Raw genomic sequence first — 72,089 nt, 5'->3', positions numbered from 1 at the left:
GATGCCATTTCTGCGTTTCATCAACACTCTGAAGGTCCACAAATTACAGAAAGTCTCCAGATGTGCTTCGGAAATTACTACTGGTCTTCCAATGAACGATCAAAGCGTATACAGTTTGAGACATAACTCCCAAGTAGTAAAGACCCCATGGTGCCTCTTCTAGTCAATCGCGATGCAATTTCTGTGTTTCATGTACACTCTGAAGGTCCACAGATTACAGAACGCCTCCAGATGTGTTTCGGAAACTACTACTGGTCTCCCAGGGAACGATCAAAGCGTATACAGTTTGAGACATTACTCCCATGTACTAAAGTCCGCATGGTGCCTCTTCTAGTCAATCCCGATGCAATTTCTGTGTCATGAACACTCTGAAGGTCCACAGATTTCAGAATGCCTCCAGATGTGCTTCGGAAACTACTACTGGTCTCCCAGGGAGTGATCAAAGCGTAGACAGTTTGAGACTTTAATATCATGGAGAAAAGTCCTCATGGTGCCTGTTGTATTCAATCCCGATTCAATTTCTGTGTTTCATCAACACTGTGAAGTTCGAAAAAAAACACAGAATGCCTACAGATGTGCTTCGGAAACTACTACTGGTCTTCCAGGGAACGATCAAAGCGTAGACAGTTTGAGACATTACTCTCATGGAGAAAAGTCCGCATGGTGCCTGTTGTAATCCATCCCGATGAGCTTTATGTGTTTCATCTACACTCTGAAGTTCCAAAGATTACAGAATGCCTCTAGATGTGCTTCGAAAACTACTACTGGTCTCCCAGGAGCTGATCAAGTCGTAGACAGTTTGAGACATTACGCCTATGGAGATAAGTCCGCATGGAGCCTGTTGTATTCAATCCCGATGCAATTTCTGTGTTTCATCAACACTTTGAAGGTGCATAGATTACAGAAAGTCTCCAGATGTGGTTCGGACTGTACTACTGGTCTTCCAGGAATCGATCAAATCGTACACAGTTTGAGACATAACTATCATGGAGAAAAGTACGCATGGAGCCTGTTGTATTCAATCTCGATGCAATTTCTGCGTTTCATTAATACTCTGAAGGTCCACAGGTTACAGAATACCTCCAGATGTGCTGCGGAAATTACTACTGGTCTTCCAATGAACGATCAAAGCGTAGACAGTTGGAGACATTACTCCCATGGGGAAATGTCCATTTGATGCTTGTTGTATTCAATCCCGATGCAATCTCTGTGTTCCGTCAACACTCTGAATGTAAACAGATTACAGAATGCCTCCAGATGTGCTTCGCAAACTACTACTGCTCTTCCAGGGAACGATCAAAGCGTATACAGATTGAGACATAACTCCCAAGTAGTAAAGACCGCATGGTGCCTCTTCTAGTCAATCGCGATGCAATTTCTGTGTTTCATGTACACTCTGAAGGTCCACAGATTACAGAACGCCTCCAGATGTGTTTCGGAAACTACTACTGGTCTCCCAGGGAACGATCAAAGCGTATACAGTTTGAGACATTACTCCCATGTAGTAAAGTCCGCATGGTGCCTCTTCTAGTCAATCCCGATGCAATTTCTGTGTTTCATGAACATTCTGAAGGTCCACAGATGCAATTTCTGTGTTCCATCAACACTCTGAATGTATACAGATTACAGAATGCCTCCAGATGTGCTTCGCAATCTACTACTGGTCTTCCATTGAACGATCAAAGCGTATACAGTTTGAGACATTACTCCCATGTAGTAAAGTCCGCAAGGTGCCTCTTCTAGTCAATCCCGATGCAATTTCTGTGTTTCATGAACACTCTGAAGGTCCACAGATTACAGTATGCCTCCAGATTTGTTTCGGAAACTACTACTGGTCTCCCAGGGGAACGATCAAAGCGTAGACAGTTTGAGACATTAATATCATGGAGAAAAGTCCTCATGGTGCCTGTTGTGTTCAATCCCGATTGAATATCTGTGTTTCATCAACACTGTGAAGTTCCACAAAATACAGAATGCCTACAGATGTGCTTCGGAAACTACTACTGGTCTTCCAGGGAACGATCAAAGGGTAGACAGTTTGAGACATTACTCTCATGGAGAAAAGTACGCTTGGTGCCTGTTGTAATCCATCCCGATGAGCTTATTGTGTATCATCTACACTCTGAAGTTCCAAAGATTACAGAATGCTCCAAGGTGCATGTTGTATTTAATCCCGATGCAATTTCTGTGTTTCATCAACACTCTGAAGGTCTACAGATTACGGAATGCCTTCAGATGTGCTTCAGAAACTCCTACTGGTCTTCCAGGGAACGATCAATGGGTAGACAGTATGAGACATTACTCCCATGTATAAATGATCGCATGGTGCCTTTTCTATTCAATCGCGATGCAATTCTGTGTTTCAACAACACTCTGAAGGTCTACAGATTACAGAATGCATCCAGATGTGCTTCGCAAACTACTTGTGGCCTTCCAGGAAAGATCAAAGCGTAGAGAGTTTGAGACATTACTGCCATGGAGAAAAGTCAGCAAGGTGCCTGTAGTATTCATCCCGATGCAATTTCTATGTTTCATCAACACTCGGAAGGTCTACTGATTACAGAATGCCTCCAGATGTGCTTCGGAAACTGCTACTTATCATGAAGGAATGGATCAAATCGAGCACACTTTTAGACATTACTCCCATTGAGAAAAGTCCGCATGTTGCCTGTTGTATTGAATCCCCATGGAATTTTTGTGTTTTATCAACACTCTCAAGGTCCACAAATTACAGAATGACTCAGGATGTGCTTCGGAAACTACTACTGTTCTTCGAGGGAATCGATCAAATTTCGTAGACAGTTTGAGACATTTTCCCATGGAGAATAGTACGCATTGTGCCTGTTGTATTCAATCCAGATGCAACATCTGTGTTTCATCAACACTCTAAAGTTCCACAGATTACATAATGGTTCCAGATGTGCTTCGGAAGCTACTACTGTTCTTCTAGGGAAGATCAAAGCGTAGACAGTTTGAGACAACTCCCATGGAGAGAAGTCAGCATGGTTCCTGTTGTATTCAATCCCGATGCAATTTCTGTGTTTCATCAACACTCTGAAGGTCCACAGATTACAGAATGCCTCCAGATGTGCCTTGAAAACTACTACTTGTCTTCCAGGGAACGATCAAAGCGTAGAGAGTTTGAGACATTACTCCCATGGAGAAAAGTCCACATGGTGCCTGTTGTATTCAATCCCTATTTAATTTGTGTGTTTCACCAACACTGTGAAGGTCCACGGAATACAGAATGCCACCAGATGTGCTTCGGAAACTACCACTGGTCTTCCAGGGAACGATCAAAGCGTAGACATTTGGAGACGTTACTCCCATGGAGATAAGTCCGCATGGTGCCTTTTGTATTCAATCCCGATGCTATTTCTGGGTTTCGTCAACACTCTGAAGGCAGATTACAGAATGCCTCCAGATGTGCCTTATAAACTACTACTGGTCTTCCAGGGAACGATCAAAGCGTATTCTGTTTGAGACATTACTCCCATGGAGAAAAGACCGCATGGTGCATGTTGTATTCAATCCCGATGCAATTTCTATATTTCATCAACACTCTCAATGTCCATAGATTACAGAATGAGTCAGGATGTGCTTCGGACACTACTACTGGTCTTCGAGGAATCGATTCAAATTCGTAGACAGTTTGAGACATTTCTCCCATGGAGAAAAGTTTGCATGGTGCCTGTTGTATTCAATCCCAATGCAATTTCTGTGTTTCATCAACACTCTGAAGATCCACAGATTACAAAATGCCTCCAGAGGTCCTTCGAAAATTACTACAGGTCTTCCAGGGAACGATCAATGCGTAGACAGTTTGAGACATTACTCCCATGTAGTAAAGTCCGCATGGTGCCCGTTGTATTCAATCCGGATGCGATTCCCTTATGTAATCAACACTCTGAAGTTCCTCAGATTACAGAATGCGTCTTCCAGGAAACGATCAAAGCGTAGACAATTTGAGACATTACTCCCATGGAGAAAAGTCTGCATGGTGCCTGTTGTATTCAATCCCGATCTTATTTCTGTGTTTCATCAACACTGTGAAGTTCCACAGAATACAGAATGCCTCCAGATGTGCTTCGGATACTACTACTGGTCTTTCAGGGAACGATCAAAACGTAGCCACTTTGAGACTTTACTCCTATGGAGACATGTACGAATGGTGCCTGTTGTATTCAATCCCAATCCTATTTCTGTGTTTCATCAACACTGTGAAGGTCCACGGAATACAGAATGCCTCCAGATGTGCTTGGGAAACTACTACTGGTTTTCCAAGGAATGATCAAAACGAAGACAGTTTGAGACATTACTCCCATGGAGAGAAGTCCGCATGGTGCCTGATGTATTCAATCCCGATGCAATTTCCGTGTTTCATCAACACTCCGAATGTCCACAGATTACAGAATGCCTCCAGATGTGCTTCGGAAATTACTACTCGTCTTCCACGGATCGATCAAAGCGTAGATACGTTGAGACATTACTCTCATGGAGAAAAGTCCGCATGTTGCCTGTTGTATTCAATCCTGATGCACTTTCTGTGTTTCATCAACACTCTGAATGTCCAAAGACTACAGAATGCTTACAGATGTGCTTCAAAAACTCCTACTGGTCTCAAAGAAGTCGATCAATGCGTAGACCGTTTGAGACATTACTCTCATTGAGAAAAGTTCGCATGGTGCCTGTTCTAATCGTTTCTAAAGCAATTTCTGTGTTTATGAGCACTCTGAAGGTCGACAGATTACAGAATGGCTCCTGATCTGCTTAGGAAAGTACTACTGATCTTCCAGGGAACGAGCAAAGCGTAGACAGTTTGAAACATTACACACGTGGAGAATAGTCCGCATGGTGCCTGTTGTATTCAATCCCGATGCAATTTCTGTGTATCATCAACACTCTGAAGGTCCACAGATCACAGAATGCCTCCAGATGTGATTGAATACTACTACTGGTCTTCGAGGAATCGATCAAAATTCGTAGACAGTTTGAGACATATCTCCCAAGGAGAAAGATCATCATGGTATCTGTTGTATTTAATCCCGATGCAATTCCTGTGTTTCATCTATACTCTGAAGGTCCACGGGTTATAGAATGCCTCTAGATGTGCTTCGGATATTACGACTGGTCTTCCAGGAAACGATCAAAGCGTAGACAGTTTGAGACATTACTCCTATGGAGAAAAGTAAGCATGGTGCCTGTTGTATTCAATCCCGATGGAATTTCTGTGTTTCATCAACAATCTGAAGTTCCACAGATTACAGAAAGCCTCCAGACGTGCTTCGGAAACTACTACGGGTCTTCCAGGTAACGATCAAATCGTAGACACTTTGAGACATTACTCCTATTGAGAAAAGTACGCATGGTGCCTGTTGTATTCAATCCCGATCAAATTTCTGTGTTTCATGAACACTGTGAAGGTCCTCAGAATACACAATGCATCCAGATGTGCTACGGAAACTACTACTGGTCTTCCAGGGGACGATAAAACTGTAGACAGTTTGGGACATTACTCCCATGGAGAGAAGTTCGCAAGGTGCCTGATGTATTCAATCCCGATGCAATTACTGTGTTTATGAACACACTGAAGGTCCACAGATTACAGAATGCCTCCTGATTTGCTTCGGAAACTACTAATGGTCTTCGGGGGAACGATCAAAACGTAGACCGTAGGAGAAATTACTATCATGGAGAAAAGTCCGCATGGTACCTCTTGTACTCAATCCCGATGCAATTTCTGTGTATCATCAACACTCTGAAGGTCCCCAGAATACAGAATGCCTCCAGATGTGCTTCGAAAACTACTACTGGTCTTCCAGGTAACGATCAAAACGTAGCCACTTTGAGACATTACTCCTATGGAGACATGTACGCATGGTGCCTGTTGTATTCAATCCCAATCCTATTTCTGTGTTTCATCAACACTGTGAAGGTCCACAGAATACAGAATGCCTCCAGATGTGCTTGGGAAACTACTACTGGTTTTCCAGGGAATGATCAAAAGCGAAGACAGTTTGAGACATTACTCCCATGGAGAGAAGTCCGCATGGTGCCTGATGTATACAATCCCGATGCAATTTCCGTGTTTCATCAACACTCTGAAAGTCCACAGATTACAGAATGCCTCCAGATGTGCTTCGAAAATTACTACTGGTCTTCCAGGGAACGATCAAAGCGTAGATACGTTGAGACATTACTCTCATGGAGAAAAGTCCGCATGGTGCCTGTTGTATTCAATCCCGATGCACTTTCGGTGTTTAATCGACACTCTGAATGTCCAAAGACTACAGAATGCTTACAGATGTGCTTCAAAAACTCCTACTGGTCTCCCAGAAGTCGATCAATGCGTAGACCGTTTGAGACATTACTCTCATTGAGAAAAGTCAGCATGGTGCCTGTTCTATTCATTTCTAAAGCAATTTCTGTGTTTATGAGCACTCTGAAGGTCGACAGATTACAGAATGCCTCCTGATGTGCTTAAGAAAGTACTACTGATCTTCCAGGGAACGAGCAAAGCGTTGACAGTTTGAGACATTACACCCGTGGAGAATAGTCCGCATGGTGCCTGTTGTATTCAATCCCGATGCAATTTCTGTGTATCATCAACACTCTGAAGGTCCACAGATCACAGAATGCCTCCAGATGTGATTGAAAAATACTACTGGTCTTCGAGGAATCGATCAAAATTCGTAGACAGTTTGAGACATATCACCCAAGGAGAAAGATCATCATGGTATGTGTTGTATTTAATCCCGATGCAATTCCTGTGTTTCATCTATACTCTGAAGGCCCACAGGGTATAGAATGCCTCTAGATGTGCTTCGGATATTACTACTGGTCTTCCAGGAAACGATCAAAGCGTAGACAGTTTGAGACATTACTCCCATGGAGAAAAGTCCGCATGGTGCCTGTTGTATTCAATCCCGATCTTATTTCTGTGTTTCATCAACACTGTGAAGTTCCACAGAATACAGAATGCCTCCAGATGTGCTTCGGATACTACTACTGGTCTTTCAGGGAACGATCAAAGCGTAAATACGTTGAGACATAACTCTCATGGAGTAAAGTCCGCATGGTGCCTGTTGTATTCAATCCCGAAGCAATTTCTGTGTTTCATCAACACTCAGAATGTCCTAAGATTACAGAATGCCTACAGATGTGCTTCAAAAACTCCTACTGGTCTCCCAGAAGTCGATCAAAGCGTAGACCGTTGGAGACATTACTCTCATTGAGAAAAGTGCGCATGGTGCCTGTTGTATTCAATCCCGATGCATTTTCTCTGTATCATCAACACTCTGAAGGTCCACAGGTTACAGAATGTCACCAGATGTGCTTCGAAAACTTCTACTGGTCTTCCAGGTAACGATCAAAGCCTAGACACTTTGAGACATTACTCCTATGGAGAAAAGTACGCATTGGTGCCTGTTGTATTCAATCGCTATCCCATATCTGTGTTTCATCAACACTCTGAATGTCCACAGAATACAGAACGCCTCCAGATGCGCTTCGGAAACTACCACTGGTCTTACAGGGAACGATCAAAGCGTAGACAGTTTGAGACATTACTCTCATGGAAAAAAGTACTCATGGTGCCTGTTGTATTCAATCCCGATGTGCTCTCTGTGTTTCATCAAAACTCTGAAGGTCGAAAGATTACAGAATGCCTACAGATGTGGTTCAAAAACTCCTACTGGTCTCCCAGAAGTCGATCAAAGCGTAGACAGTATGAGTCATTATGCCTATGGAGAAAAGTCCGCATGGATCCTGTTGTGGTCAATCCCGATGCAGTATCTTTGTTTCATCGACACTCTGAAAGTGAACAGATTACAGATTGCCTACAGATGTGCTTCGCAAACAACAACTGGTCTTCCAGGAATCGATCAAATCGTACACAGTTTGAGACATTACACCCATTGAGAAAAGTCCGCATGGTTCCTGTTGTATTCGATCCCTTTGCAATTTTTTGCGTTTCACCAACACTCTGAAGGCCCAAATATTACAGAATGCCTACTGATGTGGTTCAAAAACTCCTACTGGTCTCCCAGAAGTCGATCAAAGCGTAGACCGTTTGAGTCATTATGCCTATGGAGAAAAGTCGCATGGATCCTGTTGTGGTCAATCCCGATGAAATATCTTTGTTTCATCAACACTCTGAAAGAGAACAGATTACAGATTGCCTACAGATGTGCTTCGCAAACAACTACTGGTCTTCCAGGAAACGAACAAAGCGTAGACAGTTTGAGACATTATTATCATTGGGAAAAGGTCGCATCGTGACTGTAGTATTCTATCCCGTTGCAATTTATGTGTTTCATCAACACTCTGAAGGTCCACAGATTACCGAATGCCTCCAGATGTGCTACGGAACCTACTACTGGTCTTCCAGGAATCGCTCAAATCGTTCACAGTTTGAGACATTACTCCCATGGAGAAAAGTCTGCATGGTGCCTGTTGTATTCAATCCCGATGCAATTCCTGTGTTTTATCAACACTCTGAAGGTCCACACATTGCAGAGTGCCTCCAGATGTGCTTCGGAAATTACTACTAATCTTCCAGGAAACGATCAGAGCGTAGACAGTTTGAGACATTACTCTAATGGAGAAAAGTCCGCATGGTGACTGTTCTATTCAATCCAGATGCAACTTCTGTGTTTAATGAACACTCCGAAGGTCCACAGAATACAGAATGCCTCCAGATGAGCTTCGGAAACTACTACTTGTCTTCCAGGTAACGATCATAGCGTAGTCATTTTGAGAGATTACTCCCATTGAGACAATTCCGCATGGTGCCTGTTATATTCTATCCCGATGGAATTTCTGTGTTTCATCAGCACTCTGAAGGTCCAAAGATCACAGAATACCTACAGATGTGCTTCAAAAACTCCTACTGGTCTCCCAGAAGTCAATCATAGCGTAGATAGTTTGAGTCATTACGTGTATGGAGAAAAGACCGCATTTTGCCTGTTGTATTCAATCCCGATGCAATTTCTGCGTTTCACCAACACTCTGAAGGACCACAGATTACAGAATGCCTCCAGATGTGCTTCGCGAACTACTACTGGTCTTCCAGGAATCGATCAAATCGTTCACAGTTTTAGACATTACTCCCATGGAGAAAAGTCTGCATGGTACCTATTTTATTTAATCCCTTTGCAATTTCTGCGTTTCACCAACACTCTGAAGGTCCACAGATCACAGAATGCCTCCAGATGTGCCTCGGAAACTACTACTGGTCTTCCAGGGAACGATCGAAGCGTAGACTGTTTGAGACATTACTCCCATGGAGGAAAGTGCTCATGGTGACTGTTGTATTCAATCCCGATGAAATTTCTGTGTTTCAACAACACTTTGAAGGTCCACAGATTACAGAATGCCTCCAGATGTGCATCGGAAACTACTACTGGACCTCGAGGGAACGATCAAATCATAGACTCTTTCAGACATTATTCCCGTCGGGGGAAGTGCGCATGGTGACTGTTGTATTCAATCCCGATGCAATTTCTGTGTTTCATTAACACTCTGATAGTCCACAGATTACAGATTGAATCCAGATGTGCATCGGAAATTACTACTGGTCTTCCCGGGAACGATCAAAGCGTAGACTGTTTGAGGCATTACTCCCATGGAGGAAAATGCGCATGGTGACAGTTGTATTCAATCACGATGCGACTTCTGTGTTTCATCAACCCTTTGAAGGTCCACAGATTACAGAATGCCTCCAGATGTGCATCGGAAACTAGTACTGGTCTTCGAGGAAACGATCAAAGCATAGACTGTTTGAGACATTACTCCCGTGGAAGAAAGTGCGCTGGTGACTGTTGTATTCAATCCCGATGCAATTTCTGTGTTTCATCAACACTCAGTTAGTCCACAGATTACAGAATGCCTCCAGATGTGCATCGGAAACTACTACTGGTCTTCCAGGGAACGGTCAAAGCGTAGACTGTTTGAGACATTACTCCCATGGAGAAAAATGCGATTGGTGACTGTTGTATTCAATCCCGATGCAATTTCTGTGTTTCATGAACACTCTGATAGTCCACAGCTTACAGAATGATACCAGATGTGCATCGGAAACTACTACTGGTCTTACAGGGTACGATCAAAGCGTAGACTGTTGAGACATTACTCCAGTGGAGGAAAGTGCGCATGGTGACTGTTGTATTCAATCCCGGTGCAATTTCTGTGTTTCATCAACACTTTGAAGGTCCAAAGATTACAGAATGCCTCCAAATGTGCATCGGAAACTACTACTGGTCTTATAGGGAACGATCAAGGCGTAGTCTGTTTGAGACATTACTCCCATGGAGGAAAGTGCGCATGGTGACTGTTGTATTCAATCCCGATGCAATTTCAGTGTTTCAAAAACACTCTGATAGTCCACAGATTACAGAATGCCTCCAGATGTGCATCGGAAACTACTACTGGTCTTCCAGGGAACGATAAAGTAGTAGAATGTTTGAGACATTACTCCCATGGAGGAAAGTTCCCATGGTGACTGTTGTATTCAATTACGACGCAATTTCTGTGTGTCATCAAACTTTGAAGAACCACAGTTTACCGAATGCCTCCAGATGTGAATAGAAACTACTACTGGTCTTCCAGGGAACGATCAAAGCGTAGACTGTTTGAGACATTACTCCCATGGAGGAAAGTACTCATGGTGACTGTTGTATTCAATCACGATGCAATTTCTGTGTTTCATCAACACTTTGAAGGTCCACAATTTACAGAATGCCTCCAGATGTGCATCGGAACCTACTACAGGTCTTCCAGGGAACGATCAAAGCGTAGACTGTTTCAGACATTACTCCCGTCGGGGAAAAAGCGCATGGTGACTGTTGTATTCAATCCCGATGCAATTTCTGTGTTTTATCAACACTCTGATAGTCCACAGATTAAAGATTGAATCCAGATGTGCATCGGAAACTACCACTGGTCTTCCTCGGAACGATCAAAGCGTAGACTGTTTGAGGCATTACTGCCATGGAGGAAAATGCGCATGGTGACTGTTGTATTCAATCACGATGCAATTTCTGTGTTTCATCAACCCTTTGAAGGTCCACAAATTACAGAATGCCTCCAGATGTGCATCGGAAACTACTACTGGTCTTCGAGGAAACGATCAAAGCACAGACTGTTTGAGACATTACTCCCGTGGAAGAAAGTGCGCATGGTGACTGTTGTATTCAATCCCGATGCAATTTCTGTGTTTCATCAACACTCAGTTAGTCCACAGATTACAGAATGCCTCCAGATGTGCATCGGAAACTACTACTGGTCTTCCAGGGAACGATCAAAGCGTAGACTGTTTGAGACATTACTCCCACGGAGGAAAATGCGAATGGTGAATGTTGTATTCAATCCCGATGCAATTTATGTGTTTCATCAACACTCTGATAGTCCACAGCTTACAGAATGCCACCAGATGTGCATCGGAAACTACTACTGGTCTTACAGGGAACGATCAAAGCGTAGACTGTTGAGACATTACTCCAGTGGAGGAAAGTGCGCATGGTGACTGTTGTATTCAATCACGATGCAATATCTGTGTTTCATCAACACTCTCATAGTGCACAGATTACAGAATGATACCAGATGTGCATCATAAAGTAGTACTGGTCTTCCAGGAATCGATAAAGGCATAGACTCTTTGAGACATTACTCTCATGGAGGAAAGTGCCATGGTGACTGTTGTATTCAATCACGATGCAATTTCTGTGTTTCATCAACACTCTGATAGTCCACAGATTACAGAATGCCCCAGATGTGCATCGGAAACTACTACTGGTCTTCGAGGAAACGATCAAAGCGTAGACTGTTTGAGACATTACTCGCATGGAAGAAAGTGCGCATGGTGACTGTTGTATTCAATCCCGATGCAATTTCTGTGTTTCATCAACACTCAGTTAGTCCACAGATTACAGAATGCCTCCAGATGTGCATCGGAAACTACTACTGGTCTTCCAGGGAACGATCAAAGCGTAGACTGTTTGAGACATTACTCCCATGGAGGAAAATGCGAATGGTGACTGTTGTATTCAATCCCGATGCAATTTCTGTGTTTCATCAACACTCTGATAGTGCACAGATTACAGAATGATACCAGATGTGCATGGGAAAGAACTACTGGTCTTCCAGGGAACGACCAAAGCGTAGACTGTTTGAGAAATTACTCCAATGGAGAAATGTACGCATTGTGCCTGTTGTATTCAATCCCAATGCAATTTCTGTGTTTCATCAACACTTTGAAGGTCCAAAGATTTACAGAATGCCTCCAGATGTGCTTCGGAAACTACTACTGGTCTTCCAGGGAACGATCAAGGCGTAGACTGTTTGAGACATTACTCCCATGGAGGAAAGTGCGCATGGTGACTGTTGTATTCAATCCCGATGCAATTTCAGTGTTTCAAAAACACTCTGATAGTCCACAGATTACAGAATGCCTCCAGATGTGCATCGGAAACTACTACTGGTCTTCCAGGAAACGATAAAGGAGTAGACTGTTTGAGACATTACTCCCATGGAGGAAAGTTCCCATGGTGACTGTTGTATTCAATTACAACGGAATTTCTGTGTGTCATCAAACTTTGAAGAACCACAGTTTACCGAATGCCTCCAGATGTGAATCGAAACTACTACTGGTCTTCCAGGGAACGATCAAAGCGTAGCCTGTTTGAGACATTACTCCCATGGAGAGAAGTCCGCATGGTGCCTGTTGTATTCAATCCCGATGCAATATCTGTGTATCATCAACAGTCTGAAAGTCCACAGATTACCGAATGACTCCAGATGTATCTTGGAAACTACTCATTGTCTTCGATAAATCAATCAAAGCGTAGACAGTTTTAGACATTACTTCTATGGAGAAAAGTGCGCACGGTGCCAGTTGTATTCTTCCCGATGCATTTTCGGTGTTTCATCAACACTCTGAAGGTCCACAGATTACAGAATGCCTCCAGATGTGTTTCTGAAACTACTACTGATCTTCCAGGAATCGACCAAAGCGTACTGCCATGGAGAGAAGTCCGCATGGTGCCTGTTGTATTCAATCCCGATGCAATCTCTGTGTTTCATCAACACTCTGAAGGTGCACTGATTCAGAATGCCTCGAGATGTGGTTCGGAAACTACTACTGGTCTACCAGGAATCGATCAAATTGTACATAGTTTGAGACATTACTCCCATGGAGAAAAGTCTGCATGGTGCCTGTTCTATTCAATCCCGAAGCAATTTCTGTGTTTCATGAACACTCTGAGAGTCCAAAGATTACAGAATGCCTCCAGATGTGCTTCGTGAACTAGTACTGGTCATCCAGGAAGCGGTCAAAGCGTAGACTCTTTGAGTCATTACTACCATGGAGAAAAGACCGCTTGGTGCCCGTTGTATTCAATCGTGATGCGATTTCTGTGTTTCATCAACACTCTGAAAGACCAAAGATTACAGAGTGCCTCCAGATGTGCTTCAAAAACTCCTACTGATCTCCCAGAAGTCGATAAATGCGTAGATAGTTTGAGACATTACGCTTATGGAGAAAAGTCTGCATGGAGCCTGTTGTATTCAATCCCGATGCAATTTCTGTGTTTCATCAACATTGTGAAGGTGCACAGATTCAGAATGCTTCCAGATGTGGTTCGGAAACTACTACTGGTCATCCAGAAATCGATCAAATCGTACACAGTTTGAGACATTACTCCCATGGAGAAAAGTCTTCATGGTTCCTGTTGTATTCAATCCCGATGAAATTTCTGCTTTTCACCAACACTCTGAAATCCCAAAGATTACAGATTGCCTCCAGATGTGCCTTTTAAACTACTACTGGTCTCCCAGGAATCGATCAAATCGTTCACAGTTTGAAACAATACTCTCATGGAGAAAAGTTCACATGGTACCTGTTGTATACAATCCCGTTCCAATTTCTGTGTTTCATCAACACTCTGATTGTTCACAGATTACAGAATGCCTCAAGATGTGCTTCGGAATTTACTACTGGTCTGCTAGGGAAGGATCAAAACGTAGACAGTTGTAGACATTATTCCCATGGATAAAAGTCTGCATGGAGCCTGTTCTATTCAATCCCGCCGCAATTTCTGTGTTTCATCAGCACTCTCACGGTCCACAGATTACAGAATGACTCAGGATGTGCTTCTGAAACTACTTGTGGTCTTCCATGGAACGATGAAAGCGTAGACAGTTTGAGACATTACTCCCATGGAGAAAAGTCCGCATTGTGCCTGTTGTATTCAATCCCGAAGCAACCACTGTGTTTCATCAACACTCTGATGGTCCACAGATTATAGAATGCCTCCAGATGTGATTCGGAAACTACTACTAGTCTTCCAGGGAACGATCAAAGCGTGGACATTTGAGACAATACTCCCATGGAAAAAAGTCCGCATTGTGCCTGTTGTATTCAATCCCGAAGCAACCACTGTGTTTCATCAACACTCTGATGGTCCACAGATTATAGAATGCCTCCAGATGTGATTCGGAAACTACTACTAGTCTTCCAGGGAACGATCAAAGCGTGGACTTTTGAGACAATACTCCCATGGAAAAATGTCCGCATTGTGCCTGTTGTATTCAATCCCGAAGCAACCACTGTGTTTCATCAACACTCTGATGGTCCACAGATTATAGAATGCCTCCAGATGTGCTTCGGAAACTACTACTGGTCTTCCAGGGAACGATCAAAGCGTAGACAGTTTGAGACTACTCCCATGGAGAAAAGTCCATATGGTGCCTGTTGTATTCAATCCCGATGCAAATTCTGTGTTTCATCAACACTCTGAAGGTCCAAAGATTACAGAATGCCTCCAGATGTGCTTCAAAAACTACTACTGGTCGTCCTGGGAACGATCATAGCGTAGTCAGTTTAAGGCATTACTCCAAAGGAGAAAGGTCCGCATGGTGCCTGTTGTATTCAATCCCGATGCAATTTCTGTGTTTCATCAACACTCTGATGGTGCACAGATTCAGAATGCTTCCAGATGTGGTTCGGAAACTACTACTGGTCTTCCAGGAATCGATCAATCGTACACAGTTTGTGACATTACTCCCATGGAGAAAAGTCCGCATGGTTCTTGTTGTATTACATCCCGATGCAATTTCTGCGTTTCACCATCACTCTGAAGGCCCAAAGATTACAGAATGCCATAAGATGTGCCTTTTAAACTACTACCTTGCTTCCAGGAATTGATCAAATCGTATACAGTTTGAGACATTACTCTCATGGAGAAAAGTACGCATGGTTCCTGTTGTATTCAATCCCGATCAAATTTCTATGTTTCATCAAAACTGTGAAGGTCCACAGATTACAGAATGCCTCCAGAAGTGCTTCGGAAACTACTACTGTCCTTCCAGGGAATGATCAAAGCGTAGACAGTTTCAGACATTACTCCCATGGAGAAAAGTCCGCTCGGTGCCTGTTGTATTGAATCCCGATGCAATTCCTGTGTTTCATCAACACTCTGAAGGCCCACAGATTACAGAATGCCTCCAGATGTGCATCGGATATTACTACTGGTCTCCCAGGAAACGATCAAAGCGTAGACAATTTTAGACATTACTCCCATTGAGAAAAGTCCGCATGGTGCCTGTTTTATTCAATCCCGATGCAATTTCTGTGTATCATCAACACTCAAAAGGCAGATTACATAATGCCTCCAGATGTGCCTTATAAACTACTACTGGTCTTCCAGGGAACGATCAAAGCTTAGTCTGGTTGAGACACTACTCCCATGGAGAAAAGACTGCATGGTGCATGTTGTATTAAATCCCGAGCAAATTCTGTGTTTCATCAACACTCTGAAGGTCCTCAGATTACGGAATGCCTCCAGATGTGCTTCGGAAGCTACTACTGGCCTTCGAGGAATCGATCAAAATTCATAGACAGTTTGAGACATTTCTAGCATGGAGTAAGGCACTCATCGTGGCTGTTCTATTTAATCCCGATGCAATTCCTGTGTTTCATCAACACTCTGAAGGTCCATAGATTACAGATTGCCTCCAGATGTGATTCAGAATCTACTACTGGTCTACCAGGAATCGATCAAAACGTAGACAGTTCGAGACATTACTCCCACGGAGAAAGGTCCGCATGGTGCATGTTGTATTAAATCCCGGTGCAATTTCTGTGTTCCATCAACACTCTGAACGTAAACAGATTACAGAATGCCTCCAGATGTGCTTCGGAAACTGTTACTGGTCTTCCAGTTAACGATCAAAGCGTAGACAGTTTGAGACATTAATCTCAATGAGAAAATTCCGCATGGTGCCTGTTCTACTCAATTCCGATGCAATTTCTGTGTTTATGAACACTCAGATGGTTTACAGATTACTGAATGCCTCCTAATGTGCTTCGAAAACTACTACTGGTCTTCCAGGGAACGATCAAAGCGTAGACAGTTTGAGACATTACTCCAATGGAGAAAACTCCGCTTGGTGCCTGTTGTATTCAATCCCGTTGGAATTTCTGTGTTTCATCAACAATCTGAAGGTGTACGGATTACAGAATGCCTCCAGATGTGACTTGGAAACTACTACTGGTCTTCCAGGGAACGATCAAAGCGAAAGCTGTTTGTGACATTACTCCCATATAGGAATGACCGCATGGTGATTGTTGTATTCAATCCAGATGCAATTTGTGTGTTTCATCAACACTCTGAAGGTCAACAGATTACAGAATGACTCCAGATGTGCTTCGGAATCTTTAACTGGTCTTCCAGATAACGATCAAAGCGAAGACAGTTTTAGACATTACCCTCATTGAGAAAAGTCCGCAAGGTGACTGTTCTATTTAATCCCGATGCAATTTCTGTGTTGATGAACACTCTGATGGTCCACAGATTACAGAATGCTTCCTGATGTGCTTCGGAAACTACTAATGGTCTTCGAGGGAACGATCAATTCGTAGACAATTTGAGAAATTACTATCATGGAGAAAAGTCCACATGGTGCCTCTTGTATTCAATCCCGATGCTATCTCTGTGTTTCATCAACACTCTGAAGGTCAACAGATTACAGAATGCCTCCAGATCTGCTTCGGAAACTACTACTGGTCTTCCAGGGAACGGCCAAATAGTAGACAGTTTGAGACATTACTACCATGGAGAAAAGTCTGCATGGTGCTTGTTTTATTCAATCCCGATGAAATTACTGTGTTTCATCAACACTTTGAAGGTCCAAAGATTACAGAAAGCCTCCAGATGTGTTTCAAAAACTACTACTGGTCTCCCAGAATTACATCAAAGCGTAGACATTTTGATACATTACGCCTATGGAGAAGAGTCCGCATGGAGCATGTTGTATTGAATCCCGATGCAATTCCTGTGTTTCATCAACACTCTGAAGGTGCACGGATTACAGAATGCCTCCAGATTTTCTTCGCAAGCTACTACTGGTCTTCCAGGAATCGATCAAATCATACGCAGTGTGAGATATTACTCCCATGGAGAAAATTCCGCATGGTTCCTGTTGTATTCAATCACGATGCAATTTCTGCATTTCACCAACACTCTGAAGGCCCACAGATTACATCATGCCTCCAGATGTGCCTTTTAGACTACTACTGGTCTTCCAGGAAAAGATCAAATCGTACACAGTTTCAGACATTACTCATATGGAGAAAAGTTCGCATCGTGCCTGTTCTATTCAATCCCGATGCAATTTCTGTTTCATCAACACTCTGAATGTCCAAAGACACTCTGAAGATGCACAGATTCAGAATGCTTCGAGATGTGGTTCGGAAACTACTACTGGTCTTCCAGGAATCGATCAAATCGTACACAGTTTGAGACATAACTCGCATTGAGAAAAGTCCGCATGGTTCCTGTTGTATTCAATCCCGATGCAATTTCTGCCTTTCACCGTCACTCTAAAGGCTCACAGAATGCAGAATGCCTCCAGATGTGCCTTTTGAACTACTACTGGTCTTCCAGGATCGATCAAGTCGTACACAGTATGAGACATTACTCTCATGGAGAAAAGTACGCATGGCACCTGTTGTATACAATAATGATCCCATTTCTGTAATTCATCAACACTGTGAAGTTCCACAGATTACATAATGCCTCCAGATGTGCTTCGGAAATTACTACTGGTCTGTTAGGGAACGATCAAAGCGTAGAAAGTTTGAGAAATTACTCTCAAGCAAAAAAGTCCGCATGGTGTTTGTTTTATTAAATCCCGATGCAATTTCTGTATTTAATAATCATTCTGAAGGTCCACAGATTACAGAATGCCTCCTGATTTGCTTCGGAAACTACTAATGGTCTTCGGGGGAACGATCAAAACGTAGACGGTTTGAGACATTACTATCATGAAGACATTACTATCATCAAAGCGTAGACAGTTTGAGACATTACTCCCATGGAGAAAAGTCCGCATGGTGCCTGTTGTATTCAATCCCGATCTTATTTCTGTGTTTCATCAACACTGTGAAGTTCCACAGAATACTGAATGTCTCCAGATGTCTTCGGATACTACTACTGGTCTTTCAGGGAACGATCAAAGCGTAAATACGTTGAGACATTACTCTCATGGAGTAAAGTCCGCATGGTGCCTGTTGTATTCAATCCCGAAGCAATTTTTGTGTTTCATCAACACTAAGAATGTCCTAAGATTACAGAATGCCTACAGATGTGCTTCAAAAACTCCTACTGGTCTCCCAGAAGTCGATCTAAGCGTAGACCGTTGGAGACATTACTCTCATTGAGAAAAGTGCGCATGGTGCCTGTTATTCATTTCCGATGCAATTTCTGTGTTTATGAACACTCTGAAGGTCGAAAGATTGCAGAATGCCTCCTGATGTGCTTGGGAAACTACAACTGATCTCCCAGGGAACGATCAGAGCGTAGACAGTTTGAGACATTACTATCATTGAGAAAATTCCGCATGGTGTCTGTTGTATTCAATCCCGATGCATTTTCTTTGTATCATCAACACTCTGAAGGTCCAAGGGTTACAGAATGCCACCAGATGTGCTTCGAAAACTTCTACTGGTCTTCCAGGTAACGATCAAAGCCTAGACACTTTGAGACATTACTCCTATGGAGAAAAGTACGCATTGGTGCCTGTTGTATTCAATCGCAATCCCATATCTGTGTTTCATCAACACTCTGAATGTCCACAGAATACAGAACGCCTCCAGATGCGCTTCGGAAACTACCACTGGTCTTACAGGGAACGATCAAAGCGTAGACCGTTTGAGACATTACTCTCATGGAAAAAAGTACTCATGGTGCCTGTTGTATTCAATCCCGATGTACTCTCTGTGTTTCATCAAAACTCTGAAGGTCGAAAGATTACAGAATGCCTACAGATGTGGTTCAAAAACTCCTACTGGTCTCCCAGAAGTCGAACAAAGCGTAGACCGTTTGAGTCATTATGCCTATGGAGAAAAGTCCGCATGGATCCTGTTGTGGTCAATCCCGATGCAGTATCTTTGTTTCATCAACACTCTGAAAATGAACAGATTACAGATTGCCTACAGATGTGCTTCGCAAACAACTACTGGTCTTCCAGGAATCGATCAAATCGTACACAGTTTGAGACATTACTCCCATTGAGAAAAGTCCGCATGGTTCCTGTTGTATTCGATCCCTTTGCAATTTTTGTGTTTCACCAACACTCTGAAGGTCCAAATATTACAGAATGCCTACAGATGTGGTTCAAAAACTCCTACTGGTCTCCCAGAAGTCGATCAAAGCGTAGACCGTTTGAGTCATTATGCCTATGGAGAAAAGTCTGCATGGAGCCTGATGTGGTCAATCCCGATGAAATATCTTTGTTTCATCAACACTCTGAAAGTGAACAGATTACAGATTGCCTACAGATGTGCTTCGCAAACAACTACTGGTCTTCCAGGAAACGAACAAAGCGTAGACAGTTTGAGACATTACTATCATTGGGAAAAGGTCGCATCGTGACTGTAGTATTCTATCCCGTTGCAATTTATGTGTTTCATCAACACTCTGAAGGTCCACAGATTACCGAATGCCTCCAGATGTGCTACGGAACCTACTACTGGTCTTCCAGGAATCGCTCAAATCGTTCACAGTTTGAGACATTACTCCCATGGAGAAAAGTCTGCATGGTGCCTGTTGTATTCAATCCCGATGCAATTCCTGTGTTTTATCAACACTCTGAAGGTCCACACATTACAGAGTGCCTCCAGATGTGCTTCGGAAATTACTACTAATCTTCCAGGAAACGATCAGAGCGTAGACAGTTTGAGACATTACTCTAATGGAGAAAAGTCCGCATGGTGCCTGTTCTATTCAATCCAGATGCAATATCTGTGTTTAATGAACACTCCGAAGGTCCACAGAATACAGAATGCCTCCAGATGAGCTTGGGAAACTACTACTTGTCTTCCAGGTAACGATCATAGCGTAGTCATTTTGAAAGATTACTCCCATTGAGTCAATTCCGCATGGTGCCTGTTATATTCTATCCCGATGGAATTTCTGTGTTTCATCAGCACTCTGAAGGTCCAAAGATCACAGAATACCTACAGATGTGCTTCAAAAACTCCTACTGGTCTCCCAGAAGTCAATCAAAGCGTAGACTGTTTGAGGCATTACTCCCATGGAGGAAACTGCTCATGGTGACTGTTGTATTCAATCCCGATGAAATTTCTGTGTTTCATCAACACTTTGAAGGTCCACAGATTACAGAATGCCTCCAGATGTGCATCGGAAACTACTACTGGACTTCGAGGGAACGATCAAATCATAGACTGTTTCAGACATTACTCCCGTCGGGGGAAGTGCGCATGGTGACTGTTGTATTCAATCCCGATGCAATTTCTGTGTTTCATTAACACTCTGATAGTCCACAGATTACAGATTGAATCCAGATGTGCATCGGAAACTACTACTGGTCTTCCCGGGAACGATCAAAGCGTAGACTGTTTGAGGCATTACTCCCATGGAGGAAAATGCGCATGGTGACAGTTGTATTCAATCACGATGCGACTTCTGTGTTTCATCAACCCTTTGAAGGTCCACAGATTACAGAATGCCTCCAGATGTGCATCGGAAACTACTACTGGTGTTCGAGGAAACGATCAAAGCATAGACTGTTTGAGACATTACTCCCGTGGAAGAAAGTGCGCTGGTGACTGTTGTATTCAATCCCGATGCAATTTCTGTGTTTCAGCAACACTCAGTTAGTCCACAGATTACAGAATGCCTCCAGATGTGCATCGGAAACTACTACTGCTCTTTCAGGGAACGGTCAATGCGTAGACTGTTTGAGACATTACTCCCATGGAGAAAAATGCGAATGGTGACTGTTGTATTCAATCCCGATGCAATTTCTGTGTTTCATGAACACTCTGATAGTCCACAGCTTACAGAATGATACCAGATGTGCATCGGAAACTACTACTGGTCTTACAGGGTACGATCAAAGCGTAGACTGTTGAGACATTACTCCAGTGGAGGAAAGTGCGCATGGTGACTGTTGTATTCAATCCCGGTGCAATTTCTGTGTTTCATCAACACTTTGAAGGTCCAAAGATTACAGAATGCCTCCAGATGTGCATCAGAAACTACTACTGGTCTTATAGGGAACGATCAAGGCGTAGTCTGTTTGAGACATTTCTCCCATGGAGGAAAGTGCGCATGGTGACTGTTGTATTCAATCCCGATGCAATTTCTGTGTTTCATCAACACTTTGAAGGTCCACAGTTTACAGAATGCCTCCAGATGTGCATCGGAACCTACTACAGGTCTTCCAGGGAACGATCAAAGCGTAGACTGTTTCAGACATTACTCCCGTCGGGGAAAGTGCGCATGGTGACTGTTGTATTCAATCCCGATGCAATTTCTGTGTTTCATCAACACTCTGATAGTCCACAGATTACAGAATGCCTCCAGATGTGCATCGGAAACTACTACTGGTCTTCCAGGGAACGATAAAGGAGTAGACTGTTTGAGACATTACTCCCATGGAGGAAAGTTCCCATGGTGACTGTTGTATTCAATTACGACGCAATTTCTGTGTGTCATCAAACTTTGAAGAACCGCAGTTTACCGAATGCCTCCAGATGTGAATCGAAACTACTACTGGTCTTCCAAGGAACGATCAAAGCGTAGACTGTTTGAGACATTACTCCCATGGAGGAAAGTACTCATGGTTACTGTTGTATTCAATCACGATGCAATTTCTGTGTTTCATCAACACTTTGAAGGTCCACAGTTTACAGAATGCCTCCAGATGTGCATCGGAACCTACTACAGGTCTTCCAGGGAACGATCAAAGCGTAGACTGTTTCAGACATTACTCCCGTCGGGGAAAGTGCGCATGGTGACTGTTGTATTCAATCCCGATGCAATTTCTGTGTTTCATCAACACTCTGATAGTCCACAGATTAAAGATTGAATCCAGATGTGCATCGGAAACTACCACTGGTCTTCCTGGGAACGATCAAAGCGTACACTGTTTGAGGCATTACTGCCATGGAGGAAAATGCGCATGGTGACTGTTGTATTCAATTACGATGCAATTTCTGTGTTTCATCAACCCTTTGAAGGTCCACAAATTACAGAATGCCTCCAGATGTGCATCGGAAACTACTACTGGTCTTCGAGGAAACGATCAAAGCATAGACTGTTTGAGACATTACTCCCGTGGAAGAAAGTGCGCATGGTGACTGTTGTATTCAATCCCGATGCAATTTCTGTGTTTCATCAACACTCAGTTAGTCCACAGATTACAGAATGCCTCCAGATGTGCATCGGAAACTACTACTAGTCTTCCAGGGAACGGTCAAAGCGTAGACTTTGAGACATTTCTCCCATGGAGAAAAATGCGAATGGTGACTGTTGTATTCAATCCCGGTGCAATTTCTGTGTTTCATCAACACTTTGAAGGTCCAAAGATTACAGAATGCCTCCAGATGTGCATCGGAAACTACTACTGGTCTTATAGGGAACGATCAAGGCGTAGTCTGTTTGAGACATTACTCTAGTGGAGGAAAGTGCGCATGGTGACTGTTGTATTCAGTCCCGATGCAATTTCTGTGTTTCATCAACACTCTGATAGTGCACAGATTACAGAACGATACCAGATGTGCATCGTTAAGTACTACTGGTCTTCCAGGGAACGATAAAGGCGTAGACTCTTTGAGACATTACTCTCATGGAGGAAAGTGCCATGGTGACCGTTGTATTCAATCACGAAGCAATTTCTGTGTTTCATCAACACTCTGACAGTGCACAGATTACAGAATGCCTCCAGATGTGCATCGGAAACTACTACTGGACTTCGAGGGAACGATCAAATCATAGACTGTTTCAGACATTACTCCCGTCGGGGGAAGTGCGCATGGTGACTGTTGTATTCAATCCCGATGCAATTTCTGTGTTTCATTAACACTCTGATAGTCCACAGATTACAGATTGAATCCAGATGTGCATCGGAAACTACTACTGGTCTTCCCGGGAACGATCAAAGCGTAGACTGTTTGAGGCATTACTCCCATGGAGGAAAGTGCTCATGGTGAATGTTGTATTCAATCCCGATGAAATTTCTGTGTTTCATCAACACTTTGAAGGTCCACAGATTACAGAATGCCTCCAGATGTGCATCGGAAACTACTACTGGACTTCGAGGGAACGATCAAATCATAGACTGTTTCAGACATTACTCCCGTCGGGGGAAGTGCGCATGGTGACTGTTGTATTCAATCCCGATGCAATTTCTGTGTTTCATTAACACTCTGATAGTCCACAGATCACAGATTGAATCCAGATGTGCATCGGAAACTACTACTGGTCTTAAAGGGAACGATCAAAGCGTAGACTGTTTGAGGCATTACTCCCATGGAGGAAAATGCGCATGGTGACAGTTGTATTCAATCACGATGCGACTTCTGTGTTTCATCAACCCTTTGCAGGTCTACACATTACAGAATGCCTCCAGATGTGCATCGGAAACTGCTACAGGTATTTCAGGGAACGATCAAATCGTAGACTGTTTGAGACATTACTCCCATGGAGGAAACTGCGCATGGTGACTGTTGTATTCAATCCCGATGCAATTTCTGTGTTTCACCAACACTCTGATAGTCCACAGGTTACAGATTTCCTCCAGATGTGCATCGGAAACTACTACGGGTCTTCCAGGGAACGATCAAATAATAGACTGTTTGAGACATTACTCCCATGGAGGGAAGTGCGCATGGTGACTGTTGTATTCATTCACGATGCAATTTCTGTGTTTCATCAACACTTTGAAGGTCCACAGATTACAGAATGCCTCCAGATATGCATCGGAAACTACTACTGGACTTCGAGGGAACGACCAAATCATAGACTGTTTCAGACATTACTCCCGTCGGGGAAAGTGCACATGGTGACTGTTGTATTGAATCCCGATGCAATTTCAGTGTTTCAAAAACACTCTGATAGTCCACAGATTACAGAATGCCTCCAGATGTGCATCGGAAACTACTACTGGACTTCGAGGGAACGATCAAATCATAGACTGTTTCAGACATTACTCCCGTCGGGGAAAGTGCGCATGGTGACTGTTGTTTTCAATCCCGATGCAATTTCTGTGTTTCATCAACACTCTGATAGTCCACAGATTACAGATTGAATCCAGAGGTGCATCGGAAACTACTACTGGTCTTCCTGGGAACGATCAAAGCATAGACGGTTTGAGGCATTACTCCCATGGAGGAAAATGCGCATGGTGACGGTTGTATTCAATCACGATGCAATTTCTGTGTTTCATCAACTCTTTGAAGGTCCGCAGATTACAGAATGCCTCCAGATGTGCATCGGAAACTACTACTGGTCTTCGAGGAAACGATCAAAGCATAGACTGTTTGAGACATTACTCCCGTGGAAGAAAGTGCGCTGGTGACTGTTGTATTCAATCCCGATGCAATTTCTGTGTTTCAGCAACACTCAGTTAGTCCACAGATTACAGAATGCCTCCAGATGTGCATCGGAAACCACTACTGGTCTTTCAGGGAACGGTCAATGCGTAGACTGTTTGAGACATTACTCCCATGGAGAAAAATGCGAATGGTGACTGTTGTATTCAATCCCGATGCAATTTCTGTGTTTCATGAACACTCTGATAGTCCACAGCTTACAGAATGATACCAGATGTGCATCGGAAACTACTACTGGTCTTACAGGGTACGATCAAAGCGTAGACTGTTGAGACATTACTCCAGTGGAGGAAAGTGCGCATGGTGACTGTTGTATTCAATCCCGGTGCAATTTCTGTGTTTCATCAACACTTTGAAGGTCCAAAGATTACAGAATGCCTCCAGATGTGCATCAGAAACTACTACTGGTCTTCCCGGGAACGATCAAAGCGTAGACTGTTTGAGGCATTACTCCCGTGGAGGGAAATGCGCATGGTGACAGTTGTATTCAATCACGATGCGACTTCTGTGTTTCATCAACACTTTGAAGGTCCACAGATTACAGAATGCCTCCAGATGTGCATCGGAAACTGCTACAGGTATTTCAGGGAACGATCAAAGCGTAGACTGTTTCACACATTACTCCCATGGAGGAAACTGCGCATGGTGACTGTTGTATTCAATCCCGATGCAATTTCGGTGTTTCACCAACACTCTGATAGTCCACAGGTTACAGATTTACTCCAGATGTGCATCGGAAACTACTACGGGTCTTCCAGGGAACGATCAAATAATAGACTGTTTGAGACATTACTCCCATGGAGGGAAGTGCGCATGGTGACTGTTGTATTCAATCACGATGCAGTTTCTGTGTTTCATCAACACTTTGAAGGTCCACAGATTACAGAATGCCTCCAGATGTGCATCGGAAACTACTACTGGACTTCGAGGGAACGATCAAATCATAGACTGTTTCAGACATTACTCCCGTCGGGGAAAGTGCGCATGGTGACTGTTGTTTTCAATCCCGATGCAATTTCTGTGTTTCATCAACACTCTGATAGTCCACAGATTACAGATTGAATCCAGAGGTGCATCGGAAACTACTACTGGTCTTCCTGGGAACGATCAAAGCATAGACGGTTTGAGGCATTACTCCCATGGAGGAAAATGCGCATGGTGACGGTTGTATTCAATCACGATGCAATTTCTGTGTTTCATCAACTCTTTGAAGGTCCGCAGATTACAGAATGCCTCCAGATGTGCATCGGAAACTACTACTGGTCTTCGAGGAAACGATCAAAGCATAGACTGTTTGAGACATTACTCCCGTGGAAGAAAGTGCGCTGGTGACTGTTGTATTCAATCCCGATGCAATTTCTGTGTTTCATCAACACTCAGTTAGTCCACAGATTACAGAATGCCTCCAGATGTGCATCGGAAACTACTACTAGTCTTCCAGGGAACGGTCAAAGCGTAGACTTTGAGACATTACTCCCATGGAGAAAAATACGAATGGTGACTGTTGTATTCAATCCCGATGCAATTTCTGTGTTTCATCAACACTCTGATAGTCCACAGCTTACAGAATGATACCAGATGTGCATCGGAAACTACTACTTGTCTTACAGGGTACGATCAAAGCGTAGACTGTTGAGACATTACTCCAGTGGAGGAAAGTGCGCATGGTGACTGTTGTATTCAATCCCGGTGCAATTTCTGTGTTTCATCAACACTTTGAAGGTCCAAAGATTACAGAATGCCTCCAGATGTGCATCGGAAACTACTACTGGTCTTATAGGGAACGATCAAGGCGTAGTCTGTTTGAGACATTACTCTAGTGGAGGAAAGTGCGCATGGTGACTGTTGTATTCAGTCCCGATGCAATTTCTGTGTTTCATCAACACTCTGATAGTGCACAGATTACAGAATGATACCAGATGTGCATCGTTAAGTACTACTGGTCTTCCAGGGAACGATAAAGGCGTAGACTCTTTGAGACATTACTCTCATGGAGGAAAGTGCCATGGTGACTGTTGTATTCAATCACGAAGCAATTTCTGTGTTTCATCAACACTCTGACAGTGCACAGATTACAGAATGCCTCCAGATGTGCTTCGGAAACTACTACTGGACCTCGAGGGAACGATCAAATCATAGACTGTTTCAGACATTACTCCCGTCGGGGGAAGTGCGCATGGTGACTGTTAATTTCAATCCCGATGCAATTTCTGTGTTTCATTAACACTCTGATAATCCACAGATTACAGATTGAATCCAGATGTGCATCGGAAACTACTACTGGTCTTCCCGGGAACGATCAAAGCGTAGACTGTTTGAGGCATTACTCCCATGGAGGAAAGTGCTCATGGTGACTGTTGTATTCAATCCCGATGAAATTTCTGTGTTTCATCAACACTTTGAAGGTCCACAGATTACAGAATGCCTCCAGATGTGCATCGGAAACTGCTACAGGTATTTCAGGGAACGATCAAAGCGTAGACTGTTTCACACATTACTCCCATGGAGGAAACTGCGCATGGTGACTGTTGTATTCAATCCCGATGCAATTTCGGTGTTTCACCAACACTCTGATAGTCCACAGGTTACAGATTTACTCCAGATGTGCATCGGAAACTACTACGGGTCTTCCAGGGAACGATCAAATAATAGACTGTTTGAGACATTACTCCCATGGAGGGAAGTGCGCATGGTGACTGTTGTATTCAATCACGATGCAGTTTCTGTGTTTCATCAACACTTTGAAGGTCCACAGATTACAGAATGCCTCCAGATGTGCATCGGAAACTACTACTGGACTTCGAGGGAACGATCAAATCATAGACTGTTTCAGACATTACTCCCGTCGGGGAAAGTGCGCATGGTGACTGTTGTTTTCAATCCCGATGCAATTTCTGTGTTTCATCAACACTCTGATAGTCCACAGATTACAGATTGAATCCAGAGGTGCATCGGAAACTACTACTGGTCTTCCTGGGAACGATCAAAGCATAGACGGTTTGAGGCATTACTCCCATGGAGGAAAATGCGCATGGTGACGGTTGTATTCAATCACGATGCAATTTCTGTGTTTCATCAACTCTTTGAAGGTCCGCAGATTACAGAATGCCTCCAGATGTGCATCGGAAACTACTACTGGTCTTCGAGGAAACGATCAAAGCATAGACTGTTTGAGACATTACTCCCGTGGAAGAAAGTGCGCTGGTGACTGTTGTATTCAATCCCGATGCAATTTCTGTGTTTCAGCAACACTCAGTTAGTCCACAGATTACAGAATGCCTCCAAATGTGCATCGGAAACTACTACTGGTCTTTCAGGGAACGGTCAATGCGTAGACTGTTTGAGACATTACTCCCATGGAGAAAAATGCGAATGGTGACTGTTGTATTCAATCCCGATGCAATTTCTGTGTTTCATGAACACTCTGATAGTCCACAGCTTACAGAATGATACCAGATGTGCATCGGAAACTACTACTGGTCTTACAGGGTACGATCAAAGCGTAGACTGTTGAGACAATACTCCAGTAGAGGAAAGTGCGCATGGTGACTGTTGTATTCAATCCCGGTGCAATTTCTGTGTTTCATCAACACTTTGAAGGTCCAAAGATTACAGAATGCCTCCAGATGTGCATCGGAAACTACTACTGGTCTTATAGGGAACGATCAAGGCGTAGTCTGTTTGAGACATTTCTCCCATGGAGGAAAGTGCGCATGGTGACTGTTGTATTCAATCCCGATGCAATTTCAGTGTTTCAAAAACACTCTGATAGTCCACAGATTACAGAATGCCTCCAGATGTGCATCGGAAACTACTACTGGTCTTCCAGTTAACGATAAAGGAGTAGACTGTTTGAGACATTACTCCCATGGAGGAAAGTTCCCATGGTGACTGTTGTATTCAATTACGACGCAATTTCTGTGTGTCATCAAACTTTGAAGAACCGCAGTTTACCGAATGCCTCCAGATGTGAATCGAAACTACTACTGGTCTTCCAAGGAACGATCAAAGCGTAGACTGTTTGAGACATTACTCCCATGGAGGAAAGTACTCATGGTGACTGTTGTATTCAATCACGATGCAATTTCTGTGTTTCATCAACACTTTGAAGGTCCACAGTTTACAGAATGCCTCCAGATGTGCATCGGAACCTACTACAGGTCTTCCAGGGAACGATCAAAGCGTAGACTGTTTCAGACATTACTCCCGTCGGGGAAAGTGCGCATGGTGACTGTTGTATTCAATCCCGATGCAATTTCTGTGTTTCATCAACACTCTGATAGTCCACAGATTAAAGATTGAATCCAGATGTGCATCGGAAACTGCCACTGGTCTTCCTGGGAACGATCAAAGCGTACACTGTTTGAGGCATTACTGCCATGGAGGAAAATGCGCATGGTGACTGTTGTATTCAATCACGATGCAATTTCTGTGTTTCATCAACCCTTTGAAGGTCCACAAATTACAGAATGCCTCCAGATGTGCATCGGAAACTACTACTGGTCTTCGAGGAAACGATCAAAGCATAGACTGTTTGAGACATTACTCCCGTGGAAGAAAGTGCGCATGGTGACTGTTGTATTCAATCCCGATGCAATTTCTGTGTTTCATCAACACTCAGTTAGTCCACAGATTACAGAATGCCTCCAGATGTGCATCGGAAACTACTACTGGTCTTCCAGGGAACGGTCAAAGCGTAGACTTTGAGACATTACTCCCATGGAGAAAAATGCGAATGGTGACTGTTGTATTCAATCCCGATGCAATTTCTGTGTTTCATCAACACTCTGATAGTCCACAGCTTGCAGAATGATACCAGATGTGCATCGGAAACTACTACTGGTCCCACAGGGTACGATCAAAGCGTAGACTGTTGAGACATTACTCCAGTGGAGGAAAGTGCGCATGGTGTCTGTTGTATTCAATCCCGGTGCAATTTCTGTGTTTCATCAACACTTTGAAGGTCCAAAGATTACAGAATGCCTCCGGATGTGCATCGGAAACTACTACTGGTCTTATAGGGAACGATCAAGGCGTAGTCTGTTTGAGACATTACTCTAGTGGAGGAAAGTGCGCATGGTGACTGTTGTATTCAGTCCCGATGCAATTTCTGTGTTTCATCAACACTCTGATAGTGCACAGATTACAGAATGATACCAGATGTGCATCGTTAAGTACTAATGGTCTTCCAGGGAACGATAAAGGCGTAGACTCTTTGAGACATTACTCTCATGGAGGAAAGTGCCATGGTGACTGTTGTATTCAATCACGAAGCAATTTCTGTGTTTCATCAACACTCTGACAGTGCACAGATTACAGAATGCCTCCAGATGTGCATCGGAAACTACTACTGGACTTCGATTGAACGATCAAATCATAGACTGTTTCAGACATTACTCCCGTCGGGGAAAGTGGGCATGGTGACTGTTGTATTCAATCATGATGCAATTTCTGTGTTTCATCAACCCTTTGAACGTCCACACATTACAGAATGCCTCCAGATGTGCATCGGAAACTACTACTGGACTTCGAGGAAACGATCAAAGCGTAGACTGTTTGAGACATTACTCGCATGGAAGAAAGTGCGCGTGGTGACTGTTGTATTCAATGCCGATGCAATTTCTGTGTTTCATCAACACTCAGTTAGTCCACAGATTACAGAATGCCTCCAGATGTGCATCGGAAACTACTACTGGTTTTCCAGGGAACGATCAAAGCGTAGACTGTTTGAGACATTACTCGCATGGAGGAAAATGCGAATGGTGACTGTTGTATTCAATCCCGATGCAATTTCTGTGTTTCATCAACACTCTGTTAGTGCACAGATTACAGAATGATACCAGATGTGCATCGGAAAGAACTACTGGTCTTCCAAGGAACGATCAAAGCGTAGACTGTTTGAGACATTACTCCAATGGAGAAATGTACGCATTGTGCCTGTTGTATTCAATCCCGATGCAATTTCTGTGTTTCATCAACACTTTGAAGGTCCAAAGATTTACAGAATGCCTCCAGATGTGCTTCGGAAACTACTACTGGTCTTCCAGGGAACGATCAAGGCGTAGACTGTTTGAGACATTACTCACATGGAGGAAAGTGCGTATGGTGACTGTTGTATTCAATCCCGATGCAATTTCAGTGTTTCAAAAACACTCTGATAGTCCACAGATTACAGAATGCCTCCAGATGTGCATCGGAAACTACTACTGGTCTTCCAGGGAACGATAAAGGAGTAGACTGTTTGAGACATTACTCCCATGGAGGAAAGTGCCCATGGTGACTGTTGTATTCAATTACGACGCAATTTCTGTGTGTCATTAACACTTTGAAGAACCACAGTTTACCGAATGCCTCCAGATGTGAATCGAAACTACTACTGGTCTTCCTGGGAACGATCAAAGCGTAGACTGTTTGAGACATTACTCCCATGGCGGAAAGTGGTCATGGTGACTGTTGTATTCAATTACGCTGCAATTCCTGTGTTTCATTAGCACTCGGATAGTCCACAGATTGAAGAATGCCTCCAGATGTGCATCGGAAACTACTACTGGTCTTAAAGGGAACGATCAAAACGATGACAGTTTGACACATTACTCCAATGGAGAAATGTACGCATGTTGCCTGTTGTATTCAATCCCGATGCAATTTCTGTGTTTCATCAACACTCTGATAGTCCACAGATTACAGAATGCCTCCAGATGTGCATCGGAAACTACTACTGGTCTTCCAGGGAACGATCAAAGCATGGGCTGTTTCTGACATTACTCCCATGGAGGTAAGTGCGGATGGTGACTGTTGTATTCAATCACGATGCAATTTCTGTGTTTCATCAACACTCTGATAGTCCACAGATTACAGATTGCCACCAGATGTGCATTGGAAACTACTATTGGTCTTCAGGGAACGATCAAATCGATGACAGTTTGAGACGTAACTCCCATGGAGGAAAGTGCGCATGGTGACTGTTGTATTCAATCCCGATGCAATTTCTGTGTTTCATCAACACTTTGAAGGTCCACAGATTACAGAATGTCTCGCGATAAGCATCGGAAACTACTACTGGTTTTCCAGGGAACGATAAAAGCGTAGACTGATTGAGATATTACTCCCATGTAGGGAAGTGCGCATGCTAACTGTTGTATTCAAACCCGATGCAATATCTGTGTTTCAACACTACTCTGATAGTCCACAGCTTACAGAATGCCTAGGGATGTGAATCGAAACTACTACTGGTATTCCAAGGAACGATCAAAGCGTAGACTGTTTGAGACATTACTCCCATGGCTGAAAGTGGTCATGGTGACTGTTGTATTCAGTCCCATTGCAATTTCTGTGTTTCATTAGCACTCGGATAGTCCACAGATTAAAGAATGCCTCCAGATGTGCATCGGAAACTACTACTGGTCTTGAGGGAACGATCAAAGCGATGACAGTTTGAGACATTAATCCAATGCAGAAATGTACGCATGGTGCCTGTTGTATTCAATCGCGATGCAATTTCTGTGATTCATCAACACTTTGAAGGTCCACAGATTACAGAATGCCTCCAGATGTGCATCGGAAACTACTACTGGTCTACCAGGGAACGATCAAAGCGTAGACTGTTGGAGACATTACTCCCATGGAGGAAAGTGCGCATGGTGACTGTTGTATTCAATCCCGATGAATTTTCAGTGTTTCAACAACACTCTGATAGTCCACAGATTACAGAATGCTTCCAGATGTGCATCGGAAACTACTACTGGTCTTCGAGGAAACGATCAAAGCATAGACTGTTTGAGACATTACCCCCGTGGAAGAAAGTGCGCATGGTGACTGTTGTATTCAATCCCGATGCAATTTCTGTGTTCCATCAACACTCAGTTATTCCACAGGTTACAGAATGCCTCCAGATGTGCATCGGAATCATCTACTGGTCTTCCAGGGAACGATCAAAGTGTAGACTGTTTGAGACGTTACTCCCATGGAGGAAAGACCGCATGATGACTGTTGTATTCATTCCCGATGCAATTTCTGTGTTTCAACAACACTCTGATAGTGAACAGATTACAGAATGCCTCCAGTTGTGCATCGAAACTACTACTGGTCTTCCAAGAAACGATCAAAGCTTAGACTGTTTGAGACATTACTCCCATGGAGGAAAGTGGTCATGGTGACGTTGTATTCAATCCCGATGCAATTTCTGTGTTTCATTAGCACTCGGATAGTCCACAGATTACAGTATGCCTCCAGATGTGCATCGGAAACCACTACTGGTCTTGAGGGAGCGATCAATGCGATGACAGTTTGAGACATTACTCCAATGTAGAAATGTACGCATGGTGCCTGTTGTATTCAATCCCGATGCAATTTCTGCGTTTCATCAATACTTTGAAGGTCCACAGATTACAGAATGCCTCCATATGTGAATCGAAACTACTACTGGTCTTCCAGGGAACGATCAAAGCGTAGACTGTTTAAGACATTACTCCCATGGAGTAAAGTGCGGATGGTGACTGTTATATTCAATCCCGATGCAATTTCTGTGTTTCAACAACACTCTGATAGTCCACAGATTACAGAATGCCACCAGATGTGCATCGGAAACTACTACTGGTATTCCAGGGAACGATCAAAGCGTAGACTGTTTGAGACGTTACTCCCATGGAGGAAAGACCGCATGATGACTGTTATATTCAATCCCGATGCACTTTCTGTGTTTCAACAACACTCTGATAGTCCACAGATTACAGAATGCCTCCAGTTGTGCATCGGAAACTACTACTGGTCTTCCAAGGAACGATCAAAGCGTAGACTGTTTGAGACATTACTCCCATGGAGGAAAGTGCGCATGGTGTCTGTTGTATTCAATCCCGATGCAATTAAAGTGTTTCAACGACACTCTGATAGTCCACAGATTACAGAATGCCTCCAGTTGTGCATATGAAACTGCTACTGGTCTTACAGGGAGCGATCAAAGCGTAGACTGTTTGAGACATTACTCCAACATAGGAAAGTGCGGTGGTGACTGTTGTATTCAATCCCGATGCAATTTCTGTGTATCATCAATACTCTGCTGGTCCACAAATTACAGAATGCCTCCAGACGTGCATCGGAAACTACTACTGGTCCTCCAGGCAACGATCAAAGCGTAGACTTTTTGAGACATTACTCCTATGGATGAAAGTGAGCATGGTGAATGTTGTATTCAATCCCGATGCAATTTCGGTGTTTCAACAACACTCTGATAGTCCACAGATTACAGAATGCCTCCAGATGTGCATCGGAAACTACTACTAGTATTCCAGGGAACGATCAAAGCGTAAACTGTTTGAGACATTACTCCCATGGAGGAAGGTGCGCATGGTGACTGTTGAATTCAATCACGATGCAAATTCTGTGTATCATCAAAACTATGATAGTGCACCGACTACAGAATGCTTCCAGATGTGCATCGGAAACTACTACTGGTCTTCCAGGGAACTATCAAAGCGTAGACTGTTTGAGACATTACTCCCAAGGAGGAAAGTGCGCATGGTGACTGTTGTATTCAATCCCGATGCAATTTCTGTTTTTCATCAACACTCTGATAGTCCACAGGTTACAGAATGTCTCCAGATGTGCATCGGAAACTACTACTGGTCTTCCAGGGAACGATCAAAACGTAAACTGTTTGAGACATTACTCCCATGGAAGAAAGTGCACATGGTGACTGTTGTATTCAATCCCGATGCAATTTCTGTGTTTCAACAACACTCTGATAGTCCACAGATTACAGAATGCCTCCAGATGTGCATCGGAAACTACTACTGGTCTTCCAGGGAACGATCAAAGCGTAGACTGTTTGAGACATTACTCCCATGGAGGAAAATGCGAATGGTGACTGTTGTATTCAATCCCGATGCAATTTCTGTGTTTCAGCAACACTCTGATAGTCCACAGACTACAGAATGACACCAGATGTGCATCGGAAACTACTACTGGTCTTACAGGGAACGATCAAAGCGTAGACTGTTGAGACATTACTCCAGTGGAGGAAAGTGCGCATGGTGACTGTTGTATTCAATCCCGATGCAATTTCTGTGTTTCATCAACACTCCGATAGTGCACAGATTACAGAATGATACCAGATGTGCATCGGAAAGAACTACTGGTCTTCCAGGGAACGATCAAAGCGTAGACTGTTTGAGACATTACTCCCGTGGAGGAAAGCGCGCATGGTGACTGTTGTATTTAATCCCGATGCAATTTCTGTGTTTCATCAACACTCTGATAGTCCACAGATTACAGAATGCCTCCAGATGTGCATCGGAAACTACTACTGGTCATCCAGGGAACGATAAAGGCGTAGACTGTTTGAGACAATACTCTCATGGAGGAAAGTGCCATGGTGACTGTTGTATTCAATCCCGATGCAATTTCTGTGTTCCATCAACACTCAGTTAGTTTACAGGTTACAGAATGCCTCCAGATGTGCATCGGAAACTGCTACAGGTCTTCCAGGGAACGATCAAAGCGTAGACTGTTTCACACATTACTCCCATGGAGGAAAGTGCGCATAGTGACTGTTGTATTCAATCCCGATGCAATTTCTGTGTTTCATCAACACTTTGAAGGTCCACAGATTACAGTATGCCTCCAGATGTGCATCGGAATCATCTACTGGTCTTCCAGGGAACGATCAAAGCGTAGACTGTTGAAACTTTACTCCAATGGAGAAAAGTCCGAATGGTGACTGTTGTATTCAATCCCGAGGCAATTTCTGTGTTTCAACAACACTCTGATAGTAAACAGATAAAAGTGTGCCTCCAGATGTGCATCGGAAACTACTACTGGTCTTCCAGGGAACGATCAAAGCGTAGACTGTTGAGACATTACTCCCACGGAGGAAAGTGCGCATGGTGACTGTTGTATTCAATCCCGATGCAATTTCTGTGTTTCATCAACACTCTGATAGTCCACAGATTGCAGAATGCTTCCAGATGTGCATCGGAAACTACTACTGGTCTTCCAGGGAGCGATCAAAGCGTAGACTGTATGAGGCATTACTCCCATTGGGGAAAGTGCGCATGGTAACAGTTGTATTCAATCCCGATGCAACTTCTGTGTTCATCAACACTCTTATAGTCCACAGATTACAGAATGCCTCCTGATATGCATCGGAAACTACTACTAGTATTCCAGGGAACGATCAAAGCGTAAACTGTTTGAGACATTACTCCCATGGAGGAAGGTGCGCATGGTGACTGTTGAATTCAATCACAATGCAATTTCTGTGTATCATCAACACTATGATAGTCCACAGACTACAGAATGCTTCCAGATGTGCATCGGAAACTACTACTGCTCTTCCAGGGAACGATCAAAGCGTAGACTGTTTGAGACATTACTCCCAAGGAGGAAAGTGCGCATGGTGACTGTTGTATTCAATCCCGATGCAATTTCTGTTTTTCATCAACACTCTGATAGACCACAGGTTACAGAATGCCTCCAGATGTACATCGGAAACTACTACTGGTCTTCCAGGGAACGATCAAAACGTAAACTGTTTGAGACATTACTCCCATGGAAGAAAGTGCACATGGTGACTGTTGTATTCAATCCCGATGCAATTTCTGTGTTTCATCAACACTCTGATAGTCCACAGATTACAGAATGCCTCCAGATGTGCATCGGAAACTACTACTGGTCTTCCAGGGAACGATCAAAGCGTAGACTGTTTGAGACATTACTCCCATGGAGGAAAATGCGAATGGTGACTGTTGTATTCAATCCCGATGCAATTTCCGTGTTTCAACAACACTCTGATAGTCCACAGATTACAGAATGCCTCCAGATGTGCATCGGAAACTACTACTGGTCTTCCAGGGAACGATCAAAGCGTAGACTGTTTAAGACATTACTCCCATGGAGTAAAGTGCGGATGGTGACTGTTATATTCAATCCCGATGCAATTTCTGTGTTTCAACAACACTCTGATAGTCCACTGATTACAGAATGCCACCAGATGTGCATCGGAAACTACTACTGGTATTCCAGGGAACGATCAAAGCGTAGACTGTTTGAGACGTTACTCCCATGGAGGAAAGACCGCATGATGACTGTTGTATTCATTCCCGATGCAATTTCTGTGTTTCAACAACACTCTGATAGTGAACAGATTACAGAATGCCTCCAGTTGTGCATCGGAAACTACTACTGGTCTTCCAAGAAACGATCAAAGCTTAGACTGTTTGAGACATTACTCCCATGGAGGAAAGTGGTCATGGTGACGTTGTATTCAATCCCGATGCAATTTCTGTGTTTCATTAGCACTCGGATAGTCCACAGATTACAGAATGCCTCCAGATGTGCATCGGAAACCACTACTGGTCTTGAGGGAGCGATCAATGCGATGACAGTTTGAGACATTACTCCAATGTAGAAATGTACGCATGGTGCCTGTTGTATTCAATCCCGATGCAATTTCTGCGTTTCATCAATACTTTGAAGGTCCACAGATTACAGAATGCCTCCATATGTGAATCGAAACTACTACTGGTCTTCCAGGGAACGATCAAAGCGTAGACTGTTTAAGACATTACTCCCATGGAGTAAAGTGCGGATGGTGACTGTTATATTCAATCCCGATGCAATTTCTGTGTTTCAACAACACTCTGATAGTCCACAGATTACAGAATGCCACCAGATGTGCATCGGAAACTACTACTGGTATTCCAGGGAACGATCAAAGCGTAGACTGTTTGAGACGTTACTCCCATGGAGGAAAGACCGCATGATGACTGTTATATTCAATCCCGATGCAATTTCTGTGTTTCAACAACACTCTGATAGTCCACAGATTACAGAATGCCTCCAGTTGTGCATCGGAAACTACTACTGGTCTTCCAAGGAACGATCAAAGCGTAGACTGTTTGAGACATTACTCCCATGGAGGAAAGTGCGCATGGTGTCTGTTGTATTCAATCCCGATGCAATTAAAGTGTTTCAACGACACTCTGATAGTCCACAGATTACAGAATGCCTCCAGTTGTGCATATGAAACTGCTACTGGTCTTACAGGGAGCGATCAAAGCGTAGACTGTTTGAAACATTACTCCAACATAGGAAAGTGCGGTGGTGACTGTTGTATTCAATCCCGATGCAATTTCTGTGTATCATCAATACTCTGATGGTCCACAAGTTACAGAATGCCTCCAGACGTGCATCGGAAACTACTACTGGTCCTCCAGGCAACGATCAAAGCGTAGACTTTTTGAGACATTACTCCTATGGATGAAAGTGAGCAAGGTGAATGTTGTATTCAATCCCGATGCAATTTCGGTGTTTCAACAACACTCTGATAGTCCACAGATTACAGAATGCCTCCAGATGTGCATCGGAAACTACTACTAGTATTCCAGGGAACGATCAAAGCGTAAACTGTTTGAGACATTACTCCCATGGAGGAAGGTGCGCATGGTGACTGTTGAATTCAATCACGATGCAATTTCTGTGTATCATCAAAACTATGATAGTCCACAGACTACAGAATGCTTCCAGATGTGCATCGGAAACTACTACTGGTCTTCCAGGGAACGATCAAAGCGTAGACTGTTTGAGACATTACTCCCAAGGAGGAAAGTGCGCATGGTGACTGTTGTATTCAATCCCGATGCAATTTCTGTTTTTCATCAACACTCTGATAGTCCACAGGTTACAGAATGCCTCCAGATGTGCATCGGAAACTACTACTGGTCTTCCAGGGAACGATCAAAACGTAAACTGTTTGAGACATTACTCCCATGGAAGAAAGTGCACATGGTGACTGTTGTATTCAATCCCGATGCAATTTCTGTGTTTCAACAACACTCTGATAGTCCACAGATTACAGAATGCCTCCAGATGTGCATCGGAAACTACTACTGGTCTTCCAGGGAACGATCAAATCGTAGACTGTTTGAGACATTACTCCCATGGAGGAAAATGCGAATGGTGACTGTTGTATTCAATCCCGATGCAATTTCTGTGTTTCAGCAACACTCTGATAGTCCACAGATTACAGAATGACACCAGATGTGCATCGGAAACTATTACTGGTCTTACAGGGAACGATCAAAGCGTAGACTGTTGAGACATTACTCCAGTGGAGGAAAGTGCGCATGGTGACTGTTGTATTCAATCCCGATGCAATTTCTGTGTTTCATCAACACTCCGATAGTGCACAGATTACAGAATGATACCAGATGTGCATCGGAAAGAACTACTGGTCTTCCAGGGAACGATCAAAGCGTAGACTGTTTGAGACATTACTCCCGTGGAGGAAAGTGCGCATGGTGACTGTTGTATTTAATCCCGATGCAATTTCTGTGTTTCATCAACACTCTGATAGTCCACAGATTACAGAATGCCTCCAGATGTGCATCGGAAACTACTACTGGTCATCCAGGGATCGATAAAGGCGTAGACTGTTTGAGACAATACTCTCATGGAGGAAAGTGCCATGGTGACTGTTGTATTCAATCCCGATGCAATTTCTGTGTTCCATCAACACTCAGTTAGTTTACAGGTTACAGAATGCCTCCAGATGTGCATCGGAAACTGCTACAGGTCTTCCAGGGAACGATCAAAGCGTAGACTGTTTCACACATTACTCCCATGGAGGAAAGTGCGCATGGTGACTGTTGTATTCAATCCCGATGCAATTTCTGTGTTTCATCAACACTTTGAAGGTCCACAGATTACAGTATGCCTCCAGATGTGCATCGGAATCATCTACTGGTCTTCCAGGGAACGATCAAAGCGTAGACTGTTGAAACTTTACTCCAATGGAGAAAAGTCCGAATGGTGACTGTTGTATTCAATCCCGAGGCAATTTCTGTGTTTCAACAACACTCTGATAGTAAACAGATAAAAGTGTGCCTCCAGATGTGCATCGGAAACTACTACTGGTCTTCCAGGGAACGATCAAAGCGTAGACTGTTGAGACATTACTCCCACGGAGGAAAGTGCGCATGGTGACTGTTGTATTCAATCCCGATGCAATTTCTGTGTTTCATCAACACTCTGATAGTCCACAGATTGCAGAATGCTTCCAGATGTGCATCGGAAACTACTACTGGTCTTCCAGGGAGCGATCAAAGCGTGGACTGTATGAGGCATTACTCCCATTGGGGAAAGTGCGCATGGTAACAGTTGTATTCAATCCCGATGCAACTTCTGTGTTCATCAACACTCTTATAGTCCACAGATTACAGAATGCCTCCTGATATGCATCGGAAACTACTACTAGTATTCCAGGGAACGATCAAAGCGTAAACTGTTTGAGACATTACTCCCATGGAGGAAGGTGCGCATGGTGACTGTTGAATTCAATCACGATGCAATTTCTGTGTATCATCAACACTATGATAGTCCACAGACTACAGAATGCTTCCAGATGTGCATCGGAAACTACTACTGCTCTTCCAGGGAACGATCAAAGCGTAGACTGTTTGAGACATTACTCCCAAGGAGGAAAGTGCGCATGGTGACTGTTGTATTCAATCCCGATGCAATTTCTGTTTTTCATCAACACTCTGATAGTCCACAGGTTACAGAATGCCTCCAGATGTACATCGGAAACTACTACTGGTCTTCCAGGGAACGATCAAAACGTAAACTGTTTGAGACATTACTCCCATGGAAGAAAGTGCACATGGTGACTGTTGTATTCAATCCCGATGCAATTTCTGTGTTTCATCAACACTCTGATAGTCCACAGATTACAGAATGCCTCCAGATGTGCATCGGAAACTACTACTGGTCTTCCAGGGAACGATCAAAGCGTAGACTGTTTGAGACATTACTCCCATGGAGGAAAATGCGAATGGTGACTGTTGTATTCAATCCCGATGCAATTTCTGTGTTTCAACAACACTCTGATAGTCCACAGATTACAGAATGCCTCCAGATGTGCATCGGAAACTACTACTGGTCTTCCAGGGAACGATCAAAGCGTAGACTGTTTAAGACATTACTCCCATGGAGTAAAGTGCGGATGGTGACTGTTATATTCAATCCCGATGCAATTTCTGTGTTTCAACAACACTCTGATAGTCCACTGATTACAGAATGCCACCAGATGTGCATCGGAAACTACTACTGGTATTCCAGGGAACGATCAAAGCGTAGACTGTTTGAGACGTTACTCCCATGGAGGAAAGACCGCATGATGACTGTTGTATTCATTCCCGATGCAATTTCTCTGTTTCAACAACACTCTGATAGTGAACAGGTTACAGAATGCCTCCAGTTGTGCATCGGAAACTACTACTGGTCTTCCAAGAAACGATCAAAGCTTAGATTGTTTGAGACATTACTCCCATGGAGGAAAGTGGTCATGGTGACGTTGTATTCAATCCCGATGCAATTTCTGTGTTTCATTAGCACTCGGATAGTCCACAGATTACAGAATGCCTCCAGATGTGCATCGGAAACCACTACTGGTCTTGAGGGAGCGATCAATGCGATGACAGTTTGAGACATTACTCCAATGTAGAAATGTACGCATGGTGCCTGTTGTATTCAATCCCGATGCAATTTCTGCGTTTCATCAATACTTTGAAGGTCCACAGATTACAGAATGCCTCCATATGTGAATCGAAACTACTACTGGTCTTCCAGGGAACGATCAAAGCGTAGACTGTTTAAGACATTACTCCCATGGAGTAAAGTGCGGTTGGTGACTGTTATATTCAATCCCGATGCAATTTCTGTGTTTCAACAACACTCTGATAGTCCACAGATTACAGAATGCCACCAGATGTGCATCGGAAACTACTACTGGTATTCCAGGGAACGATCAAAGCGTAGACTGTTTGAGACGTTACTCCCATGGAGGAAAGACCGCATGATGACTGTTATATTCAATCCCGATGCAATTTCTGTGTTTCAACAACACTCTGATAGTCCACAGATTACAGAATGCCTCCAGTTGTGCATCGGAAACTACTACTGGTCTTCCAAGGAACGATCAAAGCGTAGACTGTTTGAGACATTACTCCCATGGAGGAAAGTGCGCATGGTGTCTGTTGTATTCAATCCCGATGCAATTAAAGTGTTTCAACGACACTCTGATAGTCCACAGATTACAGAATGCCTCCAGTTGTGCATATGAAACTGCTACTGGTCTTACAGGGAGCGATCAAAGCGTAGACTGTTTGAGACATTACTCCAACATAGGAAAGTGCGGTGGTGACTGTTGTATTCAATCCCGATGCAATTTCTGTGTATCATCAATACTCTGATGGTCCACAAATTACAGAATGCCTCCAGACGTGCATCGGAAACTACTACTGGTCCTCCAGGCAACGATCAAAGCGTAGACTTTTTGAGACATTACTCCTATGGATGAAAGTGAGCAAGGTGAATGTTGTATTCAATCCCGATGCAATTTCGGTGTTTCAACAACACTCTGATAGTCCACAGATTACAGAATGCCTCCAGATGTGCATCGGAAACTACTACTAGTATTCCAGGGAACGATCAAAGCGTAAACTGTTTGAGACATTACTCCCATGGAGGAAGGTGCGCATGGTGACTGTTGAATTCAATCACGATGCAATTTCTGTGTATCATCAAAACTATGATAGTCCACAGACTACAGAATGCTTCCAGATGTGCATCGGAAACTACTACTGGTCTTCCAGGGAACGATCAAAGCGTAGACTGTTTGAGACATTACTCCCAAGGAGGAAGGTGCGCATGGTGACTGTTGTATTCAATCCCGATGCAATTTCTGTTTTTCATCAACACTCTGATAGTCCACAGGTTACAGAATGCCTCCAGATGTGCATCGGAAACTACTACTGGTCTTCCAGGGAACGATCAAAACGTAAACTGTTTGAGACATTACTCCCATGGAAGAAAGTGCACATGGTGACTGTTGTATTCAATCCCGATGCAATTTCTGTGTTTCAACAACACTCTGATAGTCCACAGATTACAGAATGCCTCCAGATGTGCATCGGAAACTACTACTGGTCTTCCAGGGAACGATCAAAGCGTAGACTGTTTGAGACATTACTCCCATGGAGGAAAATGCGAATGGTGACTGTTGTATTCAATCCCGATGCAATTTCTGTGTTTCAGCAACACTCTGATAGTCCACAGATTACAGAATGACACCAGATGTGCATCGGAAACTACTACTGGTCTTACAGGGAACGATCAAAGCGTAGACTGTTGAGACATTACTCCAGTGGAGGAAAGTGCGTATGGTGACTGTTGTATTCAATCCCGATGCAATTTCTGTGTTTCATCAACACTCCGATAGTGCACAGATTACAGAATGATACCAGATGTGCATCGGAAAGAACTACTGGTCTTCCAGGGAACGATCAAAGCGTAGACTGTTTGAGACATTACTCCCGTGGAGGAAAGTGCGCATGGTGACTGTTGTATTTAATCCCGATGCAATTTCTGTGTTTCATCAACACTCTGATAGTCCACAGATTACAGAATGCCTCCAGATGTGCATCGGAAACTACTACTGGTCATCCAGGGAACGATAAAGGCGTAGACTGTTTGAGACATTACTCCCATGGAGGAAAATGCGAATGGTGACTGTTGTATTCAATCCCGATGCAATTTCTGTGTTTCAGCAACACTCTGATAGTCCACAGATTACAGAATGACACCAGATGTGCATCGGAAACTACTACTGGTCTTACAGGGAACGATCAAAGCGTAGACTGTTGAGACATTACTCCAGTGGAGGAAAGTGCGCATGGTGACTGTTGTATTCAATCCCGATGCAATTTCTGTGTTTCATCAACACTCCGATAGTGCACAGATTACAGAATGATACCAGATGTGCATCGGAAAGAACTACTGGTCTTCCAGGGAACGATCAAAGCGTAGACTGTTTGAGACATTACTCCCGTGGAGGAAAGTGCGCATGGTGACTGTTGTATTTAATCCCGATGCAATTTCTGTGTTTCATCAACACTCTGATAGTCCACAGATTACAGAATGCCTCCAGATGTGCATCGGAAACTACTACTGGTCATCCAGGGAACGATAAAGGCGTAGACTGTTTGAGACAATACTCTCATGGAGGAAAGTGCCATGGTGACTGTTGTATTCAATCCCGATGCAATTTCTGTGTTCCATCAACACTCAGTTAGTTTACAGGTTACAGAATGCCTCCAGATGTGCATCGGAAACTGCTACAGGTCTTCCAGGGAACGATCAAAGCGTAGACTGTTTCACACATTACTCCCATGGAGGAAAGTGCGCATGGTGACTGTTGTATTCAATCCCGATGCAATTTCTGTGTTTCATCAACACTTTGAAGGTCCACAGATTACAGTATGCCTCCAGATGTGCATCGGAATCATCTACTGGTCTTCCAGGGAACGATCAAAGCGTAGACTGTTGAAACTTTACTCCAATGGAGAAAAGTCCGAATGGTGACTGTTGTATTCAATCCCGAGGCAATTTCTGTGTTTCAACAACACTCTGATAGTAAACAGATAAAAGTGTGCCTCCAGATGTGCATCGGAAACTACTACTGGTCTTCCAGGGAACGATCAAAGCGTAGACTGTTGAGACATTACTCCCACGGAGGAAAGTGCGCATGGTGACTGTTGTATTCAATCCCGATGCAATTTCTGTGTTTCATCAACACTCTGATAGTCCACAGATTGCAGAATGCTTCCAGATGTGCATCGGAAACTACTACTGGTCTTCCAGGGAGCGATCAAAGCGTAGACTGTATGAGGCATTACTCCCATTGGGGAAAGTGCGCATGGTAACAGTTGTATTCAATCCCGATGCAACTTCTGTGTTCATCAACACTCTTATAGTCCACAGATTACAGAATGCCTCCTGATATGCATCGGAAACTACTACTAGCATTCCAGGGAACGATCAAAGCGTAAACTGTTTGAGACATTACTCCCATGGAGGAAGGTGCGCATGGTGACTGTTGAATTCAATCACGATGCAATTTCTGTGTATCATCAACACTATGATAGTCCACAGACTACAGAATGCTTCCAGATGTGCATCGGAAACTACTACTGCTCTTCCAGGGAACGATCAAAGCGTAGACTGTTTGAGACATTACTCCCAAGGAGGAAAGTGCGCATGGTGACTGTTGTATTCAATCCCGATGCAATTTCTGTTTTTCATCAACACTCTGATAGTCCACAGGTTACAGAATGCCTCCAGATGTACATCGGAAACTACTACTGGTCTTGCAGGGAACGATCAAAACGTAAACTGTTTGAGACATTACTCCCATGGAAGAAAGTGCACATGGTGACTGTTGTATTCAATCCCGATGCAATTTCTGTGTTTCATCAACACTCTGATAGTCCACAGATTACAGAATGCCTCCAGATGTGCATCGGAAACTACTACTGGTCTTCCAGGGAACGATCAAAGCGTAGACTGTTTGAGACGTTACTCCCATGGAGGAAAGACCTATGATGACTGTTGTATTCATTCCCGATGCAATTTCTGTGTTTCAACAACACTCTGATAGTGAACAGATTACAGAATGCCTCCAGTTGTGCATCGGAAACTACTACTGGTCTTCCAAGAAACGATCAAAGCTTAGACTGTTTGAGACATTACTCCCATGGAGGAAAGTGGTCATGGTGACTTTGTATTCAATCCCGATGCAATTTCTGTGTTTCATTAGCACTCGGATAGTCCACAGATTACAGAATGCCTCCAGATGTGCATCGGAAACCACTACTGGTCTTGAGGGAGCGATCAATGCGATGACAGTTTGAGACATTACTCCAATGTAGAAATGTACGCATGGTGCCTGTTGTATTCAATCCCGATGCAATTTCTGCGTTTCATCAATACTTTGAAGGTCCACAGATTACAGAATGCCTCCATATGTGAATCGAAACTACTACTGGTCTTCCAGGGAACGATCAAAGCGTAGACTGTTTGAGACGTTACTCCCATGGAGGAAAGACCGCATGATGACTGTTATATTCAATCCCGATGCAATTTCTGTGTTTCAACAACACTCTGATAGTCCACAGATTACAGAATGCCACCAGATGTGCATCGGAAACTACTACTGGTATTCCAGGGAACGATCAAAGCGTAGACTGTTTGAGACGTTACTCCCATGGAGGAAAGACCGCATGATGACTGTTATATTCAATCCCGATGCAATTTCTGTGTTTCAACAACACTCTGATAGTCCACAGATTACAGAATGCCTCCAGTTGTGCATCGGGAACTACTACTGGTCTTCCAAGGAACGATCAAAGCGTAGACTGTTTGAGACATTACTCCCATGGAGGAAAGTGCGCATGGTGTCTGTTGTATTCAATCCCGATGCAATTAAAGTGTTTCAACGACACTCTGATAGTCCACAGATTACAGAATGCCTCCAGTTGTGCTATTGAAACTGCTACTGGTCTTACAGGGAGCGATCAAAGCGTAGACTGTTTGAGACATTACTCCAACATAGGAAAGTGCGGTGGTGACTGTTGTATTCAATCCCGATGCAATTTCTGTGTATCATCAATACTCTGATGGTCCACAAATTACAGAATGCCTCCAGACGTGCATCGGAAACTACTACTGGTCCTCCAGGCAACGATCAAAGCGTAGACTTTTTGAGACATTACTCCTATGGATGAAAGTGAGCAAGGTGAATGTTGTATTCAATCCCGATGCAATTTCGGTGTTTCAACAACACTCTGATAGTCCACAGATTACAGAATGCCTCCAGATGTGCATCGGAAACTACTACTAGTATTCCAGGGAACGATCAAAGCGTAAACTGTTTGAGACATTACTGCCATGGAGGAAGGTGCGCATGGTGACTGTTGAATTCAATCACGATGCAATTTCTGTGTATCATCAAAACTATGATAGTCCACAGACTACAGAATGCTTCCAGATGTGCATCGGAAACTACTACTGGTCTTCCAGGGAACGATCAAAGCGTAGACTGTTTGAGACATTACTCCCAAGGAGGAAAGTGCGCATGGTGACTGTTGTATTCAATCCCGATGCAATTTCTGTTTTTCATCAACACTCTGATAGTCCACAGGTTACAGAATGCCTCCAGATGTGCATCGGAAACTACTACTGGTCTTCCAGGGAACGATCAAAACGTAAACTGTTTGAGACATTACTCCCATGGAAGAAAGTGCACATGGTGACTGTTGTATTCAATCCGGATGCAATTTCTGTGTTTCAACAACACTCTGATAGTCCACAGATTACAGAATGCCTCCAGATGTGCATCGGAAACTACTACTGGTCTTCCAGGGAACGATCAAAGCGTAGACTGTTTGAGACATTACTCCCATGGAGGAAAATGCGAATGGTGACTGTTGTATTAAATCCCGATGCAATTTCTGTGTTTCAGCAACACTCTGATAGTCCACAGATTACAGAATGACACCAGATGTGCATCGGAAACTACTACTGGTCTTACAGGGAACGATCAAAGCGTAGACTGTTGAGACATTACTCCAGTGGAGGAAAGTGCGTATGGTGACTGTTGTATTCAATCCCGATGCAATTTCTGTGTTTCATCAACACTCCGATAGTGCACAGATTACAGAATGATACCAGATGTGCATCGGAAAGAACTACTGGTCTTCCAGGGAACGATCAAAGCGTAGACTGTTTGAGACATTACTCCCGTGGAGGAAAGTGCGCATGGTGACTGTTGTATTTAATCCCGATGCAATTTCTGTGTTTCATCAACACTCTGATAGTCCACAGATTACAGAATGCCTCCAGATGTGCATCGGAAACTACTACTGGTCATCCAGGGAACGATAAAGGCGTAGACTGTTTGAGACAATACTCTCATGGAGGAAAGTGCCATGGTGACTGTTGTATTCAATCCCGATGCAATTTCTGTGTTCCATCAACACTCAGTTAGTTTACAGGTTACAGAATGCCTCCAGATGTGCATCGGAAACTGCTACAGGTCTTCCAGGGAACGATCAAAGCGTAGACTGTTTCACACATTACTCCCATGGAGGAAAGTGCGCATGGTGACTGTTGTATTCAATCCCGATGCAATTTCTGTGTTCATCAACACTCTTATAGTCCACAGATTACAGAATGCCTCCTGATATGCATCGGAAACTACTACTAGTATTCCAGGGAACGATCAAAGCGTAAACTGTTTGAGACATTACTCCCATGGAGGAAGGTGCGCATGGTGACTGTTGAATTCAATCACGATGCAATTTCTGTGTATCATCAACACTATGATAGTCCACAGACTACAGAATGCTTCCAGATGTGCATCGGAAACTACTACTGCTCTTCCAGGGAACGATCAAAGCGTAGACTGTTTGAGACATTACTCCCAAGGAGGAAAGTGCGCATGGTGACTGTTGTATTCAATCCCGATGCAATTTCTGTTTTTCATCAACACTCTGATAGTCCACAGGTTACAGAATGCCTCCAGATGTACATCGGAAACTACTACTGGTCTTGCAGGGAACGATCAAAACGTAAACTGTTTGAGACATTACTCCCATGGAAGAAAGTGCACATGGTGACTGTTGTATTCAATCCCGATGCAATTTCTGTGTTTCATCAACACTCTGATAGTCCACAGATTACAGAATGCCTCCAGATGTGCATCGGAAACTACTACTGGTCTTCCAGGGAACGATCAAAGCGTAGACTGTTTGAGACATTACTCCCATGGAGGAAAATGCGAATGGTGACTGTTGTATTCAATCCCGATGCAATTTCTGTGTTTCAACAACACTCTGATAGTCCACAGATTACAGAATGCCTCCAGATGTGCATCGGAAACTACTACTGGTCTTCCAGGGAACGATCAAAGCGTAGACTGTTTAAGACATTACTCCCATGGAGTAAAGTGCGGATGGTGACTGTTATATTCAATCCCGATGCAATTTCTGTGTTTCAACAACACTCTGATAGTCCACTGATTACAGAATGCCACCAGATGTGCATCGGAAACTACTACTGGTATTCCAGGGAACGATCAAAGCGTAGACTGTTTGAGACGTTACTCCCATGGAGGAAAGACCGCATGTTGACTGTTGTATTCATTCCCGATGCAATTTCTGTGTTTCAACAACACTCTGATAGTGAACAGATTACAGAATGCCTCCAGTTGTGCATCGGAAACTACTACTGGTCTTCTAAGAAACGATCAAAGCTTAGACTGTTTGAGACATTACACCCCATGGAGGAAAGTGGTCATGGTGACTTTGTATTCAATCCCGATGCAATTTCTGTGTTTCATTAGCACTCGGATAGTCCACAGATTACAGAATGCCTCCAGATGTGCATCGGAAACCACTACTGGTCTTGAGGGAGCGATCAATGCGATGACAGTTTGAGACATTACTCCAATGTAGAAATGTACGCATGGTGCCTGTTGTATTCAATCCCGATGCAATTTCTGCGTTTCATCAATACTTTGAAGGTCCACAGATTACAGAATGCCTCCATATGTGAATCGAAACTACTACTGGTCTTCCAGGGAACGATCAAAGCGTAGACTGTTTAAGACATTACTCCCATGGAGTAAAGTGCGGATGGTGACTGTTATATTCAATCCCGATGTAATTTCTGTGTTTCAACAACACTCTGATAGTCCACAGATTACAGAATGCCACCAGATGTGCATCGGAAACTACTACTGGTATTCCAGGGAACGATCAAAGCGTAGACTGTTTGAGACGTTACTCCCATGGAGGAAAGACCGCATGATGACTGTTATATTCAATCCCGATGCAATTAAAGTGTTTCAACGACACTCTGATAGTCCACAGATTACAGAATGCCTCCAGTTGTGCTATTGAAACTGCTACTGGTCTTACAGGGAGCGATCAAAGCGTAGACTGTTTGAGACATTACTCCAACATAGGAAAGTGCGGTGGTGACTGTTGTATTCAATCCCGATGCAATTTCTGTGTATCATCAATACTCTGATGGTCCACAAATTACAGAATGCCTCCAGACGTGCATCGGAAACTACTACTGGTCCTCCAGGCAACGATCAAAGCGTAGACTTTTTGAGACATTACTCCTATGGATGAAAGTGAGCAAGGTGAATGTTGTATTCAATCCCGATGCAATTTCGGTGTTTCAACAACACTCTGATAGTCCACAGATTACAGAATGCCTCCAGATGTGCATCGGAAACTACTACTAGTATTCCAGGGAACGATCAAAGCGTAAACTGTTTGAGACATTACTCCCATGGAGGAAGGTGCGCATGGTGACTGTTGAATTCAATCACGATGCAATTTCTGTGTATCATCAAAACTATGATAGTCCACAGACTACAGAATGCTTCCAGATGTGCATCGGAAACTACTACTGGTCTTCCAGGGAACGATCAAAGCGTAGACTGTTTGAGACATTACTCCCAAGGAGGAAAGTGCGCATGGTGACTGTTGTATTCAATCCCGATGCAATTTCTGTGTTTCATCAACACTTTGAAGGTCCACAGATTACAGTATGCCTCCAGATGTGCATCGGAATCATCTACGGGTCTTCCACGGAACGATCAAAGCGTAGACTGTTGAAACTTTACTCCAATGGAGAAAAGTCCGAATGGTGACTGTTGTATTCAATCCCAAGGCAATTTCTGTGTTTCAACAACACTCTGATAGTAAACAGATAAAAGTGTGCCTCCAGATGTGCATCGGAAACTACTACTGGTCTTCCAGGGAACGATCAAAGCGTAGACTGTTGAGACATTACTCCCACGGAGGAAAGTGCGCATGGTGACTGTCGTATTCAATCCCGATGCAATTTCTGTGTTTCATCAACACTCTGATAGTCCACAGATTGCAGAATGCTTCCAGATGTGCATCGGAAACTACTACTGGTCTTCCAGGGAGCGATCAAAGCGTAGACTGTATGAGGCATTACTCCCATTGGGGAAAGTGCGAATGGTAACAGTTGTATTCAATCCCGATGCAACTTCTGTGTTCATCAACACTCTTATAGTCCACAGATTACAGAATGCCTCCTGATATGCATCGGAAACTACTACTAGTATTCCAGGGAACGATCAAAGCGTAAACTGTTTGAGACATTACTCCCATGGAGGAAGGTGCGCATGGTGACTGTTGAATTCAATCACGATGCAATTTCTGTGTATCATCAACACTATGATAGTCGACAGACTACAGAATGCTTCCAGATGTGCATCGGAAACTACTACTGCTCTTCCAGGGAACGATCAAAGCGTAGACTGTTTGAGACATTACTCCCAAGGAGGAAAGTGCGCATGGTGACTGTTGTATTCAATCCCGATGCAATTTCTGTTTTTCATCAACACTCTGATAGTCCACAGGTTACAGAATGCCTCCAGATGTACATCGGAAACTACTACTGGTCTTCCAGGGAACGATCAAAACGTAAACTGTTTGAGACATTACTCCCATGGAAGAAAGTGCACATGGTGACTGTTGTATTCAATCCCGATGCAATTTCTGTGTTTCAACAACACTCTGATAGTCCACAGATTACAGAATGCCTCCAGATGTGCATCGGAAACTACTACTGGTCTTCCAGGGAACGATCAAAGCGTAGACTGTTTGAGACATTACTCCCATGGAGGAAAATGCGAATGGTGACTGTTGTATTCAATCCCGATGCAATTTCTATGTTTCAGCAACACTCTGATAGTAAACAGATTACAGAATGACACCAGATGTGCATCGGAAACTACTACTGGTCTTACAGGGAACGATCAAAGCGTAGACTTTTTGAGACATTACTCCAGTGGAGGAAAGTGCGCATGGTGACTGTTGTATTCAATCCCGATGCAATTTCTGTGTTTCATCAACACTCCGATAGTGCACAGATTACAGAATGATACCAGATGTGCATCGGAAAGAACTACTGGTCTTCCAGGGAACGATCAAAGCGTAGACTGTTTGAGAAATTACTCCCGTGGAGGAAAGTGCGCATGGTGACTGTTGTATTTAATCCCGATGCAATTTCTGTGTTTCATCAACACTCTGATAGTCCACAGATTACAGAATGCCTCCAGATGTGCATCGGAAACTACTACTGGTCATCCAGGGAACGATAAAGGCGTAGACTGTTTGAGACAATACTCTCATGGAGGAAAGTGCCATGGTGACTGTTGTATTCAATCCCGATGCAATTTCTGTGTTCCATCAACACTCAGTTAGTTTACAGGTTACAGAATGCCTCCAGATGTGCATCGGAAACTGCTACAGGTCTTCCAGGGAACGATCAAAGCGTAGACTGTTTCACACATTACTCCCATGGGGGAAAGTGCGCATGGTGACTGTTGTATTCAATCCCGATGCAATTTCTGTGTTTCATCAACACTTTGAAGGTCCACAGATTACAGTATGCCTCCAGATGTGCATCGGAATCATCTACGGGTCTTCCACGGAACGATCAAAGCGTAGACTGTTGAAACTTTACTCCAATGGAGAAAAGTCCGAATGGTGACTGTTGTATTCAATCCCGAGGCAATTTCTGTGTTTCAACAACACTCTGATAGTAAACAGATAAAAGTGTGCCTCCAGATGTGCATCGGAAACTACTACTGGTCTTCCAGGGAACGATCAAAGCGTAGACTGTTGAGACATTACTCCCACGGAGGAAAGTGCGCATGGTGACTGTTGTATTCAATCCCGATGCAATTTCTGTGTTTCATCAACACTCTGATAGTCCACAGATTGCAGAATGCTTCCAGATGTGCATCGGAAACTACTACTGGTCTTCCAGGGAGCGATCAAAGCGTAGACTGTATGAGGCATTACTCCCATTGGGGAAAGTGCGCATGGTAACAGTTGTATTCAATCCCGATGCAACTTCTGTGTTCATCAACACTCTCATAGTCCACAGATTACAGAATGCCTCCTGATATGCATCGGAAACTACTACTAGTATTCCAGGGAACGATCAAAGCGTAGACTGTTTGAGACATTACTCCCATGGAGGAAGGTGCGCATGGTGAATGTTGAATTCAATCACGATGCAATTTCTGTGTATCATCAACACTATGATAGTCCACAGACTACAGAATGCTTCCAGATGTGCATCGGAAACTACTACTGCTCTTCCAGGGAACGATCAAAGCGTAGACTGTTTGAGACATTACTCCCAAGGAGGAAAGTGCGCATGGTGACTGTTGTATTCAATCCCGATGCAATTTCTGTTTTTCATCAACACTCTGATAGTCCACAGGTTACAGAATGCCTCCAGATGTGCATCGGAAACTACTACTGGTCTTCCAGGGAACGATCAAAACGTAAACTGTTTGAGACATTACTCCCATGGAAGAAAGTGCACATGGTGACTGTTGTATTCAATCCCGATGCAATATCTGTGTTTCAACAACACTCTGATAGTCCACAGATTACAGAATGCCTCCAGATGTGCATCGGAAACTACTACTGGTCTTCCAGGGAACGATCAAAGCGTAGACTGTTTGAGACATTACTCCCATGGAGGAAAATGCGAATGGTGACTGTTGTATTCAATCCCGATGCAATTTCTGTGTTTCAGCAACACTCTGATAGTCCACAGATTACAGAATGACACCAGATGTGCATCGGAAACTACTACTGGTCTTACAGGGAACGATCAAAGCGTAGACTGTTTCACACATTACTCCCATGGAGGAAAGTGCGCATGGTGACTGTTGTATTCAATCCCGATGCAATTTCTGTGTTTCATCAACACTTTGAAGGTCCACAGATTACAGTATGCCTCCAGATGTGCATCGGAATCATCTACTGGTCTTCCAGGGAACGATCAAAGCGTAGACTGTTTGAGACGTTACTCCCATGGAGGAAAGTGCGCATGGTGACTGTTGTATTCAGTCCCAATGCAATTTCTGTGTTTCAACAACACTCTGATAGTCCACAGATTACAGAATGCCTCCAGATGTGCATCGGAATCTACTACTGGTTTTCCAGCGAACGATCAAAGCGTAGACTCTTTGAGACATTACTCCCAAGGAGGAAAGTGCGCATGGTGACTGTTGTATTCAATCCCGATGCAATTTCTGTGTTTCAACAACACTTTGAAGGTCCACAGATTACAGAATGCCTCCATTTGTGAATCGATACTACTACTGGTCTTCCAGGGAACGATCAAAGCGTAGACTGTTTGAGACATTACTCCCATGGAGGAAAGTGGTCATGGTGATGTTGTATTCAATCCCAATGCAATTTCTGTGTTTCATTAGCACTCGGATAGTCCACAGATTACAGAATGCCTCCAGATGTGCATCGGAAACTGCTACAGGTCTTCCAGGGAACGATCAAAGCGTAGACTGTTTCACACATTACTCCCATGGAGGAAAGTGCGCATGGTGACTGTTGTATTCAATCCCGATGCAATTTCTGTGTATCATCAATACTCTGATGGTCCACAAATTACAGAATGCCTCCAGACGTGCATCGGAAACTACTACTGGTCCTCCAGGCAACGATCAAAGCGTAGACTTTTTGAGACATTACTCCTATGGATGAAAGTGAGCAAGGTGAATGTTGTATTCAATCCCGATGCAATTTCGGTGTTTCAACAACACTCTGATAGTCCACAGATTACAGAATGCCTCCAGATGTGCATCGGAAACTACTACTAGTATTCCAGGGAACGATCAAAGCGTAAACTGTTTGAGACATTACTCCCATGGAGGAAGGTGCGCATGGTGACTGTTGAATTCAATCACGATGCAATTTCTGTTTATCATCAAAACTATGATAGTCCACAGACTACAGAATGCTTCCAGATGTGCATCGGAAACTACTACTGGTCTTCCAGGGAACGATCAAAGCGTAGACTGTTTGAGACATTACTCCCAAGGAGGAAAGTGCGCATGGTGACTGTTGTATTCAATCCCGATGCAATTTCTGTTTTTCATCAACACTCTGATAGTCCACAGGTTACAGAATGCCTCCAGATGTGCATCGGAAACTACTACTGGTCTTCCAGGGAACGATCAAAACGTAAACTGTTTGAGACATTACTCCTATGGAAGAAAGTGCACATGGTGACTGTTGTATTCAATCCCGATGCAATTTCTGTGTTTCAACAACACTCTGATAGTCCACAGATTACAGAATGCCTCCAGATGTGCATCGGAAACTACTACTGGTCTTCCAGGGAACGATCAAAGCGTAGACTGTTTGAGACATTACTCCCATGGAGGAAAATGCGAATGGTGACTGTTGTATTCAATCCCGATGCAATTTCTGTGTTTCAGCAACACTCTGATAGTCCACAGATTACAGAATGACACCAGATGTGCATCGGAAACTACTACTGGTCTTACAGGGAACGATCAAAGCGTAGACTGTTGAGACATTACTCCAGTGGAGGAAAGTGCGTATGGTGACTGTTGTATTCAATCCCGATGCAATTTCTGTGTTTCATCAACACTCCGATAGTGCACAGATTACAGAATGATACCAGATGTGCATCGGAAAGAACTACTGGTCTTCCAGGGAACGATCAAAGCGTAGACTGTTTGAGACATTACTCCCGTGGAGGAAAGTGCGCATGGTGACTGTTGTATTTAATCCCGATGCAATTTCTGTGTTTCATCAACACTCTGATAGTCCACAGATTACAGAATGCCTCCAGATGTGCATCGGAAACTACTACTGGTCATCCAGGGAACGATAAAGGCGTAGACTGTTTGAGACAATACTCTCATGGAGGAAAGTGCCATGGTGACTGTTGTATTCAATCCCGATGCAATTTCTGTGTTCCATCAACACTCAGTTAGTTTACAGGTTACAGAATGCCTCCAGATGTGCATCGGAAACTGCTACAGGTCTTCCAGGGAACGATCAAAGCGTAGACTGTTTCACACATTACTCCCATGGAGGAAAGTGCGCATGGTGACTGTTGTATTCAATCCCGATGCAATTTCTGTGTTTCATCAACACTTTGAAGGTCCACAGATTACAGTATGCCTCCAGATGTGCATCGGAATCATCTACTGGTCTTCCAGGGAACGATCAAAGCGTAGACTGTTGAAACTTTACTCCAATGGAGAAAAGTCCGAATGGTGACTGTTGTATTCAATCCCAAGGCAATTTCTGTGTTTCAACAACACTCTGATAGTAAACAGATAAAAGTGTGCCTCCAGATGTGCATCGGAAACTACTACTGGTCTTCCAGGGAACGATCAAAGCGTAGACTGTTGAGACATTACTCCCACGGAGGAAAGTGCGCATGGTGACTGTTGTATTCAATCCCGATGCAATTTCTGTGTTTCATCAACACTCTGATAGTCCACAGATTGCAGAATGCTTCCAGATGTGCATCGGAAACTACTACTGGTCTTCCAGGGAGCGATCAAAGCGTAGACTGTATGAGGCATTACTCCCATTGGGGAAAGTGCGAATGGTAACAGTTGTATTCAATCCCGATGCAACTTCTGTGTTCATCAACACTCTTATAGTCCACAGATTACAGAATGCCTCCTGATATGCATCGGAAACTACTACTAGTATTCCAGGGAACGATCAAAGCGTAAACTGTTTGAGACATTACTCCCATGGAGGAAGGTGCGCATGGTGACTGTTGAATTCAATCACGATGCAATTTCTGTGTATCATCAACACTATGATAGTCCACAGACTACAGAATGCTTCCAGATGTGCATCGGAAACTACTACTGCTCTTCCAGGGAACGATCAAAGCGTAGACTGTTTGAGACATTACTCCCAAGGAGGAAAGTGCGCATGGTGACTGTTGTATTCAATCCCGATGCAATTTCTGTTTTTCATCAACACTCTGATAGTCCACAGGTTACAGAATGCCTCCAGATGTACATCGGAAACTACTACTGGTCTTCCAGGGAACGATCAAAACGTAAACTGTTTGAGACATTACTCCCATGGAAGAAAGTGCACATGGTGACTGTTGTATTCAATCCCGATGCAATTTCTGTGTTTCAACAACACTCTGATAGTCCACAGATTACAGAATGCCTCCAGATGTGCATCGGAAACTACTACTGGTCTTCCAGGGAACGATCAAAGCGTAGACTGTTTGAGACGTTACTCCCATGGAGGAAAATGCGAATGGTGACTGTTGTATTCAATCCCGATGCAATTTCTATGTTTCAGCAACACTCTGATAGTAAACAGATTACAGAATGACACCAGATGTGCATCGGAAACTACTACTGGTCTTACAGGGAACGATCAAAGCGTAGACTGTTGAGACATTACTCCAGTGGAGGAAAGTGCGCATGGTGACTGTTGTATTCAATCCCGATGCAATTTCTGTGTTTCATCAACACTCCGATAGTGCACAGATTACAGAATGATACCAGATGTGCATCGGAAAGAACTACTGGTCTTCCAGGGAACGATCAAAGCGTAGAATGTTTGAGAAATTACTCCCGTGGAGGAAAGTGCGCATGGTGACTGTTGTATTTAATCCCGATGCAATTTCTGTGTTTCATCAACACTCTGATAGTCCACAGATTACAGAATGCCTCCAGATGTGCATCGGAAACTACTACTGGTCATCCAGGGAACGATAAAGGCGTAGACTGTTTGAGACAATACTCTCATGGAGGAAAGTGCCATGGTGACTGTTGTATTCAATCCCGATGCAATTTCTGTGTTCCATCAACACTCAGTTAGTTTACAGGTTACAGAATGCCTCCAGATGTGCATCGGAAACTGCTACAGGTCTTCCAGGGAACGATCAAAGCGTAGACTGTTTCACACATTACTCCCATGGGGGAAAGTGCGCATGGTGACTGTTGTATTCAATCCCGATGCAATTTCTGTGTTTCATCAACACTTTGAAGGTCCACAGATTACAGTATGCCTCCAGATGTGCATCGGAATCATCTACGGGTCTTCCACGGAACGATCAAAGCGTAGACTGTTGAAACTTTACTCCAATGTAGAAAAGTCCGAATGGTGACTGTTGTATTCAATCCCGAGGCAATTTCTGTGTTTCAACAACACTCTGATAGTAAACAGATAAAAGTGTGCCTCCAGATGTGCATCGGAAACTACTACTGGTCTTCCAGGGAACGATCAAAGCGTAGACTGTTGAGACATTACTCCCACGGAGGAAAGTGCGCATGGTGACTGTTGTATTCAATCCCGATGCAATTTCTGTGTTTCATCAACACTCTGATAGTCCACAGATTGCAGAATGCTTCCAGATGTGCATCGGAAACTACTACTGGTCTTCCAGGGAGCGATCAAAGCGTAGACTGTATGAGGCATTACTCCCATTGGGGAAAGTGCGCATGGTAACAGTTGTATTCAATCCCGATGCAACTTCTGTGTTCATCAACACTCTCATAGTCCACAGATTACAGAATGCCTCCTGATATGCATCGGAAACTACTACTAGTATTCCAGGGAACGATCAAAGCGTAGACTGTTTGAGACATTACTCCCATGGAGGAAGGTGCGCATGGTGAATGTTGAATTCAATCACGATGCAATTTCTGTGTATCATCTACACTATGATAGTCCACAGACTACAGAATGCTTCCAGATGTGCATCGGAAACTACTACTGCTCTTCCAGGGAACGATCAAAGCGTAGACTGTTTGAGACATTACTCCCAAGGAGGAAAGTGCGCATGGTGACTGTTGTATTCAATCCCGATGCAATTTCTGTTTTTTATCAACACTCTGATAGTCCACAGGTTACAGAATGCCTCCAGATGTGCATCGGAAACTACTACTGGTCTTCCAGGGAACGATCAAAACGTAAACTGTTTGAGACATTACTCCCATGGAAGAAAGTGCACATGGTGACTGTTGTATTCAATCCCGATGCAATATCTGTGTTTCAACAACACTCTGATAGTCCACAGATTACAGAATGCCTCCAGATGTGCATCGGAAACTACTACTGGTCTTCCAGGGAACGATCAAAGCGTAGACTGTTTGAGACATTACTCCCATGGAGGAAAATGCGAATGGTGACTGTGGTATTCAATCCCGATCTAATTTCTGTGTTTCAGCAACACTCTGATAGTCCACAGATTACAGAATGACACCAGATGTGCATCGGAAACTACTACTGGTCTTACAGGGAACGATCAAAGCGTAGACTGTTGAGACATTACTCCAATGGAGGAAAGTGCGCATGGTGACTGTTGTATTCAATCGCGATGCAATTTCTGTGTTTCATCAACACTCCGACAGTGCACAGATTACAGAATGATACCAGATGTGCATCGGAAAGAACTACTGGTCTTCCAGGGAACGTTCAAAGCGTAGACTGTTTGAGACATTACTCCCGTGGAGGAAAGTGCGCATGGTGACTGTTGTATTTAATCCCGATGCAATTTCTGTGTTTCATCAACACTCTGATAGTCCACAGATTACAGAATGCCTCCAGATGTGCATCGGAAACTACTACTGGTCATCCAGGGAACGATAAAGGCGTAGACTGTTTGAGACAATACTCTCATGGAGGAAAGTGCCATGGTGACTGTTGTATTCAATCCCGATGCAATTTCTGTGTTCCATCAACACTCAGTTAGTTTACAGGTTACAGAATGCCTCCAGATGTGCATCGGAAACTGCTACAGGTCTTCCAGGGAACGATCAAAGCGTAGACTGTTTCACACATTACTCCCATGGAGGAAAGTGCGCATGGTGACTGTTGTATTCAATCCCGATAAAATTTCTGTGTTTCATCAACACTTTGAAGGTCCACAGATTACAGTATGCCTCCAGATGTGCATCGGAATCATCTACTGGTCTTCCAGGGAACGATCAAAGCGTAGACTGTTTGAGACATTACTCCCATGGAGGAAAGTGCGCATGGTGACTGTTGTATTCAGTCCCAATGCAATTTCTGTGTTTCAACAACACTCTGATAGTCCACAGATTACAGAATGCCTCCAGATGTGCATCGGAATCTACTACTGGTTTTCCAGCGAACGATCAAAGCGTAGACTCTTTGAGACATTACTCCCAAGGAGGAAAGTGCGCATGGTGACTGTTGTATTCAATCCCAATGCAATTTCTGTGTTTCAACAACACTTTGAAGGTCCACAGATTACAGAATGCCTCCATTTGTGAATCGATACTACTACTGGTCTTCCAGGCAACGATCAAAGCGTAGACTGTTTGAGACATTACTCCCATGGAGGAAAGTGGTCATGGTGATGTTGTATTCAATCCCAATGCAATTTCTGTGTTTCATTAGCACTCGGATAGTCCACAGATTACAGAATGCCTCCAGACGTGCATCGGAAACCACTACTGGTCTTGAGGGAGCGATCAATGCGATGACAGTTTGAGACATTACTCCAATGTAGAAATGTACGCATGGTGCCTGTTGTATTCAATCCCGATGCAATTTCTGCGTTTCATCAATACTTTGAAGGTCCACAGATTACAGAATGCCTCCATATGTGAATCGAAACTACTACTGGTCTTCCAGGGAACGATCAAAGCGTAGAATGTTTAAGACATTACTAACATGGAGTAAAGTGCGGATGGTGACTGTTATATTCAATCCCGATGCAATTTCTGTGTTTCAACAACACTCTGATAGTCCACAGATTACAGAATGCCTCCAGTTGTGCATCGGAAACTACTACTGGTCTTCCAAGGAACGATCAAAGCGTAGACTGTTTGAGACATTACTCCCATGGAGGAAAGTGCGCATGGTGTCTGTTGTATTCAATCCCGATGCAATTAAAGTGTTTCAACGACACTCTGATAGTCCACAGATTACAGAAGGCCTCCAGTTGTGTATATGAAACTGCTACTGGTCTTCCAGGGAGCGATCAAAGCGTAGACTGTTTGAGACATTACTCCTACGTAGGAAAGTGCGGTGGTGACTGTTGTATTCAATCCCGATGCAATTTCTGTGTTTCATCAATTGTCTGATAGTCCACAAATTACAGAATGCCTCCAGACGTGCATCGGAAGCTACTACTGGTCCTCCAGGCAACGATCAAAGCGTAGACATTTTGAGACATTACTCCTATGGATGAAAGTGAGCATGGTGAATGTTGTATTCAATTCCGATGCAATTTCAGTGTTTCAACAACACTCTGATAGTCCACAGATTACAGAATGCCTCCAGATGTGCATCGGAAACTACTACTGGTCTTCCAGGGAACGATCAAAGCGTAGACTGTTTGAAACTTTACTCCAATGGAGAAAAGTCCGAATGGTGACTGTTGTATTCAATCCCGAGGCAATTTCTGTGTTTCAACAACACTCTGATAGTAAACAGATAAAAGTGTGCCTCCAGATGTGCATCGGAAACTACTACTGGTCTTCCAGGGAACGATCAAAGCGTAGATTGTTGAGACATTACTCCCACGGAGGAAAGTGCGCATGGTGACTGTTGTATTCAATCCCGATGCAATTTCTGTGTTTCATCAACACTCTGATAGTCCACAGATTACAGAATGCTTCCAGATGTGCATCGGAAACTACTACTGGTCATCCAGGGAGCGATCAAAGCGTAGACTGTTTGAGACATTACTCCCATGGAGGAAAATGCGAATGGTGACTGTTGTATTCAATCCCGATGCAATTTCTGTGTTCCATCAACACTCAGTTAGTTTACAGGTTACAGAATGCCTCCAGATGTGCATCGGAAACTGCTACAGGTCTTCCTGGGCACGATCAAAGCGTAGACTGTTTCACACATTACTCCCATGGAGGAAAGTGCGCATGGTGACTGTTGTATTTAATCCCGATGCAATTTCTGTGTTTCATCAACACTCTCATAGTCCACAGATTACAGAATGCCTCCAGATGTGCATCGGAAACTACTACTGGTCATCCAGGGAACGATAAAGGCGTAGACTGTTTGAGACAATTCTCTCATGGAGGAAAGTGCCATGGTGACTGTTGTATTCAATCCCGATGCAATTTCTGTGTTCCATCAACACTCAGTTAGTTTACAGGTTACAGAATGCCTCCAGATGTGCATCGGAAACTGCTACAGGTCTTCCAGGGAACGATCAAAGCGTAGACTGTTTCACACATTACTCCCATGGAGGAAAGTGCGCATAGTGACTGTTGTATTCAATCCCGATGCAATTTCTGTTTTTCATCAACACTCTGATAGTCCACAGGTTACAGAATGCCTCCAGATGTGCATCGGAAACTACTACTGGTCTTCCAGGGAACGATCAAAACGTAAACTGTTTGAGACATTACTCCCATGGAAGAAAGTGCACATGGTGACTGTTGTATTCAATCCCGATGCAATATCTGTGTTTCAACAACACTCTGATAGTCCACAGATTACAGAATGCCTCCAGATGTGCATCGGAAACTACTACTGGTCTTCCAGGGAACGATCAAAGCGTAGACTGTTTGAGACATTACTCCCATGGAGGAAAATGCGAATGGTGACTGTTGTATTCAATCCCGATCTAATTTCTGTGTTTCAGCAACACTCTGATAGTCCACAGATTACAGAATGACACCAGATGTGCATCGGAAACTACTACTGGTCTTACAGGGAACGATCAAAGCGTAAACTGTTGAGACATTACTCCAATGGAGGAAAGTGCGCATGGTGACTGTTGTATTCAATCCCGATGCAATTTCTGTGTTTCATCAACACTCCGACAGTGCACAGATTACAGAATGATACCAGATGTGCATCGGAAAGAACTACTGGTCTTCCAGGGAACGATCAAAGCGTAGACTGTTTGAGACATTACTCCCGTGGAGGAAAGTGCGCATGGTGACTGTTGTATTTAATCCCGATGCAATTTCTGTGTTTCATCAACACTCTGATAGTCCACAGATTACAGAATGCTTCCAGATGTGCATCGGAAACTACTACTGGTCATCCAGGGAACGATAAAGGCGTAGACTGTTTGAGACAATACTCTCATGGAGGAAAGTGCCATGGTGACTGTTGTATTCAATCCCGATGCAATTTCTGTGTTCCATCAACACTCAGTTAGTTTACAGGTTACAGAATGCCTCCAGATGTGCATCGGAAACTGCTACAGGTCTTCCAGGGAACGATCAAAGCGTAGACTGTTTCACACATTACTCCCATGGAGGAAAGTGCGCATGGTGACTGTTGTATTCAATCCCGATAAAATTTCTGTGTTTCATCAACACTTTGAAGGTCCACAGATTACAGTATGCATCCAGATGTGCATCGGAATCATCTACTGGTCTTCCAGGGAACGATCAAAGCGTAGACTGTTTGAGACATTACTCCCATGGAGGAAAGTGCGCATGGTGACTGTTGCATTCAGTCCCAATGCAATTTCTGTGTTTCAACAACACTCTGATAGTCCACAGATTACAGAATGCCTCCAGATGTGCATCGGAATCTACTACTGGTTTTCCAGCGAACGATCAAAGCGTAGACTCTTTGAGACATTACTCCCAAGGAGGAAAGTGCGCATGGTGACTGTTGTATTCAATCCCGATGCAATTTCTGTGTTTCAACAACACTTTGAAGGTCCACAGATTACAGAATGCCTCCATTTGTGAATCGATACTACTACTGGTCTTCCAGGCAACGATCAAAGCGTAGACTGTTTGAGACATTACTAACATGGAGGAAAGTGGTCATGGTGATGTTGTATTCAATCCCAATGCAATTTCTGTGTTTCATTAGCACTCGGATAGTCCACAGATTACAGAATGCCTCCAGATGTGCATCGGAAACCACTACTGGTCTTGAGGGAGCGATCAATGCGATGACAGTTTGAGACATTACTCCAATGTAAAAATGTACGCATGGTGCCTGTTGTATTCAATCCCGATGCAATTTCTGCGTTTCATCAATACTTTGAAGGTCCACAGATTACAGAATGCCTCCATATGTGAATCGAAACTACTACTGGTCTTCCAGGGAACGATCAAAGCGTAGAATGTTTAAGACATTACTCCCATGGAGTAAAGTGCGGATGGTGACTGTTATATTCAATCCCGATGCAATTTCTGTGTTTCAACAACACTCTGATAGTCCACAGATTACAGAATGCCTCCAGTTGTGCATCGGAAACTACTACTGGTCTTCCAAGGAACGATCAAAGCGTAGACTGTTTGAGACATTACTCCCATGGAGGAAAGTGCGCATGGTGTCTGTTGTATTCAATCCCGATGCAATTAAAGTGTTTCAACGACACTCTGATAGTCCACAGATTACAGAAGGCCTCCAGTTGTGTATATGAAACTGCTACTGGTCTTCCAGGGAGCGATCAAAGCGTAGACTGTTTGAGACATTACTCCTACGTAGGAAAGTGCGGTGGTGACTGTTGTATTCAATCCCGATGCAATTTCTGTGTTTCATCAATTGTCTGATAGTCCACAAATTACAGAATGCCTCCAGACGTGCATCGGAAGCTACTACTGGTCCTCCAGGCAACGATCAAAGCGTAGACATTTTGAGACATTACTCCTATGGATGAAAGTGAGCATGGTGAATGTTGTATTCAATTCCGATGCAATTTCAGTGTTTCAACAACACTCTGATAGTCCACAGATTACAGAATGCCTCCAGATGTGCATCGGAAACTACTACTGGTCTTCCAGGGAACGATCAAAGCGTAGACTGTTTGAAACTTTACTCCAATGGAGAAAAGTCCGAATGGTGACTGTTGTATTCAATCCCGAGGCAATTTCTGTGTTTCAACAACACTCTGATAGTAAACAGATAAAAGTGTGCCTCCAGATGTGCATCGGAAACTACTACTGGTCTTCCAGGGAACGATCAAAGCGTAGACTGTTGAGACATTACTCCCACGGAGGAAAGTGCGCATGGTGACTGTTGTATTCAATCCCGATGCAATTTCTGTGTTTCATCAACACTCTGATAGTCCACAGATTACAGAATGCTTCCAGATGTGCATCGGAAACTACTACTGGTCATCCAGGGAGCGATCAAAGCGTAGACTGTTTGAGACATTACTCCCATGGAGGAAAATGCGAATGGTGACTGTTGTATTCAATCCCGATGCAATTTCTGTGTTCCATCAACACTCAGTTAGTTTACAGGTTACAGAATGCCTCCAGATGTGCATCGGAAACTGCTACAGGTCTTCCAGGGCACGATCAAAGCGTAGACTGTTTCACACATTACTCCCATGGAGGAAAGTGCGCATGGTGACTGTTGTATTCAATCCCGATGCAATTTCTGTGTTTCATCAACACTTTGAAGGTCCACAGATTACAGTATGCCTCCAGATGTGCATCGGAATCATCTACTGGTCTTCCAGGGAACGATCAAACCGTAGACTGTTTGAGACATTACTCCCATGGAGGAAAGTGCGCATGGTGACTGTTGTATTCAATCCCGATGCAATTTCTGTGTTTCAACAACACTCTGCTAGTCCACAGAATACAGAATGCCTCCAGATGTGCATCGGAATCTACTACTGGTTTTCCAGCGAACGATCAAAGCGTAGACTCTTTGAGACATTACTCCCAAGGACGAAAGTGCGCATGGTGACTGTTGTATTCAATCCCGATGCAATTTCTGTGTTTCAACAACACTTTGAAGGTCCACAGATTACAGAATGCCTCCATATGTGAATCGATACTACTACTGGTCTTCCAGGGAACGATCAAAGCGTAGACTGTTTAAGACATTACTCCTGTGGAGTAAAGTGCGGATGGTGACTGTTATATTCAATCCCGATGCAATTTCTGTGTTTCAACAACACTCTGATAGTCCACAGATTACAGAATGCCACCAGATGTGCATCGGAAACTAATACTGGTCTTCCAGGGAACGATCAAAGCGTAGACTGTTTGAGACGTTACTTCCATGGAGGAAAGTCCTCATGATGACTGTTGTATTCATTCCCGATGCAATTTGTGTGTTTCAACAACACTCTGATAGTGAACAGATTACAGAATGCCTCCAGATGTGCATCGGAAACTACTACTGGTCTTCCAAGGAACGATCAAAGCTTAGACTGTTTGAGACATTACTCCCATGGAGGAAAGTGGTCATGGTGATGTTGTATTCAATCCCGAAGCAATTTCTGTGTTTCATTAGCACTCGGATAGTCCACAGATTACAGAATGCCTCCAGATGTGCATCGGAAACCACTACTGGTCTTGAGAGAGCGATCAATGCGATGACAGTTTGAGACATTACTCCAATGTAGAAATGTACGCATGGTGCCTGTTGTATTCAATCCCGATGTTATTTCTGTGTTTCATTAGCACTCGGATAGTCCGCAGATTACAGAATGCCTCCAGATGTGCATCGGAATCTGCAACTGGTCTTCCAGGGAACGATCAAATCGTAGACTGTTTGAGACATTACTCCCATTGAGGAAAGTGCGCATGGTGTCTGTTGTATTCAATCCCGATGCAATTAAAGTGTTTCAACGACACTCTGATAGTCCACAGATTACAGAATGCCTCCAGATGTGCATCGGAAACTACTACTGGTCTTCCAGGGAACGATCAAAGCGTAGACTTTTTGAGACATTACTCCTATGGATGAAAGCGATCATGGTGACTTTTGTATTCAATCCCGAGGCAATTTCTGTGTTTCAACAACACTCTGATAGTCAACAGACAACAGAATGTCTCCAGATGTGCATCGGAAACTACAACTGGTCTTCCAGGGAACGATCAAAGCGTAGACTGTTTGAGACATTACTCCTATGTAGGAAAATGCGCATGGTGACTGTTGTATTCAATCCCGATGCAATATATGTGTTTCATCAACACTCTGATAGTCCACAGGTTACAGAATGCCTCCAGATGTGCATCGGAAACTACTACTGGTCATCCAGGGAACGATCAAATCGTAAACTGTTTGAGACATTACTCCCATGGAAGAAAGTGCACATGGTGACTGTTGTATTCAATCCCGATGCAATTTCTGTGTTTCAACCACACTCTGATAATCCACAGATTACAGAATGCCCCCAGATGTGCATCGGAATCTACTACTGGCCTTCCAGCGAACGATCAAAGCGTAGACTCTTCGAGACATTACTCCCAAGGAGGAAAGTGCGCATGGTGACTGTTGTATTCAACCCCGATGCAATTTCTGTGTTTCATCAACACTTTGAAGGTCCACAGATTACAGTATGCCTCCAGATGTGCATCGGAATCATCTACTGGTCTTCTAGGGAACGATCAATGCGTAGACTGTTTGAGACATTACTCCCATGGAGGAAAGTGCGCATGGTGACTGTTGTATTCAATCCCCATGCAATTTCTGTGTTTCATCAACACTTTGAAGGTCCACATATTACAGAATGCCTCCATATGTGAATCGAAACTACTACTGGTCTTCCAGGGAAGGTTCAAAGCGTAGACTGTTTGAGACATTACTCCCAAGGAGGAAAGTGCGCATGGTGACTGTTGTATTCAACCCCGATGCAATTTCTGTGTTTCATCAACACTTTGAAGGTCCACAGATTACAGAATGCCTCCAGATGTGCATCGGAAACTACTACTGGTCTTCCAGGGAACGATCAAAGCGTAGACTTTTTGAGACATTACTCCTATGGATGAAAGCGATCATGGTGACTTTTGTATTCAATCCCGAGGCAATTTCTGTGTTTCAACAACACTCTGATAGTCAACAGACAACAGAATGTCTCCAGATGTGCATCGGAAACTACTACTGGTCTTCCAGGGAACGGTCAAAGCGTAGACTGTTTCACACATTACTCCCATGGAGGAAAGTTCGCATGGTGACTGTTGTATTCAATCCCGATGCAATTAAAGTGTTTCAACGACACTCTGATAGTCCACAGATTACAGAATGCCTCCAGATGTGCATTGGAAACTACTACTGGTCTTCCAGGGAGTGATCAAAGCGTAGACTGTATGAGGCATTACTCCCATTGGGGAAAGTGCGCATGATAATTGTTGTATTCAATCCCGATGCAACTTCTGTGTTCATCAACAGTCTCATAGTCCACAGATTACAGAATGCCTCCAGATGTGCATCGGAATCTACTACTGGCCTTCCAGCGAACGATCAAAGCGTAGACTCTTCGAGACATTACTCCCAAGGAGGAAAGTGCGCATGGTGACTGTTGTATTCAATCCCGATGCAATTTCTGTGTTTCATCAACACTTTGAAGGTCCACAGATTACAGTATGCCTCCAGATGTGCATCGGAATCATCTACTGGTCTTCCAGGGAACGATCAAACCGTAGACAGTTTGAGACGTTACTTCCATGGAGGAAAGTCCTCATGATGACTGTTGTATTCATTCCCGATGCAATTTGTGTGTTTCAACAACACTCTGATAGTGAACAGATTACAGAATGCCTCCAGATGTGCATTGGAATCTACTACTGGTTTTCCAGCGAACGATCAAAGCGTAGACTCTTTGAGACATTACTCCCAAGGACGAAAGTGCGCATGGTGACTGTTGTATTCAATCCCGATGCAATTTCTGTGTTTCAACAACACTTTGAAGGTCCACAGATTACAGAATGCCTCCATAAGTGAATCGATACTACTACTGGTCTTCCAGGGAACGATCAAAGCGTAGACTGTTTGAGACATTACTCCCATGGAGGAAAGTGCGCATGGTGACTGTTGTATTCAGTCCCAATGCAATTTCTGTGTTTCAACAACACTCTGATAGTCCACAGATTACAGAATGCCTCCAGATGTGCATCGGAATCTACTACTGGTTTTCCAGCGAACGATCAAAGCGTAGACTCTTTGAGACATTACTCCCAAGGAGGAAAGTGCGCATGGTGACTGTTGTATTCAATCCCGATGCAATTTCTGTGTTTCAACAAAACTTTGAAGGTCCACAGATTACAGAATGCCTCCATATGTGAATCGATACTACTACTGGTCTTCCAGGGAACGATCAAAGCGTAGACTGTTTAAGACATTACTCCCGTGGAGTAAAGTGCGGATGGTGACTGTTATATTCAATCCCGATGCAATTTCTGTGTTTCAACAACACTCTGATAGTCCACAGATTACCGATTGCCACCAGATGTCCATCGGAAACTACTACTGGTATTCCAGGGAACGATCAAAGCGTAGACTGTTTGAGACATTACTCCCATGGAGGAAAGTGGTCATGGTGATGTTGTATTCAATCCCAATGCAATTTCTGTGTTTCATTAGCACTCGGATAGTCCACAGATTACAGAACGCCTCCAGATGTGCATCGGAAACCACTACTGGTCTTGAGGGAGCGATCAATGCGATGACAGTTTGAGACATTACTCCAATGTAGAAATGTACGCATGGTGCCTGTTGTATTCAATCCCGATGCAATTTCTGTGTTTCATTAGCACTCGGATAGTCCGCAGATTACAGAATGCCTCCAGATGTGCATCGGAATCTGCAACTGGTCTTCCAGGGAACGATCAAATCGTAGACTGTTTGAGACATTACTCCCATTGAGGAAAGTGCGCATGGTGTCTTTTGTATTCAATCCCGATGCAATTAAAGTGTTTCAACGACACTCTGATAGTCCACAGATTACAGAATGCCTCCAGATGTGCATCGGAAACTACTACTGGTCTTCCAGGGAACGATCAAAGCGTAGACTTTTTGAGACATTACTCCTATGGATGAAAGCGAGCATGGTGACTGTTGTATTCAATCCCGAGGCAATTTCTGTGTTTCAACAACACTCTGATAGTCAACAGACTACAGAATGCCTCCAGATGTGCATCGGAAACTTTAACTGGTCTTCCAGGGAACGATCAAAGCGTAGACTGTTTGAGACATTACTCCTATGTAGGAAAGTGCGCATGGTGACTGTTGTATTCAATCCCGATGCAATATATGTGTTTCATCAACACTCTGATAGTCCACAGGTTACAGAATGCCTCCAGATGTGCATCGGAAACTACTACTGGTCTGCCAGGGAACGATCAAATCGTAAACTGTTTGAGACATTACTCCCATGGAAGAAAGTGCACATGGTGACTGTTGTATTCAATCCCGATGCAATTTCTGTGTTTCAACCACACTCTGATAATCCACAGATTACAGAATGCCCCCAGATGTGCATCGGAATCTACTACTGGCCTTCCAGCGAACGATCAAAGCGTAGACTCTTCGAGACATTACTCCCAAGGAGGAAAGTGCGCATGGTGACTGTTGTATTCAATCCCGATGCAATTTCTGTGTTTCATCAACACTTTGAAGGTCCACAGATTACAGTATGCCTCCAGATGTGCATCGGAGTCATCTACTGGTCTTCTAGGGAACGATCAATGCGTAGACTGTTAGAGACATTACTCCCATGGAGGAAAGTGCGCATGGTGACTGTTGTATTCAATCCCCATGCAATTTCTGTGTTTCATCAACACTTTGAAGGTCCACAGATTACAGAATGCCTCCATATGTGAATCGAAACTACTACTGGTCTTCCAGGGAACGTTCAAAGCGTAGACTGTTTGAAACTTTACTCCCATGGAGAAAAGTCCGAATGGTGACTGTTGTATTCAATCCCGAGGCAATTTCTGTGTTTCAACAACACTCTGATAGTAAACAGATAACAGAATGCCTCCAGATGAGCATCGGAAACTACTACTGGTCTTCCAGGGAACGATCAAAGCGTAGACTGTTTCACACATTACTCCCATGGAGGAAAGTTCGCATGGTGACTGTTGTATTCAATCCCGATGCAATTACAGTGTTTCAACGACACTCTGATAGTCCACAGATTACAGAATGCCTCCAGATGTGCATTGGAAACTACTACTGGTCTTCCAGGGAGTGATCAAAGCGTAGACTGTATGAGGCATTACTCCCATTGGGGAAAGTGCGCATGGTAATTGTTGTATTCAATCCCGATGCAACTTCTGTGTTCATCAACAGTCTCATAGTCCACAGATTACAGAATGCCTCCAGATGTGCATCGGAATCTACTACTGGCCTTCCAGCGAACGATCAAAGCGTAGACTCTTCGAGACATTACTCCCAAGGAGGAAAGTGCGCATGGTGACTGTTGTATTCAATCCCGATGCAATTTCTGCATTTCATCAACACTTTGAAGGTCCACAGATTACAGTATGCCTCCAGATGTGCATCGGAATCATCTACTGGTCTTCTAGGGAACGATCAAAGCGTAGACTGTTTGAGACATTACTCCCACGGAGGAAAGTGCTCATGGTGACTGTTGTATTCAATCCCGATGCAATTTCTGTGTTTCAACAACACTCTGATAGTCCACAGATTACAGAATGCCTCCAGATGTGCATCGGAATCTACTACTGGCCTTCTAGCGAACGATCAAAGCGTAGACTCTTTGAGACATTACTCCCAAGGAGGAAAGTGCGTATGGTGACTGTTGTATTCAATCCCGATGCAATTTCTGTGTTTCATCAACACTTTGAAGGTCCACAGATTACAGAATGCCTCCATATGTGAATCGAAACTACTACTGGTCTTCCAGGGAACGATCAAAGCGTAGACTGTTTAAGACATTACTCCCATGGAGTAAAGTACGGATGGTGACTGTTATATTCAATCCCCATGCAATTTCTATGTTTCAACAACACTCTGATAGTCCACAGATTACAGAATGCTCCAGATGTGCATCGGAAACTACTACTGGTCTTCCAGGGAACGATCAAAGCGTAGACTGTTTGAGACATTACTCCCATGGAGGAAAATGCGAATGGTGACTGTTGTATTCAATCCCGATGCAATTTCTGTGTTTCAGCAACACTCTGATAGTCCACAGCTTACAGAATGCCACCAGATGTCCATCGGAAACTACTACTGGTCTTACAGGGACCGATCAAAGCGTAGACTGTTGAGACATTACTCCAGTGGAGGAAAGTGCGCATGGTGACTGTTGTATTCAATCCCGATGCAATTTCTGTGTTTCATCAACACTCTGATAGTGCACAGATTACAGAATGATACCAGATGTGCATCGGAAAGAACTACTGGTCTTCCAGGGAACGATCAAAGCGTAGACTGTTTGAGACATTACTCCCGTGGAGGAAAGTGCGCATGGTGACTGTTGTATTCAATCCCGATGCAATTTCTGTGTTTCATCAACACTCTGATAGTCCACAGATTACAGAATGCCTCCAGATGTGCATCGGAAACTACTACTGGTCTTCCAGGGAACGATAATGGCGTAGACTGTTTGAGACATTACACTCATGGAGGAAAGTGCCATGGTGACTGTTGTATTCAATCACGATGCAATTTCTGTGTTTCATTAACCCTTTGAAGGTCCACTGATTACAGAATGCCTCCAGATGTGCATCGGAAACTACTACTGGTCTTCGAGGAAACGATCA

This window comes from Schistocerca gregaria, chromosome 3, assembly GCF_023897955.1.
Source record: "Schistocerca gregaria isolate iqSchGreg1 chromosome 3, iqSchGreg1.2, whole genome shotgun sequence".
In the NCBI taxonomy this organism is placed as follows: domain Eukaryota; kingdom Metazoa; phylum Arthropoda; class Insecta; order Orthoptera; family Acrididae; genus Schistocerca; species Schistocerca gregaria.
The sequence above is the reverse complement of the archived record's forward strand: the minus strand, read 5'-3'. Positions refer to the sequence as shown.